Source organism: Equus quagga, chromosome 5 (assembly GCF_021613505.1).
Source record: "Equus quagga isolate Etosha38 chromosome 5, UCLA_HA_Equagga_1.0, whole genome shotgun sequence".
Classification (NCBI taxonomy): domain Eukaryota; kingdom Metazoa; phylum Chordata; class Mammalia; order Perissodactyla; family Equidae; genus Equus; species Equus quagga.
Window position 1 is genome coordinate 37,007,740 of NC_060271.1, and position 56,724 is coordinate 37,064,463.

Genomic DNA, 56,724 nt, shown 5'->3' on the forward strand with positions numbered 1-56,724 from the left:
GCCCTGCAGGGGCTGGCTCCCGCCACCTCCTCCCTCTCACCCTCTGCGCTCCGGCCACCTGGCCCTCTCTTCCTCCTGGGAACGGGTCCCTTCCTCCACCTCTGAGGTGGCCTGTGCAACATTCTCTCTGCCAAGCCACGTCCCACTCACCCTTCAGCTGTGGACTCAGTCACGGTCACTTCCCCTGGACACCCCCTCCACGCCCGAAACCAGATTACGTCTTCTTTTGTATGTTTTCAGCAGCTCTTTCCTAGTGCTGCCAGGCTGTGATTCTCAATTTACCTGGAACATTATGGGATTAACGCCTACCTCCCCCACCAGGATGTTCTCCCTTCTCTAGTGAACAGGGACCTCGTCTGTCTCATTCACACTCTCATCTCGGCACCACACAGGGCTGGGCATATCATGGTTGCTCAACAACCATTTGCTGGATGAATGAAAGGTTGATCAGTCAGTCCTGCCTGTAACCACTTTGTAGATGCGTGACCCTGGACAAGTGTTACTTTCTTGCATTCAGTCAACAAACACTTATTGAGCACCAACTACATATTGTTCTGGGCACAGGAGTCAAACCCAGATCTGTCTGGCTTCCAATTCTGTTCTCTTTCTGCTCATCCAGTTCTGCCTTTCCTGAGAAAACCAATACTGAGGAGATGTTTGAGGCACGAGGTGGGCAAACCCAGTCTGAAGTCTCGTCTTCTCCCGCTGGTCCCCCGGATGTCATATATGCCAGTCCCCTTGTACCCCAAGCATCCCTGCCTCCGTACTTGATGCACGCAGAGCCCTCCACCATCTCTGCCTGCCGACGTCCTATTCAACCTTCAAAATCCCATCGCTGGGTCACTGTCACCTTGAAGTCATCCCCACGACCCTTGGCAGAAGCAGCTCCCCCCTCACACTTGGCCGGCCTGGGGAGGCACCACTGTCCACCCTGACCCGAGCTGCTGATGCACACGGCTCCCCTCCCAGGACTGCCCGGGCAGGCACCAAGTCTGCTTCATCGCTGTGCGGCTGCCGTTGATTAACCTTTCTCTGATCAAAGCCTGCAGCGTCTGCCCTCCACGCTCCAGCGCCCAGCCCGGGGCCGGGCACCCAGGGCCAGTGAGTGTCTGCTGTTGAATAGGAACAAGTAGGGCAGACCACAGGAGTGAGGACTCTGCCCAGATCGCCAAAATCAGGAGAGGAGCACGGGATTTGGGGTGTGAAGGGCACAGCCTGGGCACTCTCTCCCCTGGTCCCCTCACCCAGCGGGGACCCCCTCTGTCCTCTCCCCACTGGATGGATGAGGAGGAGGGTGCCGGGGGAAGGGGAATGGAGGGTCACAGGGCAGATGGGCTGTGGGCTGAGCTGGGCAAGGACAGCCTGCCCCTGGGGAAGGACAGCCATACATCTTGGAGCTGTCTGGGAATCTGGGGACCATCAGCTTCAGCAGAATTCCAAGGACTGGGAAGGTGAATGTGGGCGTGCAACGGGGAGCTGCCCACCCTCGCATGGTCCAGTCTCAGGTTAGTGCCAGGGCTGGGATGACAGGCAGGAGACATGGGTTCTCGTGCCCACTCTGCCATCAGTTTGCTGTGTGACCTTGGGCAAACCCCTGCCCCTCTCTGAGCGCCAATCTGTACAACAAGAGGATTGAGTCAGGGTGGAACTGACCAGCATGAATGCTGGAGGCTGGGACAGCCGGAACCACCCCACCTCCCCCGACCATATCTCTGAGTTGGTGAGCAAGGGTCTTGGGTCGGGCCACTGTCCAGCCTCACCCACCTGGCCCTGTCTTAAGCTGAAGGGGACATAGTAGACACCTCAGGCCTCCTTTGCCCTGTGAGCTGCCCCGTCCTCTCTGCAGGGGTCCCCCTCCCCGTCCCCTCTGCCCCCAGAGCTGCCGGGCTGCAAGCTGGGAGCATCAGCAGCTGTGACCAAGCTTCCTGTGTCATGGTGAGTCAGAGCCCTCCCTCCAAGCCAGATCCAGTCACTCCACCACAGAAACAGAAAGGACACTTCTGCCTCCTCAACCCCGGGCCACACAGGACAGGGCCCCAGAGCCAGCCCACAGGGCACACACACAGCTGGCACTGTGCAAGGCACCAGGACATCCATGGTGACCACAGGCTGTCCCTTCAGAGCTATCTTCCCCCAGGCCTGATGGGGCGGGTGGGGAGGGCAGGGGGCCAGGTCCTATGGGGGCGGGGCATGGGGGTGTCTGAGCACGCTGACCAAACACAGCACTGACTCCAGGACTGGCACGTCTGTCTTGTTCACACTGGCACATAGTAGGTGCTTCATACACATCCACTGAACGGGGGTTCTTTAAGCTTCCTGTGGGTATAGGGAAGCTGTGGGGAGGTAAGAATGATTCGTACCTGTGTTCACTGTCACTATTATTCCTTTTTAACCATAAGTTAAGTACCTACTATGTGCCAGTCATTTTGAATATATCTCATTAACACTTATAGCAATCCCATGAGGTGAGATTTTTACCTCCAGTGAACAGACGAAAAAACGAAAGCTCAGAGAGATAAATCAACTTGTCCAAGGTCACATAGTTTGTGTGAGCTGAGCCCACATTCACACCAGATCTGCTGACACCAGTGGCCAGGGCCACTCTCCACCCAGACTTTACTCCAGAGAGGGCACCAGGAGTGGAGAAAGAGAAAAAGGTCAGCACCCACCACCCAGCCCTTACCCCCCGCCCCGGGGCAGTCCCACCAGGCCCAAATCCTGCCCTGCTAGAAACGTCCAGCTCCATCCCACGCCCTTGGTTCAAACCTTGTTGAGCCTTCAAATCCCAGCCGGCCGTCACCAGGTTTCTGAAGGGACCAGTGAACCCGGCTTCTTCACCTGTAAAAGGGACACGATGACACCTGGCCTGCCTGGTGCACAGGTGGGTGTAAGGACGGAGTGACACGAAGCATGTGAAGGTGACGGCTTCAGACACTGACGAGCTAAGGAGCTGGGGGGGGAGGGTGCATAAATGTGAGCGTGTATGGCTGTTAGTGTGTGGGTGTCTGCTAGTGTATGTGTGTACAAGTGTGTGGGTGTGCAGAGTTGGCATGTCTGAGTGTGTGCACATGTGAGAGTGTTTGCAGGTGTGTGAGTGAGGGGGTGCGTGTGTGCCTGAGGGTGAGTGATTAGAGGCGATGGAGACCCGGGATGAGAGGCCTCAGTTTACTTTGTCCTGGATACACGCAGAGAGGGCGTCGCCCCTCCTGCAGGTGCCGCCGGAGACCCAGTGGAGCGACGCTTGACTCTCGTCCAGCAGCGAGGCCACTAATACCCTGTCCCCACTCTCTGTCCCTCCACCCTGGGCCAGCGTCCCCCAAATAAGGAGCTGATGGTCCAAAGTCGCTAAGGGACCTCACAGCTAAGGGACCTCAGGCAAAGCACCTGACTTCTGTGAGCTTCAGTTTCTTCCTCTGCGAAATGGGCGTATGGAGCTGTTGTTGCTGCGCTCAGCCAGGGGTCCGGTCGCGGTGGTTAAATTAATGCTGTGTACTTTGTGCCTAGACGCCGGAATCTCCCCGTCCCCACCGCCCCCTTCCCTGACCTTCAGCCTCTGTCACCAGGTGGCGCGGGAGGCCTGAGGGCCAGAAATTGCCCTCCCCATGCCCCTGCCCTTCCCTGTCGCCCCCAGTCCCTCTCACCCCAGCCCCGCGCCGGGGCTGGCGCAACAGGTGCGCGGGGCGGGCGGCCGCGCGGGGGGGGGGGGGGGGGGGGAGGCCCTCTGCGCGCTGCGCTCGGGGCTCGGGGCGCGCTGTCCCCGGGGCGCGCTGTCCCCGGGGCCCCCCCGCCCGCCGAGCTGCCCGCGGCTGGCAGGAGCAGGAGCAGGAGCGGGCGCGGCGCGGGAGGCGGCGGCGGCGGCGGGGACGACCGGGCGGCGGCTGAGCGCGCGGAACCGCAGCCCCTTGCCCGCCCCTCGGCTCGCCCATCGCCCGCCCGCTGCGCCCGAGCGCGCGGAGCCCCCGACCCACGGAGACATGAGCGCCCGGCGGCCCGACGCACCCGAGGCGCAGCGGCCCGGCCCCGCGGCCCAGTGATGGGCTCCTGCGTGTCGCGAGGTGAGGGGGCCGCGGGCCAGGTGGGGGGCGGGGGCCCAGGTCCCCGCGCCCAGGACGCGCGCGCGTCGCCTCGACCGCTCCAAGGAAACGAGGGGGGTTGGGGAACGACCCGCCCTGCCAGGACCAAGCCGCACCCCACCCCACCCCCGCCGAGCCCCAGGGGACACGGTGCCCCGAGGGGACAGGGCGCCGGGAGGGTAAGGGGGCAGCTCGGAGAGAGCGCGCGCGGAGGTCACTGCATCCCCAGCCCCGCTTGGAACCACACCCCAGCTGGTGGCATGAAGCAGGGTCGCTTCCTTCTCAACAGCCACACACCCCCTGCCGTGCGCCTTGGGAGGGAGGGAGGTTTCTGGTTGCCCTTGGCATCTCTGGAGGGACTTCGGGGCATCAGGAGAAGCAGATTCTGCCTCTCACACACCCCACCCAAGACATCGCGCCCGCCCCCCCCCCCCTCCCCCCCCCCCACCCCCGCTCATTCCCTCCCCTTACCCCATGCCTCTGCCTTCAGAGTTTCTGAACCCCATTGGCAGGAAGGGGGTAGCGGAGGTGAACAGGTTATAGAGAAGGTTCCCTTTCCCCATGCTTGTCCCTAACTCCTCATCCTCGTCCCCATCCCCATCCTTGGTCAGGGGACAGGAAGGGACAGAGACAGCTGATGTTCCCAGTAACCCCTGGGCCTTTCTCTCTGTCTCTGAGCTTTAAAAGCTGCCTTGACCTGGCCACCCTCTGCTCTTCTCCTGTGCCCAAGCCCCACCAGTGTCCCCAGGGTGGTACCCAGGGAGCTGGAGTGAGCTGCCCTGGGGGGTGGCAGGGGGGTCTTACACAGAGCCTCGGGGATGGGCAGGTCGGTCTTTGGAATCCTCCTCACCACGAGCTTTCCAACAGGCTGCTGAGCAGCATTTTAGAAGAGGTTGGCTGGGCCATTCTCCCACCGGTCTCTTCCCCCACAGTGGTCTGGGGGACAGGGCTGGGGGCGTGGTGGTGACTGGGACATGTGGCTGATGCCAAACCCACTGACCCAACCACAGGGCCCCGAGGGCTGCTAACCCGCCTATCACCCCCAACAGCTTATTCAGGTATAGAGGGATGCACAGGCCTTGGGGAGGGGCTGGGCAGGCCCTGGAGGGGGCCTCGTCCTGGGGGATGTTGAGGAAGGAACACAATACCCCCCACACACACCCCACATCCACCCCACACCCACCTCCGCCCATCCCCTGGCCTCTAGGGGGCTCTGCTCACCAGTCCGTGTGGGACATTCAGGTACCTGGCTCACCGTGTCTCAGGAGAGTGTCAGGGCTGGGATCAGGGTGGGTTAGGCTGTGTGAGCTTCACTTATTCATAAGCTGATATTAGCATGGCATCTACTGTGTGGCAGGCACCATGTACACGCTGGGCATCCGGGGGCAAGGAGCCCAGCACAGTGCCCACTCTCGGGAGACCTACAGCCTGGGCAGAGGGGAGGGAATCTCGAGTGAAGAGCGTTTCAGCTTCTTTAGGACTGGCAGGTTCTCAGTGTCTCTAGAAACCCCGAAGGCTCCAGGCAGGCTCCAGGTGTTGCGGAGCTGGGAGCTGGTGTTTCCTTGGTGCCTGTGTCCCTTCCCCATCACTTAGTCATCCCGTGCCAGGCACTGGGGTCCCAGCCCCACGTGAACTTGCCTGTGAGCCGCAGACCTGCCGAGCACAGTACAGAGGCCGGGGAGGAAGAGACGCCCACCAAGGTCACACTGCGAGGTGGCGTCAGGACTGGGGCTGGGGCCTGGGTCCTCTGACCCCCACTCCCCCATGCTGGCACCCTCTGCCATGCCTGTCTGAGGTCACACCGCCCGAGACGGGAGTTCTCCACCCTTCCTTCTGTGGCTTGGGCTCCCAAGTGTCACCTGCAGATCTAGTTGTGTGTTCTAACCTTGTCCCCCTGCTGAGTGGTAGGGTCACCTGCAGCTCAATGTGCATGCAGGCGGGTGGGATAAAGGTGAAGGTACAGGGCCGCATGAGCAGAGGACACCGTCGTCCCATGAACCACTGAGTGGAGGCCATCCACCCCTCTAACTGTCACTAATCATCTCAGAGTACTTATGGCTCACCAGGTGCTGGTTGGAACCTTTTGGGCACAACTAGCTAATCTGGGGTATATTCTGTCACAGTCCCCATTTTACAGATGGGGAAACTGAGCAGAGGGGAGTTGAGTGACTTGCCCAGGCCCACATGGCTAAGAAATAGCAGAGACAGGACTGGAAGTCAGTCACGTGGACTCCAGAGCCCAGGCCCTTGGCCTCTGCCCCGCATGGCCCGCCCTCAACCCGGGCGCCAGTTCCTGGGCTGCTCTTCTCCAGCTGCAGGCTTCCATGAGCTTCTGAGCCCCACACCGGCCTCCACACCTGCACCAGCTGCTAATAACAGCCCCCTTGGTCCACACAGCGCCCTGTGCCAGGTACGCAGCCTGCAGCCACTGGGCACTGGGCGATTGGAGCCTCAGGCTGCTGCCCACGCCGAGCCTGGAGCCTGCACACAGCTGGGCCACCCCCAGCCAAACCCCAAACCCCAGGTGCAGGCCACACCTGGGAGGGCCACCTCACCCCGGCATCGGGCAGCACTTGGCTTCTCCGTGCCAGGCCGGAGAGGTCAAGAGTGCAGACTGGAGCTGGCCAGCCCGGTTCACATCCTGTGTCCACCATTCGCTGCCTCTGTGACCTCAGCAAGTAACTTAACCTTGTACGTGTATCAGTGTCCTCGTCTCTAAAGTGGGAGTCGTCCCAGGATTCATGTCCCGGGGTTACTGGGAGGGGCTTAGATGACCTACCCCGGGTAAAGCCCTCACACCGGTACCTAGCACGTGGTAAGCACTCATAAGTGTCAGCTGTGACTTTCGTTTTCAATTGTTATCTTTACCCTTCTGTGCAGACAGCTAATGGGGACCCTCTCGGCTGGGAAAGGGGAAGCTACAGAGGTTTGGGTGCCAGCCTGCTTCGTCGGAAAAGGACGGGCGGCAGGGGCAGCAGGCGCTTGAGGTGCTGAGGACATGGGGAAGGGGGTGGGGGCCAGATTAAGGCAACAAGCGCTGTTTCCAGGAGCTGTTTTGTGTTCATTATCTATTTTTAAGTGACCGTTCATTCGACGCTTCTCCTGAGTCAGCCTGACCATTTACTCTCCTGACCTAGTTAGTCTTCAGTCAACCCTGGGAGCTCAGAGACAGGAAGAGGCTGCCCTGGGGTCACACAGCGAGGACATGGAGAGGCAGGTTTTGGGTCCAGATCTGTGTGACCCCAGAGCCCTCTGCTGTCTCGTGTCCTCCACACGGAGAGTGGTACTGAGCATGTGGCCGAAGCTTAAAACCAGCGACCTCTGTACTAACTCAGGTGGTTGGTATATGGTTTGGGTTTTGCTGCCACTGTGGGTGACAATCTGTATGGAGCAAGGGGGAGTTCCTATCTGCCCTCCCTTCTCTCTAGCTCCAAGGTCTCTGAGTGCCCACCCCGTGCCCCTGGCCCTGGCCCCTCTCTGCCTGCCCCTCCTGCCCCCGCCCTCTCCTCCAGACCAATCACTCTGCCTCCTGCCCCACCCCCACCCCGGGGCTCTCGGGGCACTGGGCACTGGGCGATTGTGAGAGCAGAAATTGGAGACCCTCTCTGGACAGGTCAGACATCTGATTATGTCTGGGAGGAGGTACAAGCTCTAAGGGGGCTGATGGTCACCACAGTACCCAGGGCCCATCAACCATGAGCCCCTGTCCACTGCCCCCCAGTGCTGTATCCCCTTGACCTCAGCAGAGCCGGGGAGCAGAGTCCCTCCCAGGCAGTGTGGGGAGACGAAGAAGGAGTCAATGGGGCCTTGCCCGTTCGGAGCTCATAGTCGGAGGAGGGAACATAGCCTGCCCTCGGAGTAGTCTAATGGGGGAGGCAGGACACACACACACACACACCCCCCTGGAGAAATGGCCTGAGGACTCTCTCTGGAGATCAGCGCTGGTCAGTGGTTGGAGCATAAGCGCTGGAGTTCCAGACTGGCCTAGGTTTGAACCCCATCTCTGCCACTTGCTAGCTGGTGACCTTGCAGAAGTCATTTCACCTCTCTGAGCCTCAGTTTCCCCATCTGTAAAATGGGCATCATAGTATCCACTTTGCAGGATTGTTGGGCTGTTGTGAAGGTTAAGCGAGAGATAATGGATGAAGAGGCCTAGGATAGTCTCTGACACATAGTAGGCCCTCAATAAACAGCAAGTCACTGCAGCGTAGACTTTGCCCGTTAGGCCTGCTCATAAGGCAGTAGCTTAATACAGCCCAGGCCAATCTGGGCAGGCTGCCTGGAGAAGGTGAGGCTAGAGCAGTGTGTTCAAAGAGGTTGGGCACCAGATGGCAGAGGAAGTGGAAAGAAACTGCACTATGTGGAATGTCCTGGAGAGGAGCCCGCTTTGCCCCTCCATCCTTGATTGGGTGGAAAGGGATCCCCTGGGGCAGCTCTAAGCTGCACCAACTCGCTGATGAAGCCACCACCATGACCCTGGTGATGGTGCCCTGTAAAGAAATGTCCTGGCGAGCGCAGGGCACTGTGTTCCCTTGAGGCCAGGCTTCTGCCAAGCTCAGAGGGACGGCCTGCTGCCGTGGCAGGGACTCCCGAGGACTCACCCTCGATGGCCTCCTTCTGCAGAGCCCCCAGGGCAAGCTCCAGCCCTGGGGACGGGACCAGACGAGAGGCTGACTGAGATCTGGCCCATGGTCCAGAGGGAGGGTGTGAGGTCGGGAGGGGCGAGGAAGGGAGCCGCTGTTGTCCGTGGAGGAATGGCTGCACCAGGTGCTCCGACCTCGCGGCACCCCTCTCCAGAGGAGCACACCCTGAGGCTCACAGGGCCGTGCCCACAGCCCTGGAGCCGGCAGCAAGAAGCCAGGATTTAAACCCAGGGCGGGGACTGCGAAAGAACGCCTTGTCCACTGTGTCCTCCTCAGAGCCGAGGCCAGAGGCTGGCGCATCAGGCTGGGCAGTGCACGCCTGGGGAGTGGCTGGCTGGAGGACCGCCTCATGCGCTCAGCTGCAGGGTCCTGAGAGGTTCAGATGGCGAGCACGCGGCTGTCCAGGGAGGGGCATCACGAGGGGCTTTGAGCCCAGGCTGCTCCTCGGTTACTGTGTGGTTTCCAGAGGAGGCTTACCCTCTCTGGGCTGCTGGAAAGAGCAGGATTAACCATGGCCCCACCCTGCCCTCCTGGGGGCTGGAGCCCTGGGAGATACTCGGGGAGATGGCAACCATGATGACTAACGTGCTGGGACATGGAGCACCAAAGAACAGCTAAAGGGGCTAGGAGCCTGAGGGGTTATGCTGCAGACTCACCAAGGAACAGAGAAAACCAGTGTGGGAGCTTTGCATCAAGAGGGGTTTAGGTTAGACGTCAGAAGGAACTGTCTGTGTGGTTGGATGCTAGAGCAGCATGAGGAGCTGGCATGGGAAGGCAGGAAGCGTCCTTGGTGAACAGAGGAGAAGCTCCAGTTGAAGGCAGAGGGATGGAGGAAACATCTGGATGAGACCCCTCTCCTGGAAGGATCAAGATGGCCCTTCCAGGTTGCCATGGCAACCAGAGGCCTGTAACTTCTGTGGCCAGGGGAGGCGGGGGAGGGAGCAGGTCTGAGAGGGGCCTCAGACCTTGAGGTCAAGGGAGTAGGGTGTGGACTGAGAAAGGCAGGAGGCGCCCCCCCCCCCACCATTCCCCGCCCCAACTCCCTTGGGAGAGGGAGGCGCCCACAGGAGCAGTGGCTTGGGGTCCCCTCAGGCTGTCCCCCAGCCCCCACCTGACACGAACGCTGTGTTTTTCCAGTTGCCGGTGGTGACGTGGCCTCCAGTCCCAGCTGGGCGAAGAGCAGCCTGTGATTTTCACCCTGGGCTGGTTCATTACCTGACGTCTCCATGGCAACCGGCCTGTGACATCACGGGGCCAGTGTCCTCAGGGGGAGAAGGCCGCGTTGGCAGAGGCGCCTGCACCCCAGCTGAGGTGGGGGGCGAGAAGGCTGGGGAGGGGCTGGGAGCCAGGAGTCCCCCGGGTCCACCTCCGCCTCGACGAGTGACCTTGTTCAAGTCCTGTCTCCTCTGGGCCTTGACCTCACCTGCCGGCCCCCTCTGTGCTCCATTCTCCCTACTCCCTGGTCTGCGGCGGAAGTTTTGAAACAGCCCCAGGTGATGGCCAGGGGCCCTAGGAATATCCCAGCAGCCCTTAGAGTCCGCAGGGGCAGCCTGTAGCCAGTGCCACCTGTCTGCACCTTGGTGGGCCCTGGCTGGTTCAGGCTGGGACCTTAAGAGTGGTGACTTTCAAACTTTTTTGACCATAAGAATAAATATATTTGCCATCATGACCCAGTATACACACACAGAAAATTCTTCCGTGTGCACACGTGTGCGTCTATGCAATTTAAACAGAAGCCTCAGGAAATGATACTTAACCTGACTCTGCACTGGGTTCTGATATTTTCTCTTCTATTCAATTCTATTTCATTTTTAAAAAATATGGTCTAGTAAGTTGCTTGCATGACCCACTAAAGGAGGCACTCCCAGTTTGAACGCCGCTTTTGAGGGGCCTGGAACATGGCCTTTGTACACATGGAGACTCTGAAGCCCAGAGAGGGACAGGACTAGCTCAGGGTCACAGAGCCAGGACTCAGGAAAAGAGCAGGATGAGTTGAGCACACGGTGTGCGAGCACACGGCTCAGCCCACACCATCCCATGCTGCCCTCACTGCTCTCAGCTCCTGGGTCACTGAGCTCTGAATTCAGGGTGTCGGGGCATCAGTCCTGGCTCTGCCTTCCTTTTCTCCCGTCCCTGCTTCAGACCGTCCCCCTCAAACCTCCCTGACCTGCTCGCCCCTAACGGCCTTTGGGCAGATCCCAGAACTCTCTAGTCTCTTCCAGATACTAAGTCCAGCCCAGTTTGGATGAAAACTTTCATCTCGCATTCTGTCCAACACTCCCCTCTCTCCTCCAGCTGCTACGGGCCGCAGACTGCTCCTTACTCTGCTGTCCTCCCTCCCCTCTCTGGGTCCCTTTCTCCTCTGACTTGCTGGCATCTGGCATGAGGAACTTGAGAAAAAGTGGCCAAGCCATTTGTATTTATCTGGAGCCCAGCTGGCTAACACTGGCTCACTGTCGAGGCTGCTGCGTGGCAGGCGTCCAATTCATTCCTTCATTCTTACAGGAAACATTTGACCAGCACCTTCTGTGGGCCAGGCTCTGGGGCAGGTGTTGGGGCTAAAACAGACGAGGCCTCCGCCCTCCCAGAGCTCCTGTTCTCCTGAGAAACAATGAACAAGGAAACGGACACACCTGCTGGGGAGGGATGGGTGCCATGAAGAAGAGTAGAACAGCCTAAGAGGTTAGAAAGGGTCAGTGTCAGATTAGATAAGATGGTCGGGGGAGGCCTTGCTGAGGTGATAGCATTTGAGCAGAACCCTGATGGAGTGAGGGAGTGAACCTGTGGCCATGTGGGAGGAGAGAGTTCCAGATGGAGGAAAGGAACGGCCAGTGCAAAGGCCCTGAGGCAGGAGTGTCCTGGGCTTATCTGAGGAATGGCCGGGAGAGTGATCAGTGTGGCTGGAGTGAAATCTGATGTGATTTGACCTCTGCCATTCCCTGCCCATCTCCCTTTCCCCCAGATGTGGTCCACCCTCCAGCCTCTTGGGGCTGGGAGGCCCCGCATTTCGCTTGTGGGAAGAAATAAGTAGTCGGAGTCAGAAGGGTGGCTGCTGGTGGGCCAGCAGAGGCTGCTTCAGCGCCTTGAGGAGAGCATCTGCTCCCCCCGACAGTGGCTTTCTTCAAAACATGGGGCCTCAGTGCCTCTGTGTTCTCAGTTCTGGATCCGAGCAGTCACTTCCTGAGGAAGAACAGCCTCCCTCAAATGCCCATTCCATGGATGAGGACAGTGGAGGCTCGGAGAGGCTGAGGTCCCACGGGCAGTAAGGGGCAGAGCTGGGGTTCGAACCGGGCCATCTGGCCCCGGAGCCTCACCCAGTTGTCTTTGGAGCAGCTCCTCAGGAGCAAACGCTGAAGGGAGGAGTTGGGTACAGCTGGGATGTGAGTGAAATCTTCCAGAGGAAAGCAGAGAAGGAATAGGGAGAGGAGGACAGAGGGCCGGAGCCCAGGAAAGGTGTCGTCCTACAGGGGGTGGCCTCAGCCTGATCCCACAGTGGACTCTGGAATGAAAGTTAAGCTCAGTTTTCTGATGCCGAACAAGGAGCTGGGGTCCTGCACCTGCTAGTCATTGGCTAAGGGCCACTTGGGTGGGGCCGGCGTCAATTCTCACTTTCAGTTCCCGTTGCCCCACGGCTACCCGCCTAGAAAGAGCCACAGGTGCTGCCTTGGGATGCCAGCACAGCGGGAGGGCTGTGGGTGCACAAACCCCACAGAAAGGGAGCACAAGGGGTCGGGGGGCTGGGTGGAGCTCCCACACTATGCGCCAGTGCCCAGCCCTTCGCCTCCCTGTGAACACCCCCACAAGTCTCCTGGCCTCCACTCAGCCTATTCTCCATGGCCCATGAGCACCCAGCCCAGCCTCTGGGCTTGCCTGCCGCCTCCCACCTCCAGCCCTCAGACCCCCTTGGCTTCAGATTCCTCCAGGAAGCCCCTCCTGCTTCCAAGCCATCAGCTCATCCTGCTCCACCCGAGTTGGCCCAAGCCAGAAAGGGGGTGGAAGCCAGCACCCAGGGCAGGACAAGCTCAGGCTGGGACCGTGTCCTGCAGAGGGCCCCCCTCCCTGCCACTGCCCAGACACCCCTGCTCCTCGTGGCTCCCTTCCAGACTCCACAGCTTTGGGCAAGCTGTGCCCCTACCTCGAATGCCTTCCTCCCGGCCCCGCTCCGGGCTAGCTCCCCGCTCAGCTCTCCTGTGCAGCCCCCGACTCCCGCCAGACCTCATCGCAGATTCCTTTTGCGCTTTGGAAAAGTCTCACACCCACAGGGCTCAGATCCTGACTGCCGGTTCCTGGCTGTGTGCCTTGGGCTGGTGACTTCCCCGTCTGTGCCTCAGTTTCCTCATCTATAAAGCTGAGCCAGAGATCCCTTCCTCTCTAGGTCACTGTGAGGAGTTGGGGCCATCACACCAGGAAAGGGGGTGTCGAAAGAAGAGCGCTCCTTGCTCGTCGGCGCTGCTGTGTGGGGGGAGGAAAGAATGAATGAATGAATGAATGATCATCCCTAGATCTCCACACAACTGGGCTTTTCGTGATACTCGGGCCTCAGCTCTGAGAAGCCCTCTCCAGTCCCCCGCAAGCCCGCTCTCGCCCTTTTTTCCTTGTAGCTGTTATGGTCATCGAACGGATCTTACGCATTTGCGAGTCTCTGGTTCAGAGTGTCTCCCCCACTAGAATGTCAGCTCCATGAGGGAGAGACCATCGTGTCTTGTTCGCCGCTGTGTCCCCAGAGCCGTGCCTGACTCACAGCAGGTGCTCAGCTCAGACTTTTGAATGCATTAACGAGGAAATAAATGCATTAATCAAATGAATGAGAAGGGCGTCCCCAGTTATCCGTGGGGATGGAGGAGTCCTCTTCAGTTCAGCCCAGGACTTCAGGCCAGTGGTGCCAGTTGCTCAGTTCAATTCATCCGTTCCCTCAGCAGCTCCTGCGAACCCACTGTGTGTGGGGCACTGAGGGTGCGTCAGGGACAGCCGATCCCTGCCCCCCGCACATAAATAGTTTTACCAGAGAGACACACTGTGTTAAATGCTGTGATAAAGGTATATCCTTCCACGAGTGTCCACAGAGCACCTACCAAGTGCCAGGCAGTGTTCTAGACTCTGGAGACAGAGCACCGAGCAGGGCTGCCGTGTCTCTGTTCTCACAGTGCTTCCGTGGATCGTGGGGAGGAGGAATGGACATTTAAATAAACAAAAATATCAGAGTCATGACTGTGATGGGGAGTGACTGGTGGCCGGCATGGGGACAGGAAAGGCCATATTGAACCAGGTGGCCAGGGAAGGCCTTTCTGAAGACGTGACCTTGAGCTGAGAACTGAATGATGAGGTTCAGGAAGGTCCGGGGAAAGAGTATTCCAGGCAGAGGGGACAGCAAGGACAAAGAGCGAGCTTGGCCATTTGAGGAGCAGCAAGGATGCCAGAGTGGGGGCGACAGTGAGGGGGGCTGGGGGTGGAGGACTCAGGCGGGGTGGGCCAGCTGGCGTGTAGGGCCCTGAAGGCTGTGGCGAGGGGCTGGCTCCTCTCCTGAAGTGCGATGGAAGGAAGCCAGCGGCAGGTTTTAAGCAAAGATGCAGCGTGACCTGGAATGTAATGTCCCTGTGCCGCGGGGCCGGGAGTGACCACAGGGCCAGGAGGGAAGCGGGAGGCTCCTGCCATCCTAGTGACAGAGGGTGGTGGCTCCCATCAGGGGCCCAGCAGTGGGGATAGAAAGGGATAAATCTGGAATGGAGGTTGGAGAGAGGTCCAATAGGACTTATTGGTTGACTAGATGGGTTTGGGGGACACTGGGGGGAAGGCAGGACTCCAAGGCAACTCCTGAATTTTTAAGTTGGTACAGCTGGGTGAACAGCTGCATCATTTTCTAAAATTGAGGAAATGGAGGAAGACGGACCCGGGTTTGCGAGTTCCATGTTCCCCAGGTTTGCTTGAGCTGCCTGTTGGGCATCCACACAGGGAGCTGGAAATGCAGTCAGAGCTCCAGCAGAGGCAGGGCCGGAGGTGTAAATGTGGGTGTCAGCCGCATATGCATACCGTAAGGATGAGATCTCCCAGGAGAGAGAGAAGGGAGGTGAGAAGGGGCCCAGGATGGAGGGGGGGCGGCCCACACTTAGGGCTTGGGCAGGGAAGGAGGACAGAGAAGAGCAGCCAGTGAGGAGGGAGGGGAGCCAGGAGGATGTTGGGGGGATGGGGGATGAAGTCCCTGCACCACTGAGAGGCCAGTGAAGGTGAGGCTAGGGAAGTCACAGCTGGGCTCACAGAGGTTTCTAGCCTCTTGCCAGGGCTGTCTCGTGAAAGGCTGCCTGGAGGAAAGGGGAGACGAGGAAGCAGAGGTTGACCCAACTCTAAGTCTGGCCATGAAGGGGGCAGAGGAATGGGGAAGGAGCTGGAGGGAAGCAGGGAGAAGGATGGCAGGTTCTTGGGCTTCTTGGAGGCTAGGCGCTGACCTAGTGGAGAGGGCACTCAGTGAGGCAGGAGAGAGAGGGAATGCTGGCAAGAGGCCCTGAGTGGACGAGGCGTGGCAGCCGGCCACACTGATGGGACCACTGGGTGGGAAGGGAAACAGGGACGACACCGGAGAGCTCAGAGCCCTGGGAGGAGGGGCTGGTCCTGGACGGAGCAGGAATGGTTCTTCCCTTGTCACAGGAGGGAAAGCAGATGAAGTGGACAAAAATGCAGACAGGGCGATGATCCGAGGTGGAAAGAATGGGACGATGCCTTCCGAAGGCTTCTGGATCTCAGTGAGGGGTGAGGAGAAGCCAGCAGCAGGGCCCAGGGAGGCAGGGTGCCAGTGCCGCAGGTCTGGGAAGGAAAGACAGGTGAGGTCGTCAACCTAGCGGGAAGAAAACTTAGCAGGAATTGGAGGAACAAAAGGGTCCCTGGGCAGTGTGAGGCTGTGAGGCTGGCGGGCAGGATTGAACATGAGGCTCTCCAGCAACATGCAGCTCCTGGGGTCCAGGCACAGAGCAGACAGAGGGCTAAGAGGGTTAAGGACCTCTGCAAAGGAGAGCTCCTTGGACATGCCAGGCAGTCTTAGCTGGGCCAGGAGGGAAGTGAGGACAAGAGGAGCTAGTAGGAAGTAGCAGGATAAATGGATTGGAGGTCTCCATGCCATGAGGTCAAAAGAATGCTGGAGTGTGGGTCCTAGAATGAGCGAAAATGGAGTACAAGTAGATGCGCAGGGAATTCCCACCGAGGGCACCAGGCAAGAGGAGGTCTGGCCGGACTTCTCACCTGCTGTGGGCTTGAGTCTGTTTCCTACAGGTTGACAATGGGTGACGATAAGGCAATGCCTGCCTCAGAGGGCTGGCTTGATCAAGCTTCATAAGCAGGAGAGCTGGGCTTTTCTGAGTCCCTCCTATCTTTCTCACTTGCAGATCTGTTCACAAGTGCCCACAAGGACTGCCCCATGCCCCAGGGCACGGACGCCCTGAACCCAGACTTGCCTTCCAGCCACCCACCCACCACTGCTCCAGACCACGTCACTGGCAAGGTAGCTGGTCACGCCTCACCCCCACCTTTGGCCCCAACTGTGCCCTGCTTCCTGGGCTGGCCCTGCAGCCCTTGGCTCCTTCCTGCGGGATCAGGGCCCTTAAGGTTTGGTATTCACCTGGATGAAGGTCTGAATTGGGCTGGGCATCCAGGGAGTGGACCAGACTTGTTTAGAAAAGAGTCCCACCCTAAAGATCTTCCTGCCCAAATTAACTCAGCCTTGTAGATAATAAGTTATCTTATCAGCCCAGGACTTCTTAGCAGCCTGCATCCTGCTGGAGGGTAAAAGGAATGGAATTCTCGGTCCAGATAGATTAGGAAGATCTTGCTAGGGGCCTCAAATCCTGGTGCATAATTTCCACCCTTGCCCCAGGGGTTGTGGCTTGAACAGTTAACAGAATTATCTTTTTATTTTCTGAGCATACCCACACACTAAGCCTTGTGCTGGGCACTTTACCTACGTTATGTCATTTATGCTTCAGCACAACCTATGAGGTGAATGGCATTGTCACCATTTTACAGAGGGAGAAACTGATGTTCTGAGATGTTGTCATTGTTCTAAGGGTACCCAGGAAAAAATGGTAAAGTCAAAAGTTGAACCCAGGTCTGATGTGTCTCCTGCACCTACTGCCTCTCCTGGCAGAGCCACCTTTGCCCCCCTGCCCCACTTCTTTCTCTACGTGCCAGGGGGCACCAGGGCACCACCCAAGCAGGCAGACCCCAACCTCAGGGAGCATCAGAGCTGACCCACACCACCACCCAGGGCTCCAGGACTGGTGCCATCTGCTAGGACAGTGTGCCAGGCCCTGCCTGATCCTCTTTCTCCTCTTGTTTTAGGACAAACAGATGGATTTCTGTTGGGATCCTTGGCAGGTCAGTGCAGTTGCCCATCCCCCACTCCAGCCAGCCACGGCTGACACTACTGCCCCTCCCTCTGCTGAGCCCAGCCTGGGCATGCAGTCCTGCCAGCCCTGGAGAAGGGGGGCCTGATAAAAACTGTGGAGTGGGGATGATCCTGTGGGAGGCTGGCAGGATCGCCCTGGCCCTCCCCACTGCCCAGAGGACCTGGGGAGGGTGGAGAATGGCGAGGGGGGGGATGTCACCCGATAGGTCTGCCCCGCCCTGCTCACCCCTCCTCTCCTTCCTGCAGAGGTGCTTCCAGACCACCAACGGCTACCTGTCCGACTCCAGATCTTGCTCCAGCAATTACAACGTGGCAGCCCTGGCCACCTCGTCCCTTGTGGGTAGGCTCCCGCTGCCCTCTCCTGCCCCTGGAGTGTGCACAGTCCACCCCAGACACTGGCTGTGGGAAGGGCTAAACTGAATTGCTTCTAGAAGGATTGCAGCCCTGTTCGGATTCAGCATTTCCTGAATGCCAAGCTCTGTGCTGGATTCTCCAGGGAGCAGCGACTTAGGGTTCCTGCCCCCGTGGGTTAAACTGTTGGGTTCTCCAGAAGCTTGGAGGGGATGGCCCCGATTGTTCAGAAGTCTGCCTCGTGGGGTCTCCCGCCTCTCTGCAGCAGATAAAATCTGCTGGGCACACCCCTTGGCTCGGGTTCCCTAAAGCAGAGCCCCCGAGATGGGAATTGTGTGAGTGATTTATTGAGAGATTATTCTCAAGGGCAACCTGTCGGAGTGAGGGCAGCAGGCCAGAGCAGGAAGGAGCTCAGCGAAGACAGGGCTGCAGGAGAAGCCTCGTCTTTCTCAGCCTCATCCCACGGGGAGCTCTGCAGCATGAACACACCACAGAATTTATGGCCCTTTGAGGACAGGTGGCCGACTTTATATTATTCCCCCATGGTCAGTTGTTGGCTGTCCCTGGGGAGGTCCCTCCCACCTCCCGGGCTAGCTGCCTCATCGCTAGGTGAAGCGGCTCCCATCAGCTAAGGACAGGTCTCTGGAGAGGGAGCATGGTGGGGGCGGGGGGGGGGCACACAGGCCAATAAAGGGGTCTCGGCAGGCCACCATAGCATCTGCCCCAGGTGCCGACCACCAGCCTCTGCTCCAGCTTTGTCCAGCCCCTCGGGCTGGAATTTCGTTAAGTCCCTCCCAACTCCCCCAGAGGGCCCTTGCTGGCTTCCCCACATCCACCGGTGCTGTTTCTTCCACCCCAAACCCCTTCCCTCCACGAGCCACTTGACCCCCTCCTCGAAAAACCTCTGCCAACACTCCCCACCCTGGGGGGCGCTTCTCCCCCCCCTCCACCTTCCTCATTTTCCTAGAGCATTACGTCTCTGGTTTCTTTTGTGGATGCCCCGTCTTTCTTAAGTATTGCTGTATCTCACATCACGGCTTCGGGGACGCCAGTGACTCCCAGATCTGTGTTCTCAGCCTTGGTTAAAGGAGGTGCTGAACCATTCTTGACACCTTCTCTTTGTCAACTTCCATATCCAGTGGGTCTACTCCTAAGAGTCCCTCCAGGCCCTCCCCCCACCTGCCCAGCCCTTGTCCTGTCTCTTGCTGGGTCCCTTCAGTGGCTCCTAATGCCACCCTGTCTCCACCCTTGGCCCCTAATCCCCTAATTAGGATGCTCTTCCTAGACAACAGATCTAACCCATCACTCCTCTGCTCGTTACCCTGCTGTGGCTCCCCGTTGCTATAAAGAGGACATCGGCGCCCTCAGCCTGGCTCTCAGCCCCCAGTCTGGCCCCTGATGGCCCCCCAGCCTCTTCTGCCACCCCAGTCCTCGTCTTGCCCCATGTCTCACCCTCAGTAGTCCTGGAATCGTGCCAGACCCTTCCATGCGCTCATCCTCTTCTCATCTCTGAAATAGCCTCCAGTCTTGCCTCCAACTGTTCAGCCCAACCTGTCTTCAAAGCCCAACTCCAGGCCACCTCTTCCAGGAAGCCTTCCCTGCCTGTGGCACTGCACTCAGGTCTCAGACTCAGCAGAGCTGGCACTGGCTGAGGCACAGGGAGTGCTCTCTCACAGGTTGTTAATTAATGCATAAAAGGAGAGGTTGGGCATGTTTGGAGTAGATCCTTGAGCAGGTCTCCTTGAGCAGAACAGTCTAAACTTGGTCAGAAAGGGAATGAGGGGTGTGGCAGGTCTGGGGAAGAAGCGCCAAGTGGGCGCTTTGGAACATTGACTGGGAGCAGGACACTGGGAGGTGGGCCTGCAAGTGAGTGGGGAGCTTCTAAGCGAGGTGGGATCCTAGGGCTTGAGGAGGGCATGGGGCGGGGGTGGGCACAAGGCATTGACTGGGCACGAGGAAGTGGGTAGGTACAGGGCATTGTGGGTATGGGGTTGAGGACACTGGGCACTGGCTGTGTACAGACTGTTGAATGGATGTGGGGTACAGGCCGCTGGATGGGCCTGAGGTACTGGGGTGCCTGCGGTATTGGGGGTGAGCCCTGAGCTGGGCTTTGTGTCAGGGCAGTCACCCAACTGCCCTCAATGCCCCCAGGGGTGGTGCAGAGCATCAAGGACCACATCACAAAGCCCACGGCCATGGCGCGTGGCCGCGTGGCCCACCTCATCGAGTGGAAGGGCTGGAGCGCCCAGCGGTCTGGCTGGGAGCTGTCCCCAGCCGAGGACGAGCAGTACTGCTGCCTCCCGGACGAGCTGCGCGAGGCCCGCTTTGCTGCAGGTCAGCGGGAGACGGGGAGCTCGGGGCTGGGGACCAGCTGGGGCTCTGGTCCTAGGGGACCAAGGGTCCCCACATGGGCAGTGTCTGGGCAGGGAGAAACATGGCATGTGGGCATTCAGGGGTGCTCTGATCACTGGGGCTGGAGGAACAGCTCCAAGGGGCAGCTAACCCTCAGGTGTCCCGGTACCAGCCTGTCCTGGCACTGAGTCCGCCCCCACCCTCTGCTGTGCCCCCACCGAGCCGGGTCCCACTGTCCCCACAGGGGTCGCAGAGCAGTTTGCCATCACGGAGGCCACACTGAGCGCCTGGTCCTCGCTGGATGACGAGGAGCTGCACCCTGAGAACAGCCCCCAGGACGTCATCCAGCTACAGGGTACAGCCTGGGGGGGGTGCCAGGATGGGGTGGGTGGAGCAGAGCTGGGCTGGACACCAGCCCTGCCACCAAAAGCTCTGTGACCTCAGACAAGCCCCTCCATCCCTCAGCCTTAGTTCTCTCATCTGTGAAATGGAGCGGCTGGTCCTTGGTTGCCCATCACCCATGGAGTGCCATGAGCATAAAGGAGAGAATAATAATAATAGTAATAACGACATCGTGAATTAAGTGCTTCCTCTGCAAAGTGCTTTACGTGTGTTAGCTCACTTAATCCTCATGACAGCTCCAGGAGGCAGGCCCTGTCATTATCTTCTATTTTACAAATAAAGGAAACTGAGGCACCAAGAAACTTGCCCCAGATTATGCAGCTAGAGGCATCAGACCCAGGATCTGAACTTCAACACCAAACACAACCAACCACCTTTCTAGAACCCCGGGGTACTGCTGAGGGCCTCAGTGAGCCTGGGTCCTGGGTGCAACCTGCACACCCGTTATCTCAGGTAATCGTCCTTCTGACCTGAGCGGAAGGAAGGGAACAAGGCCCCGGAGAGCGCTGGCTGTCCGTGTCTGAGAGAGCAGAAGGATTCCACACAGAGCCTGCTTGCAACTGCTCCGCTCATTGCTGCCACCACTCCTGTAACCCCCAAGGAGAAACTGGGGCTCAGAGAGGTTCAGTGACTTGCCCAAGGTCACAGGGCTCGGCAGTGACAGAGCAGGGTTTGGAGGCCGGTCTGCCCCTTGCCCTCCCTCGCACAGCAGGACAGGGCGGGAGTGGGCTCTGGGACTGCATTCCTCACCCCACCCCACGTTGGTTTTCCAGACCTGGAGAGCATCTATCTTCAGGACAGTCTTTTGAGTGGCGCCTCGCAGGATGACAGTCTTCTGGCCTTCTCCTCCCCTGGCCTCTCCCCCGACGACGGGCCCTCACCCGAGGAGCCCCCCATCACCGCTGCTGCCCCCCAGCCCCCCAGCCCGGAACAGCAGCATCGACGGCGGCTGCCGGGGGGTCCAGGGCCTGAGGGCAGCGCCCACCTGCAGGGCTCCCTCCCCTCGGTGGACAGTGGCTCGCTCTCGGAGGAGGAGGATGAAGTGTTCTATAACTGAGCTGGGGGCCATGCTGCCTGGAGCCCGCTCCCACCGTGACCCTGCCTGGTGGGCGGCCCAGGCCTATCAGGACGCCAGGGTCTGGGCAGGGCAGCTCGACCCCTCAGGGCAGGCACGGGGCGGGTGCAGCAGGGGTTGGGGGCCAGCACTCCCTGTGGACCACTCTGTGCCTCCATGGACCGGCCCCCAGCCGTGGGAGCCATAACCCCCCTCCTCCCTTCTTTACGTGGCTCAGGGGGCACCTTCCCTGCGGGGTTTCTGCCATCAGGGAGTGCAAGGACTCTCAGCAGACGCCGGGGCAAGCTGCCCAGGGGAGCTGACAGCCAGGCCCCGGACAGACAACCATGGGAGGACTGGGGAGACCCACTTGGAGCGGGGCCTGGGGACCCAGCCTTGACCCGGGGCTCAGTCCCTCCTCCTCTCCGTCTGTGCTTCTGCCCCCATCAGCAGTGGGGTAGCCTCCTCAGCTGTCGTCACGAGGACACCGGTCTCCTTGGCGTGTCTGTCCGTCCCTCACTGCACCCTGGCGCCCCTGCCTCCTTGCACCCTCCTCCCACCTCCTTCAAGGTTCTCTGAAGACATTAAAGTGGTGGATTCACCCTGGATGAACTTGGCCTGGTCTCTGCTGGGGAAGGCATATCCTCAGGGCCCCTGGGGGGCAGGGTCTAGAGGGACCTAGGGGAGGGCTCCTACCCCCCAACACACATACAGCTGGTAAACCTGCTGCCACCCAGCAGGGGAGTCCCCAGGGAGGATGCCCAAGGCTCTCTGGACTCCCCAAGAGCCACACCTGGAGACCCTGCTTTGTCAGTCCTGGAGCAGCCAAGGAGGAGGCTGCAGCTGGGGCAGAAATAACGGGTCCTGCTTACACAGGAGGGCAAATATCACAAGCCCCGGTGGGGACCCGGCTCTCCTCGTGTCTCCCCGCCAGGAAGGGGCCATGAGGAGGAGTGGGAGACCAGGGACCTAGGCCTGCAGTGCCCACGTGACCAGCAGGGGCCCCCGAGAGCTCACTCAGGGCCAGTGCAGGCCAGGAGCTGAGGTGCCAAGTCAACGCCCTTGAAGGAGAGATGAGGCATGAACTGCGGCTCTGGGGATCGGCTTTATTTATCTCAGGAAAAATTTCCTCCCTCTGGTTGGGAGTCAGACAACCCCAGAGGGCATCTGTGCCTGCCCTTGGTGACAGCATACACCAATCTCTTCACTGGTGAATGTGACAAACTTTCATTGAGTTTATCTGCTGTCTCGCATTCGGAGCTCTGTCCAGGGCGGGATCTGTCCTTCAAGGCATGTGGCACTTGTCCCACCCCAGATGGGACATGGGGATATGGGCTCCTCTTCATTGCTGGGTTCGAGCTGCCTGCCGCCGAGGGGTTGAGCTGGGCTGGAGGGGAGCAGTGTGTTGTGATGGGGGAAGCGAGGGAGGTCTCTGCCCAGCCTCCTTCCCCAGGACAGCCGAGGTGCCCTGCTGCATCTCGCCAGGCTGGCTCACTTTGGGGCCGGCGGGTTTGTCAGACTGGAAATCACTTTCTCCAACTAGAACAGAGAAAGAGGGTTTTTTTGGAGGGAGGCTGTGGAGGAGGTTGCCGTGGGGGGGAGGGGGGGCTCCAATCTTGTCGGATTCCCCCAGGGTAAACTCGGAGGTGAATGTTAGGGCTGGTGCCTCCCCCTTGCACAGCTGGGGCCCTTGAGGCCCAGAGAGTGGCAGGGCTGGCCGCTCGCCACAGAAGAAGGTAGGGGTAGCCAGGCCCGGTGGCCACTCTGGGCCAGGAAGCGGGGCTCGTCAGAACCCCATGAGGCCCCTCCAAATTTGGGTGGGAGGATATGGGTGCCTCCTCCCCCCTCTACTGGAGCGTGGCTCCTCTACTGTGCTCCACCCTGGGGACCCTGGTACCTCGACCCAAGACACGGAGCCCACAGCTCTGCCCTGCGACGTCACAAAGAGGGAATGAAGGTCCAGCAGCTCGAAGAGGTGGTGTGCCTGGAGGGTTGTTAGCAAAAGCTGGAGGACAGGTGGTGCCCACCCGCCCATCGCTTCGATTTCTCCCTACCCTGGGGGCTTTGAACAGAGGTGGAGGTCCTGGCCAGGGCTCTGTCCCAGGGGAGCCAGTGCCCCCACGTCTGGAAACGGGGAAGGTGGGGCGGGACCCGATGGTGCGTCCAAGACCGGGACCTGGGCCTGCAATGTCCAATGTGACCACTAGGGGTCCTCAGAGTCCATGCAAGGGGCTGGTTCCTTTGGAACCGCGAAAGGTTCATCCAGCATCGTCCGGTGGTACAGGAGGTTGGGACCACCCCCGGGTCCCCAGCCTGCTTCTGCCCCTCTCCGACCCCATGCTCCAGCTCTGTGCTTGCAGGGGTGGGGGAGGTATCAGCACGCAGAGTGATTAAATAATTTGCCAAGATCCCATGGGGAGAATGTGGTGGACCTAAAATTGAAACCCACGCATGCCTTGAAGCAAAGACATACTTGAACCATTGTCTCTCTCCACCCAGAGGCTCCTGTCTCCCTCCCACTTCCGTAGTCCCGGCATCATCCCAACAACCCTGGGAGTGAGGTTCGGAGAGGGCAGGAATGGCTATGCCCATTCTGCACAGAGGAAGCAGGCCCAGGAGGAAGGACCGCACAGCGTGTCGGGAAGATGGAGCCTAAGTTTCCTCTCGCGCTCCTGCCCCGCGTCCCAGCGTCCTTGTCTGCCCGCATGCCCAAGTTCTCCCCATTACCTGGTGCAGGGACGTCTCCGGGGACAGCTTCAGGGTCACTGGCTCTACGGGGCAGCCCGCAGCTAAGATGCTCTGGAGACACGGCTGGGGATGTGGGAAGGGTTATGGGGCCTGGTCCAGCCTCCCCCTTCCCCAGGCCACCCCTCCCCTCACAACCCTGCTGACTCCCGACCTCCTTCTGCCACGAGGACGCACCTGTTGTCCTGGAGCCCAGGAAGGTGGCTCAGCCTGGAGGGCCTGCACCAGGTGGGCCTTTTGCACGATGCCCACCAGGATCTGAGACTCTGGGCAAGTGGAGAGGGAGAGGCTCATTATGAAGAAAGAAATGGCATTTCTGGGCACCGACTATGTGCCAAGAACTATGCTAGGTGTCCTTACATCTCTCAGGAACCTAGAGCAGCCTATGGGTCAGGAACTATTATCACTCATATTACAGAAGAGGAAACTGAGGCTCAGAGACACAGAGAGGTTGATTGTCTTGCCCAATGTCACTCAGCTTCTGACATGGAGGTGTGGTAGCTGAGGGCAGCTGGGTAAGGCTGCCAGGGGGCCGGGAGAGAAGCTGCCCAGCCTGAGGTTCCCCAGGTGGCAGGGCCTCAAGGCAGGAGCAGGTGTGTGACACCTGTATGAAGACATCTGTGTGTCAGAACTGGGCTTGTCCTCATTTCCCACAGGAAGTTTCAGCCCAGTGGAGGCGTGAACCTGGGAGGCACCATGTTCTGGGGTCCTACTGTGAGCTGGGGGCTTGGCAAGCCTCGCTCCAGGGTGTCACTGGAGTTTACAGGCGTTTGGTTTTGAGGGGAAAGCCTAGGATTTCTACTTCTCATTCAGTAAAATTAAAACTTTACAACTAGACCTATAAATGCTCCCCTTTAAAAAAATTAAAGCTATTTCTTGGGGAAGAAACAGGGTCGTGCAGCTGGGCACTCTTTCCTTCCTGTGCCAGAAGGGGTAAAAGCGGCCTTTGTCTCTGAGGCCAATTCTGTCTTTGTTCCAGGAGGTGAAGCCTCTCAGAGGGGTCCTCCATATGCAAATATTTTCAAATGGGATATGTGGCATGTTCTGTGGGATAAAGTTAAAGGTGTCCCAATTTGGGTGGGGAGAAGTGCCTGGCGTTTGGGATAAGAACCTCTGACAACTCCACACTGTATTAATCCCTATTTTCCAGATGAGGAAACTGCAGTTCGTAGAGCTTAAGGGGTTTACCCATGTCTCTGCTGCTCATCAGTGGCTTTATGCCTCTTGGAGTGGGTATGGGGGTAACCCATACAGTTGTGCAGGTTGCTCACTGCACAAGGTACCTGCCCAAAGGACAAGTGAGGACCAAAATCCAGCTGTGCTATGCTTACCAAGTGTGCACCTTGTCTCATTTGCACAAAGGGGACATATGGCTGACAGTGGCCATGAGTGGACATGGCTGTCCCCCCCTCAACTTATCTTTCCCACTCATACTGTATTTGTCCCAGTGGGAAAGGTGCTTAACTAAATCTTCCCCCAAGCTTATGTGTCTTTTAATAAGGGCGCCCATTCGTTTTTCTTTAAACACATGTTTTTCTTATGGCAACGGGGACTAGGACAGGGAACTCAGCAGGGGAACTCCTGAAGGGGAGGCTGAGGGAAGGAGCCTGGTGGGAGACTCCAGGAGTATTCCCACCATCCTACCCCCACTGCCCAAGCACACAGGCCTGGTTTCTAGAATTCCAAGAGCTGTTCACAGAGAGCCTTACAAGCATCCTCTCATGTCTCACCTGAACATGTCAGCCACCCCAAGGCAGGCTGGCTATTATCTCCATTCTACCAATGAGGAAACTGGGGCTCAGAGAGGCGAAGCGACTTGCCCAAGGTCACACAGTTGCGGAGTCTGGACTCAGATTCAGTTACCTGACAGGTCCAATGTCCTGCTTACCCTTTCCTGGCCTGACCCTCCAGGGTCCAAGGGGAAGGCAGAAGGAATGGCCCCCCATTCATGCCCCCACTTCCCACCGGGCACCTGTGCTCTCCACCAGGGGGTACTCGGCCGTGTCTGTGGAGGTCACGACCTTGACCACCTCCTCCAGTGGTGTGTCCTTGGCCAGCGTGGTGATGGTGCAGTTCATGAAGTGCTCCGCAGTCACACCGTGAGAGCTGGAGGCAGACAGACGCCCCCGTCAGGTCCTGGAGGAGGGGGACAGCCAGACCCCAGGACGAGGCGGGGGCATGTGGGGGAGCTCTGCTGGCTCTCCAGTGTGGCCAGAGAGACTCCTGGAACGAGCAACTCCTAGACCCCCCAAGACGGTTTGGATCCCGGATGGGATGACACTGAGGCCCAGGAGGCCAAGGACTCGCCCAAGGTCATGCAGGAAAATAGGGAGAGTGAAGACAAGAGGGCAACTGTGTCCCCTCCCAACCACTCACGTCCAAAGTCAGCACAGTGGGGTTTCTGGGGGGAGGCCTCCCCGCCCAGCCCACTCAGACACCATCACCCCCCTCAGCCAGCCTGAGGCGGGTGCTGCTCACTTGATGTTTCGGCTCCGGATCCATGGAAGGTACGGCAGCTTCTTGACAATGATGGTTCCGTCGTAGAAGGACGGCTGGCAGCTCTGGGCAATGGCGTTGGCCGCCAGCACCGCCATCAGCACGGGCAGTGCATGCACGATCTGGCCAGTCATCTCAAAGGCCAGCAGCGCCGTGGAGATGCTGTAGGTCACAGCTCCTGAGAAGGCCGCGGCCCCTGCAGAGGCAGAGCCGGGATGGGGTGACTCAGGCCAGAGGCTAGCCCCCGCAGAGGGCAAGGCTAGTGTGGCCATGGCCAGAGGCTAGGACAGGAATTGTCCAGAGGCCACATGCTGGCCACTGTTGGAAGTGCCCCAGGGCCTGGGCTTGGTGAGGGGGAAGCAGTGAGGAGGGGATGGGGTTGCAGAGACAGGACAGGAGCTGGAGAGAGTAATGGGGGCTCAGGGAGGAGGGCTCGTGGGGGGCTCAGTGAGCACTCCAAGCCCTGAAGAACCACTGGCTGATTCTCCAGGTCCAGCCCAGCCCCGTAGTGTCTGCCCACCCAATGGGGACCCGGTCTACTCACCTGCCAGGGCATACGCCCCAGGCACAATGGGGTTGGTGTCCCCTCCGGCCACAATACCCTCAGGGAAAGCAACAGAGAGGGCCTCCCCTATGAGGCGCCCGATGGCAGCTCCTAGCCACAGACATAGTAGCAGGAGGGGGAGCCAGGCTGAACCCCCAGAGCCCTCCATTCCTGGGGACCAACCTCAGTACCATCCCGGGGAGGGAGGGGGCGGACCAGCAGCCATGGTCCTCCCCCAATAACCCAGAGCCTCTGAGACCCCCAGGATCAGACTCACCGTAGATGAATATGGGCAGGAAGTACCCAGCAGGGATGGGGATCGTGGTGGCCAGAATCAGCATCCAGAACTGTGGGCGATGGGAAGCCAGAGGGGCAGAGGTCAGAGGCAACCGGACAAGAGTGGGCAAGGGAGGGACTGGACAGGGAACAGGGGAGTTCCCCAGGGAGAAGGAGGATGCCCAGGCACATGCCCATGGCCAGTGTCTCGTGTCAGGGAAGGAACCTGACAAAGTGTCTACTGTGTGCTGGCACCATGCCAGGGGCTTTCCTTTCTTCCCTCTCGACCTTCCCTTTGAGGTAGGAACAATAACTACCCCATTTTAAAGATGAGAAAACTGAGGCTCAGAGAGCTGACTTGCCCAGGACCACACAGCAGGCAGGGGTCAGATCAGGGAGTCTGGGTGAAGGCCCTGGCCCTGTGCTATGTGCCGTGGGGAGGCACCCCATCCCACTCAAGGCTGGTCTCGGCTCTGTGCACACCCCTGGGGGGCCCGGGGCACCCACCTTCATAATCAGGAAGAAGGCAAGTGTCCCAAAGACGGTGAACCGAGGGTGGTACCATTCGAACCACAGGTTCTGGGGGTCGGGCTCCGCAGGCCAGGGTGGGGATGAGTTCTGGGTCATCAGTGCCCACGAGTTGTTGTCTAACAGTGAGTTCAGAAGCTCACTCATGGACAGCTGGAGCGGGGAGGAGGCCGGAACTCTGCATGAGGGGGCGGGCAGCAGCCTCGCCACCCCCTCACCCCCTGACCCAGCTTCAAATCCTCCTCTGCCACCTCCCATCAGGGTGGGGGGACCTTGGGAAGGGCTCTGAACCTCTGGGAGCTACAGCGTCCTCAACCATAAAATGATGCCCAGGCATCCCCCTTGCAGGTGCCGTGGGGACTAAGAGAGATGATGGGCTCAGAGAGGGCCACGAATGGGGGAATGCGGTTCCTCACTCCCACGGCCCCAGCTCAGCACCCCTTACCCGAGAAGCCATGAAGCGGCCCGAGCCAGGGGGGTAGGTGATGGAGGCGAGAACCAAGGCGGCCAGGGCGGAACACAGAGGCTTGCTGTGGGGAGGAGGGGGCAGAGAGAAAGGTTTGGGGAGGAAACGGGGCTCTGTAAGGGGCTTGTGGCTCGTGGGGAGCAGGGGTTCAGTGAGGGGGAGGGAGCTAGTGAGGGGGTGAGGCCTCAGGAGGGGAGGGTTAAATGGAGGGGGTGGTAGCCCGGTAAAGGGGGAGCAGTGGCTGTGGGGACCTGGAAAAGGGCTTAGTGAGGGGACGGGGGCTCCATAAGTGGGGTGTGGGCTAGGGGGTTTAGGGGGCTCAGTAGGAGGATGGGGGTTCAGTCAGGGAGTGGGGCTTTCTATATGAAGGAATTGTGGGCTCAGGAAGCTGAGAGTCCCAGTGAGGGGCTCCCCAGGCCCCACCCAGAGCCGACCTGGTGGCCATGAGTTTGGAGATGACCCGATTGGTCCTGACAAAGCCGAGGAACACGCGCTGACAAAGGAGGTAAGCACAGCTCACGATGCCACAGATGGCCCTGAGGGAAGGGAGGTGAGTGCAGGGCCCTCCCCAGTACCGAGGGCAGCAGTTCAGGCCTTGGGGAGGCCCCCTGTTGGGCTCTTGAGGGGCCCGAGGCACCCACTCACCCGAGCGCCACAAAAAAGAAGATCTCTGGCAGGTCGAAGGGGACATCCACCCGGAAGCTGGTCTTGAAGATGGAGGTGATGGTCTCTGCGGAGGGAGGGGGTGGGGAGGAGGGACCACATTCCCACCCCAGCCAAACCCAGAATTAACCAGTGGGGGTGGGGGTGGTGCCAGGTCCTGCCCTTGAATACCCCTTTCCTGGCGTTCAAGGCCCCTACAACCTGGCCCCTGCCATCCTGCCCAGCTTTGCCCCCCTCGACCTTCAGGCCCCCCCATCCATTATGCCCAACACAGGCTAACGCAGGTCAGCTCCCTTCCATCCTCCAAGACAGTGGTAGGGAAAGGAAGAGGAGGAAGAGGGGAGAAGAAGGGGAGAAAAGTAGGGAGGAGGGAAGAGGCAGGGGAGGCAGGGCCGTGTTGGTGGTCCAGTGGGGCTCACCCTCCTGGCTGCTGAAGACCGCCAAGAGGCGGAACATGAAGGCCCCGCAGGTGGCAGCAAAGAAGCCCCTCCAGTAATCCCAGACCGAGAAGTGGGAAGACATGACCTCAATGCTGAACAGGACGCCTGGGGGCGACACTGAGCTTAGATGGACCTCTACCTCCACCCACCCCAGCGCCTGGAGCCCTCCCGTCCTGTTCCACAGCCCGCAGACAGGGCCGCCCCTTCCCTTTGGTCCCCAGCTGAGGTGAGGGGAGGGCAGGACTGGCTCCGCCGCCCAGTGAGCATGGCACAGCCATCTCAATCCTTACAGCAGCCCTGTGGGGCGGGGACTGTTGTGATCCCCATTTACACAGGAGGAAATGAGGCTCCGAGAGGGGAACTCACAGGCTAGGGTCACACAGCAGACCTGGATTTCACACCCAAGTCTGTCTAATGTAACCCACCCCCACCCCCAGCCTGGGGTGGCTGTGCCCGCGCCAAAACTGCAGTAAACACCAAGACCAGGATTCGCCCCATCCCTCCTCCAGGCCCTTCAGCAGGGCAGAGGAGCGAGGGGGGCAGTCTGACCGTGCCAGGGGACAGGAGAGGTGAGTGGGGACCCCAGGGTGCAGAGGGGGGGCGCGAGGGAGGGTCTCACCGCTGAAGGGGGCCGAGAACACTGTGGCCACGCCCACCGCAGCCCCCGCCACCAGCATTTCATTTCGCTTGCTCTTGTTCTGGGGGGATGCAGAGTCGGGGCTCAGAGCCAGCCACGCCCTCCCCTCCCTCTCATTCTTCCGAGGGGGCCCTCCTTAAGCCCCTCACCTCAGACTCCCCGGTGGCCTGGACGCGCACGCGGCCCAGGTAGGCAGCCATCATGGCAGACAGGTGCACGAAGGGGCCCTGCGGGGGGCGGTGTGGGCACAGGGGCAGGACTTGTCCTCTGAGGGGAGACGGCCATGCTCCTCCCCCTCGGGGCCCAGGGGTGGGGGGTAGAGGGACCTCATGCAGAGACACATTGGCTGTCCCACCCACACCCTCCTCCTCCATCCCCCACCTTCCCCCCACCTTTGTCACCTCTCACCCCAGCTGCCTCCTCCCCAGACTGGACCCCTGAATGCAGGCGTTGGCCTGAGTCCCGCTGACCCAGCTTCAGTGGGGCGATGGGGAAAAAGAAGAGGGCCAGGAGGGCAGGGCAGGGGCTGGTGGGGGGCTCTCGCCTGCCCATACCACTTTGCCCAGGAAGATGGTGCTGCTGGCGGCCAGGGTGCAGGTGAGGCCCACCACCTTGGCCCCGAAGTTCCTGATATCCAGGTAGTCCTCCAAGACCACCCCCGACAAGATGGTCTTCAGCTCCGGGACTCCAGAACCTTGCGGGGGGGCAAGAGGAGGGACAATCTCTAGATTAAACTCTTAACACCTCACCCTGCACAAATGTTTCACATCAAGACGATCTTGTCAGGTCCTCCTAAACCCTGGAGTTAGGATTCTTAAACTCATCTTGCAGAGGAGGAAGCTGAGGGTCAGAGAGGGGCCATGAGCTGTCCATGTTCTTCCAGTTGGGCCTGGCAGACAGCTAAGGCAGGATGAGAGGAACCCAGGATAGCATCTCAGGCACCCCGGATGTGCCCCCAGAACTCTCCTCTGCTGGCCTGGAGCTGGAGGCAGAGCTGAGACGCCTGGGGGAGCTGTGCCTTTCCATTAGCCCCTCCCTGGGGATACCATGGCACCAACCCCCCAAAGCAACCTGCCCCCAGTGCTCCCTGTCACCGCCCGAGGGGCCCTCAGAAAGGGAGCAGAGTCAGCAGCGACCCAGGAGTCAAGATCTGGCCTTCTCGCTGTGTGACTTTTGGCAAGCAACACGATTTCTCTGAGCCTGGCTTCTCTGGCTGTGAAATGGGGTTACTGCTCCCTGCCTCCCCCTATCAGAAGCCCCAGGGGTATGAAAAGGCTTTGGTCAGGGGAATTCAGTGCAAGGCACACAGGCAAATGGCACAGTGACCAGGCTCACCTCCGGAGAAGGGTGTGATACTCTGGGAGAAGCCGGAGGAGAAGGAGACCAGGGCCATGGGGTATACGGTCCAGGAGAGATACCGGAGCAGGTGGTTGTCCCCAATCTCCCGGTACAGCCAATTGTGTGCTGGGGACAGCCCAGGGTCAGGGAACCACCTGCAGGCTCTGCAGCCCCAGGTGCCCACTCACTGACCAGGAAGTGGAGGCTCGGAGAGGGGAAGCCCAGGGCGCGCAGCGAGTGGCAGATCCCCAGGAGGAGGCAGGACTAGGGCCCTGGATCCAGATCCCAGTTTTGCCACTCCCCTAGCTGAGTGACCTTGAACGAGCGACTCAACCTCTCTGAGCCTCTGTTTCCCTGTCTGTCAAATGGACTCGTGGTGGTACCTCCCTCCCAGGGTCATTGCGAGAAACGAGACAGAGTGTGAAGCGCCTCAAACGAAGTCTGGTGCATCACAGGTCCTCATGATGGCACCTGAGCACGTCTCCCAGAGAAGGTCTGTTAGACTCTTCCTGCCCCATGCCCCCTCTTCCAGGGAGACCTCAGGGTGGAGAGCCTGCTGAAGCAGAGGGAAGGCAGGCACGAGAGGGAGCAGGGCCGGTAAAAAGAGGTGAGCACTGAGCTGAGATGAAGAAGGGCTTTTGGGAATATTCAGGTCTCTCTCATTCATTGTGCAGATGAGGAGACTAAGGCTCCGAGACACAGGAGCCTGCCCAGGGTCACACAGCAAGTCAAGAGCAAAGCCAGCACCACACCCAGGCCTCTTCCCCACTCAGGGCCCTCCCCCACCTCTGCTGCACCTGGCAGCCCGTCTGGCATCCCGAGAGCATGCTCGGAAGCCCTAGGTCCAGAGCAGACGTGCGTGCAGGGCAGGGCTACCTCCGATCACACGGTCCACGGCAAAGTTCATGGTGTAGCTGATCAGGGCCATGAGCACCCCGAGGATCATGAGGAAGTACCAGTCCTCACCCACCCGGAACAGCTTCTGCTTCAGCCACTCCAGGCCACCTGGGGCAGGGGCAGGGGGTCATAGCCCGGGGCCAGGCGGGGGCATGGACAGCCCCTTCGCTGGAGGCCTGCTCAGGCTCAGGGCAGGGAGGGCAGGGGTGGTGGGGGGCTAGGACCAGGTGGCCCCCTCCAGGGTAGCCCGGAGGGCACTCTGCCTCACTGAGGGGCAGAGCAGGAGTGGTGGCAAGTGAAGGTGGCAGCGCAGTGTGTGCCAGGCCTATTGGCCCCGCCAGGGGGCCCTGGACCCTTGGCCCTCCCCACCCCGCCCCATGCTGGGGTACTTATGGAAGAACGGTCAAGGTGGCAGCGGTGTGGAGGGAGTGCTGGGAGCCACGGCTTTCTCTAGTATCTCCACAGGGTCCACTGCTTAGAGAACGCGAGGGCCTTGCAAGGCTGCTGTGTTGTCCCAGGACCTGTGTCCCTGCCCTACATGGCCCCCTGGTGTGAGGCCAAAGGGGACCACCCGACCCTAGCAAGGCCCCAGGCCCAGTGACAAGGCCTCGGGCTGCATTCCCAAAAGGCAGATGGACAGGCAGACAGATCCCTTCCCTCCCTGCCACCCAGAGACTCTGGGCAGCGACGTCCAGGGGTAAATGAAAGGAGGAGAGCAGCTCTTGGCTTCAAGGTGGGTGGGGGAGGTGGGGCCTGGGGAGGGGGGACGTCCTGAGGGGTCTTCCGCCGAGAGGGGAAGGGGACCTAGCTCTCACCTCGGATGCCTCGGCGGATTTGGGGACACGGGCCCCATAGCTCCCGAAGAGTCACAGGGTTCCCCGAGGAGCCCTCGCGCAGCCCTACCAGCTCCTCCATCGGGTCCCTGATGGAACAGACAGACGGACAGACCCTTGATGAGCTGCTCCACCACCCTCACCCTGCCACTTGGCCCTTCCAAAATGCTACATCTCAGATAAAAAGGAAAGGTGATGTTTTCCTCTGTGTGTGTGTGTGTGAAGTTATCAGGAGGGCGCATCGGTCTGGTGTGCCCTTATCACTGGGTGGGTGTCACCAAGGGCACACGCGTGTGTGTTAACGTGCAGCGTGGAGCTGGAGGCTCCTGGCTGGGCCCTCTGGGTCCACCAGGAGATTGGTCAAGACAGGACCCCAAGCCTCAGAGCCCCCTTTTCCGGTGACCACCGCTCCTACCCTCCCTGGATGTGTGGCTGCTTCCACTACTCAGAGCAGTCTCCTTGCCCAGCAGAGTCGCTCTCTCGCTCGGGGTCCCCAGGGACCGCTCTGACCTCCCCCCGCCCCCCATGTCCATCTCGGAGCCTTCTCCCTCAGCTCAGGCCACAGAGGCAAGAAAAGCCCAGGCCCAGAAGGAGAGCCCGTGAGAGTCCCGGCGAGGTGCTGGCTCCCGGCCCTCCAGCTTCCCGTGCTGCCCGCCCTGGCCCTGGCAGGTTCCATCAAGTCTGTGCCCAGCCCCGCACCTGGCGGCCCCTCACCTCTGTGCGTCCGTCCCGCTGTGGCCCCAGCTGGCCCTCCTCTAACAGAGACTCCTTTGCCTGCAGCGCAGGTGCACCTGGACAGGTGTGCATTCCACCAATCAACATCCTGGCTCCCTCTTCTCCCCCTCCCACCCTCACCCCACCCCCCGACGCTGGGGTGTACAGTGGCCATTAAGAATGTCCTTGACAAACCAACCAGAACTGCCCGGGCCAGCTGAGCTCTACAGGCCAGAGAAGCCAACAGGGACCAGGAGCTGGGGCTCCCCCAACCTGCCAGAGCCACGCAGAGGCTGCAGCTCCAGGCTGCAGACCGGGGCACGAGGGGCCTGGGAGGGGGAAATTCATGCACACAGCAGGACAGTGAGGGGTCATCTGTCGGGGCTGAGGGTCAGGGCCCTGGATTCTCAGAGCTGGGCATGGAAGGAGCTTGAAAAAGCAGAGAAGGGCGAGGGAAGGGAGCTGGCGGAGCAGGCGGAAGGACCCGGCTGTCCTTACTGCATCCTTGCCGTGCTCACCCCTCCCCCAAATTGATGAGTGTGCAGGGAGGACCAGCGAGGGGGGTGTTATGTCACTTTGGAGAGCCTTGGAGAGGCGAGGCTGCTTGTCCAAGGTCACAGAGGCCAAGGGGCAGAGCCAGGATTCCCACCCAGGTTTGCCCGACTCCAAAACCTGCAAACTGTGGCTCCATGGTCCTGTCTTGAGAGCCCACCTTGCTCAGAGGTGGGGAGGTGGCCGGAAAGCTGGAGCGAGGGCAGCGAATTGGGGTGGCTGGGGGCCTCCGAGGCCTGGCAAAGAACTTGAACTTGATCCTCATGTCCAGTGCCTGCAGTTTCAGAAAACTGCCTCTCAAACCCCAGCGCTTCTGGGTAAATGCCACAGACTTTGTCCCACCCTAACAGAGGGAAGGAGTGAGGGCATCGAGGGGCATGGTGAGGGAAGAAGCACACGTTATGTGGCAGCTGCATGTCAGGCCCATTACAACTGCAACTCAGTTCATCCTCCCAGCACCCTGCGAGTCAGGGGCAGCATCACCATTTGCAGATGACAAATGGAGGATCAGAGAGGTGCAGTCACTCATCTAAAGTCACACAGCAGAGGCTGAACTCAGACCCAGACTGTCTGGATTTTCCCCTGCCCTGAGCTCCTCCAGTTCCTGTGGCTTAAACAATCAGGGCAAGGGTTTGGGCATAAAGCAGAGGATTTGTGTCTGATGACACTTTTGGAAGATTTGGATAAGGGATCTGGGACAACTGCCCTCCCCCACTCCCCCAGACGAAGCTCCCCTCTGAAAATCACAATGGCCCTTCAATGACTTGTTAAAATCCTGGGATCCTGAGCCACTCTCTGCCCCTGGACGCCAGGCCCAGTCGTTCAACATAGGAACATGTATGTTTGTTGTGGGAAGTGTGGTGGGGGTTTGCTGCTCTGCATGGACCCTGGCCCACCATCGCCTTGGCCACCCCAACCTGTCCACTGTGTACACAGGATAACCGGCCGCCCTGTTGACATCCCAAACCCGACTCTCTGGCCTCAAGCAGCTGCCGGCTACAACCTCTCAGCCGGCACCGGCCAGCCAGCACTGCACGTCCACGCGCCCACCCCCCCCCACCCCCGGCCCCGGGAACACCAGGAAACTGGGAAGAAGGCGGCACGGGGATGCAGTGCCTGTGGCAAGTCCCTCCAAAAGCCGTTTCCCCCCCATGCCAGCCCCCAGCTTCCCCCTCTTCTGCATTGAGCGCCGGCAGCAGTGGAGAGTGAGAGCCTGAAGCCAGAACAGCCCTGCCAGCCCCACTGGTCCTTCACCACTCGGAGCCTTGGTTTCCTCTTCTGTCCAACGAGGAGAGCCTGGGAGCCATGGGGCAGGGGCTCATCTCTGCCTCATTCATCACCGGTCCCCCAGAGACCAGGACAGTGTCTGGCACAGAGTAGGTGTTCAGTAAGTATCTACTGAGCAACGTGTGGCTTCTGAACACCGGCCTCCAGGCTGGCCGTGTGGGGAAGTGATGGGAACAGATTCCTAGTCCCTTCCCAAGACCCCAAATCAGAATCTTGGGGTGCAGGGGCAAGAGTCTGTGTTTGTTAAAAGTTCCTCCAGGTGACTGGGATGCTCCAGCAGGTTTGGGATCCAAGACACTGGATCATCTCTGAAGCCCCTTCTGTCCCTGTGATCTGGAGGGAGAGGTAGGCTCGGAGACAGGGGAATGGCCTTGATGACCTTTCAGGGTCCCTCCTGGCCACTGAAGCCAGTGGATCCAGTATTCGTGTGGGTGACGCCTCTGGGACCGGGGAAAGGGGTGGAGGGACGGTGGGCGGGGGTGGGTAACGAGATCTGACGTCCAGGAGCGGTGACTCAGGCCCTCAGCACCATGACAGTGTGTCTGCATTTAGCCACTGGCTCCTGTTTCCCTGGCGGGCGGGTGGCAGGCTTCTGGGCCCCCCACCCCCACCCCCACCCTCTTTCCGTCTCGCCTCAGTGCTGGTAACTTCCTGGCAGCCCTACTAGAACCCCCTCAGCCATGAGGGGTGACAGACACGGGCCAGACAGGAATCTCCACTGGAGTTGCAGATCCCTCTTGTTCTAGCCCCCTCCCTGGCCCCCAGCTGCTCCCTGTGCCCTACCCTGCCCCCACTCCCTGGACCAGCAGCACCAGTAATTACCCTGTGGATGGAGCCCCCAAGGATGAAGTTCTGTGGGAGCCCAAGAAAGAAGAAACAGTCCCCACCTTCAGGAGCCCCCAAACTAATGGGGCCACAGGTGAACCCCTGCCTTGGAGGAACTGCCAGCTTGATATGGGAGAGAGGATGGCAGAGAAACCACAGACACAGGAAGACCACATCACCCTGCCCGGTGCTGGGGTGGGCAGCTGGGCAGGGCTCCCTGTGACACTGCAGCAATCAGAGAGGCCTCCCTGGAGGAGGAGGGCAAGATTTGGAGAGGAGAGCAGAGGCCCCACACTGCAACCTGGGCAGCAGCAGAGGGCCTGCCCACCTCCCCAAGTGGCCTTCCCCCAACCTGGCCCCCAGGCCAGTCCTGGTTTTGCTGAGCCACAGGTGGACAGAGAGGGGCTTCTCAGCGTCTTCAGGGCAGCCTGTCTCCATACACATACATTTGGTCACTCTGGCCTCCTGGAGGACCGAGGTTCAGACGCGTCTGGGTTCAAATCCCAGCTCTGCCCCTTACCCACAGGCAAGCTGGCCCCCTCTGCAAGAAATGGGAATAATGCTTCAGTCCTGAGCCATGTGGGGTCAAACGGCCGAGCTGAAAAGCTCAGAGCCAGGGGCCCGGGCCCAGCAGGCCCTCCAATAGTCAGAGGTGGAGCAGTTTCTTCTGGAATTCTCCTTCATCTCTAGCTGAGTTCTGGCCCACCGCAGTCTCAGGCATCTCCTCTGAGCTGGAGGTCAAGCCGAGTTCCCAGGAGCACAACCTTCTGGATCTTTAAGGACAATTACCACATTATCTGCCCTCCTCCTCTGAGTCTGGCCCCGACCTCCAGCCCTGCCTCAGGCTGCCAGCTTTCTCCTCTGGGGCCCCAGTAAGTTCCCAGAGTTGGGGGAGGGCAAGCACAGAATCTGGGTCCCCGTGGGAGCTGGCAGGGGGACAGCTGCACATTCTATACCCCACACACACACCACCAGGGCTGTCTCAGTCCCTCCTAAGAGATGGCTGTGAGCATCATCTGCAGGAGGGAGCCCTCACCTCGCATAGGGGTCCAGAGGTGGGGGTCCGCCACCCACCCGGGACCTCCTGACCTTGCATTGCCTGCCCTCCCCAGAGCCAGGGGCTTGGGCCCCTCTGCCCTGATTGCCCACTACCCAGAGCCCCTCTAACCAAGGGCTGGAACTTCAGGGGAGGGGGACAGGAACTAGAGACAGCCCTATCCTCAAAGAGCTTACAATCTGATGGGGGAGGCACAGTCCGCAGGGAGCCCCAGGCTGATGCGAGAGACAGAGACACAGAAACACCACACACACAAGGTCCCAGGATGGGCACGGGGGTCTGAGTGGCAAAGGGACAGCACTGGCCCCTGCCGCGCTGCGTGTGGAGGCCCTGGGCTGGAGTTATCGGCCTGGAATGCTGGGCTGGGAACTCGGGCTCGGCCCGCGTGTGTTGGACTGTCAGCAGCGCCGTCTCACTGGAGAAGATTTCCAGCCCCCTCCGGGCCACGGAGAGGCCTAAATTTAGCTGGTAGACAAGAGGCTGGCCCCGAGCCCAGGGATGGTCAGGCCTTATAAAGCACCGGCAGTTGGGGTCCGGCACGCTCCCCGGAGCCTGCCGCCCGCACCCTCTCCCGTCCACCCTGCCCGCCTGGCCAGGGCCCGGCCGCCCACCCGTGGATGAGCCACAGGACCTCCTCCACCTTCAGAGCGGAGAGAAGCTTCCATTCCTCCTCGGCCTCCTCAGCCTCCCACGCCCTCCCGGCCCAGGACCCCCCGATGGAGAAGGCCCTGAGCATGTTCTCCGAGGATTTCGGCAGCTTCATGCGGCCCCGCTCGGAGCCCCTGGCCTTCCCAGGCAAGTGCTCTGGGAGGGGGAGATGCACAGGTAGGGGACACCTGCTGAGGGCACCTCTGAAAGTGGATGTGGTGCCGAGCTGCCGGGAGCAGGTGCTGCACAGCTGCAGCCACGTGTGGCCACCAGGACAGATGTGGCCATGAGAACAAGCAGGCCTCCTAGGAACACCTGTGGCCCAGGGGACAGCTGTGATGCCAATGGCCACACAGGGACTGTGGCCAGGTCCTTGGTGGAGCCCTGGAGGGCTGGATGGGGTTGGGGGGTATGCATCCCCCAGCCTCCAGGCCTGGAGTGGGTTGCTCCAGAGGGTGTCACATCCATCTGTGCTGGGTGAGGCCCCCTCCCTCCATGGAAAAGGTGGGCTGCAAGAGGTGAGGGGTAGGCAGGGGTTAGGAGCAACAGCTGGGTGGAGGTCAGGCCTGGGGGTGCTGCACCCTTTGCCCAGGAGCAGGAGCCAGAAATCCGGGTTCTGATGCAAGCCTGCGCTGGCTCAGCTCACGGCAGCCCTCTCCACAGCCCGTTCCGGGGGACCGGGCAACATCAAGACCCTCGGAGACGCCTATGAGTTTGCAGTGGACGTGAGCGACTTCTCACCTGAAGACATCATCGTCACCACCTCCAACAACCACATCGAGGTGCGGGCTGAGAAGGTGAGGCTTGCCCACCCCACCCGGACCCCGGGCTCCACCCCTGGACCCTTGGCCCAGTGTCCCCACGCCTGTGTCCCATCCTTGGACCCCAGACCCTGACCAGTGCCTTCCCCAACTCCACCAGGGCAAATGGCAGACCTGGCTCCTGTAGCCTGTGGGTCGTGGGTCCCCGTTCCTGCCTCTGTCTGCCCCAAGGCTCTCAGATCCTTTCTTCAGGAGCCAAGGGCAGCTGAGGGAGCCACGGGGGACTGGCGAGGGGTGGAAGGACGCAGGCGGGGGGCACCTGAGGAGTGAGGTGAGACGGGAGAGGAGAGGAGGGAGACAGTGGTTAAGTGAGGACATCTCTTCTGGTGGGCATGCGCTCAGTTGGGGGGCTCCCCTAGGCAGCTGCGGGGGGAGCTCCCTCACATGACACCTCTCAAGCCCTCTTCCCTCCTGGTCCCAGAGGCCCCGCCCCCTCCTCAGGCCCCTGAGTGAGGCCCTGTAGTTCAGGGTCACACACACTCTGAACCCCACACTTCCTTTACCCACAGGTCTCGGGGTCACTGTGTCACTAGGGTCTCTGAGTCCCAGCTCCCAGGAGGCCTGCACTCAGGAGGAGGGTGTGGCCCGGCCTGAATGGGGATGCTGCCCCCAGCGGGCCACAGCCACAGCTGCCCTAGGAGAGGGTCTGCCCAAGGCTTCCTCTGGAGACCCCATAGCCCGGCTTCTTCCCCTGGCACCCCGCCAGGGAAGCCAAGGACTGTGGGCACTGGGACCAGTGGGCAGCACGTGCCAGCCCTGCCAGCCCTGCCAGTGACTCAGCCACCCCGGCCTCTTCTGGACACTATGTGCTGGCCGAGTCATGAGGGAGGGGCAGCTGGCCCGGCCCTGGCGGTGGACACTCCATGTGTCTGGGTGTCCAGGAGGGCTCTGCTCTGTTCTGTGCCATCTTCTCTTTGTTGCTCAGGAGGCCTAGCTTCTGCCTCCCTCTCTGAGCTCCCTCCACCAAGCCCTTGCCTACCCCTCAGAACTGCCGCAGCTCCTCTCAGCCCCTCTGTGCCTGTCCTGCACTCAACCACCACCCTGGCCAGCCCCTCCCCCGGGCCTCTGCACCCGAGAGCAGAACCCCTTGGCATGTGGGGGCCCAGCTGGGCTTAGACTGGGGAGAAGGGGCTGTGGCTGACATAAGTAGGACGGAGGTTGGGGGCAGCCTGACTTGACCCATCACCCCTTCCCCAGCTGGCAGCGGATGGCACCGTCATGAACACCTTCGCTCACAAGTGCCAGCTGCCAGAGGACGTGGACCCCACATCCGTGACCTCGGCTCTGAGGGAGGACGGCAGCCTCACCATCCGGGCGCGACGCCACCCACACACAGAGCACGTCCAGCAGATCTTCCGGACGGAGATAAAAATCTGAGGGCCTCCCTTCCCTTGCCTTTCCCCACCTTGTCCCCACTGGCCTGCCAGAGGTTTTCCTAACCCCCTCATGACAGCCTCCAGGACATCTCAGCCCAGACTCCAGGCTCTGACACCCTGCAGACCCCAGGTGGGTCGTCCCCCCCAGTTAAGGTCTTCTGCTTTGCCCAAGGCAGCCCAGGGACCCCCCTTGCCTGACCCGTGGCCCCCAGATTCCAGATGTGCCCTCTTTCACTTAATCCAGAATAAAGGGATTGGGATGGGGAAAGGGCGATCCCAGAGAAGCCACTTTGGGGAACGGAGATTGGGATAGCAGGATCTCTGGGCAAATAATCTGCAGGACAGACAGACAGGCAATTCCTTTGATCTATGGAGTCTCTGCAAGGTAGGGCCAGGGGGACCGGGGACCTGGGGCTCCTTGGCGAGGGGCGTGGGAAAGGCAGAGGGAAATCGCAAGCAGAGGTGCCTGTCTCAGCTGAACTGCCCGGGGGCACAGGGAGGCCAGGAGACAGCTGGGATGGAAAGTCTCCCCTCTGCCATCTCCAACCCCCAGACCAGCTGCCAGGCCGCCGGCCCACCTGGTGCCCCCAGCCAGCCAGCTATGCCAGGGCAGGGCCACCTTGCGTCTGTATATATGGCGTTTTTCCAATACAGCTGGCTCGTGATAAACCGTGTGACGCTCCTGCTGTCTGCGACCTGCTCGTGCCCCCAGGCAAGGCTGACTGGGGTGGGGGGCTGGTCCTTCTCACCCCACCCAGAGGCCTGGGCTCCAGGGGGCTGCCTCCCGGGCAGACAGGTCACCCAACAGGTGGGAGAAAGCGTGGGGGGGGGGGGCTTTGGGACTTCAAACATGGACCCCAGCTTCTTGTCAACCTTCCCCTGTGGCCAGTGGCCTTTCCCATCCTTTCCCCTTTATGAATCTATAGGCTTGATGTGTGCATAGCCCCCCTACACACATGCATGCACACACACACGCACGACACCTATCACTGTCCTTCAGATACTAAGTATTACCATTGGTTGAGGCCGAATTCAGAACATTCTAAAATCAGACCTACAGTCTCCATTTTTATCAATGGGGAAACTGAGTCTCTGAGCACCCAGCTTACTCACTGAAGGTCGAATTTGAACCCAGGGCATCGGAAGCTGCTCTCGCGCCGCCCCCCACCCCTCTGTGCACTGGGGAGTGGTGACCCCCTTCTGCCCCTCGTGGCCTGTACACCCTGCCCCCACATCTTTCTGCTGGAGAATGCCTGCATCATAGGAAGAGCCCCCAACCCAGTTCCCTCCTGGTCCCTAGGCCAGGGTGGGGACCCCCTGTCGCCTTCACTCTGGGGAGCCCCAGCTGCCCCCAGTGACTGGGGCTCAGTCTCCCATATACAGAAGCAGGGGTGAGGGCAAAGGGCCAGCCTCTGCTCTCTGCCCCTCTTCGGCCAGTGGTCTTAGGGTGACCTCTTAGCCCCGCCGTTCAGGGGCCCTTGGGGGATGGGAGGGGAGGGGGCATGGGAGGGTCCTAGAATTGTACACTGCACACACAATAAACAACAGAATCACAGACTTCTGGAGAGCACCTGCGTCAAGTTCTCAAACAGTGGGTGGGGCTGGAGGCCGGGTGGGGAATAAACAGAGGCCTTCCTTGAGATTGGGGCCTGGGTTGGGGGGGGGGGGGGGGGGGGGTTGGATAGCTCCAGTAGAGCTCAAAGCCTCACAGAAATGTGGGTGTCCTTGGGCCTCCTCCCTTGACTTTCATATCCACCTGGGCAGGAATCCGGGAATTACTTCTGTAAAAAATCTTGCAGCACCTTTTCTTCCAACTGCCACCCCTGCTACCACATGCCAGGCATTGTCCCAGGCACAGGGACACCAGAGGTGGGCCTGCTGCACTGGGTAGCCTGCCCTCCTGAGGCCCATCTTGTACCAGATGGACTCTGGGGACCAGAGAGGCTGAGTGACTGGCCCAGGGTCACACAGCCCCAGGGACAGAGTTGGGGTGGAACCTGGCTGGGGGGCTGGCTGGTTCAGGGAGTCTGGGTGCTCTCTGGCTGGATGCCCCACACCGCCAAGCAGTAGGAAATCAGAGTGCCTTCTGGGCGCTCCCCAGTGCAGCTCCGGCTGCAGGCAGAAGGAGGGGAGGGGAGAGGGGGCGCGGTATTTCCAGCTTCCGTGACTCATTGATTCCACTGGGCTATTTGCAGCCCTGACACTCATCGTCGGGGAGTTGGCGGAGGAGCCAGACCAGCTTCCCCACTTCCTCGACCCCCACCGGGTCAGGCTCACCTTGGCTTCCCGACCCCAGCGGTGCCCCTCCTTGGGGTGGGGGGGAGGGGGCAGGGCTAGGCCGCGGGGAGCCGAGCCTGGAAAAGGGGGCCGCTCCCCAAGTGGCCGAAGGGGCCAAGTACTCCCCACCCCCCACGCCCCAGCAGCCCCCTCTCCAGATCGCGGGGTGGGGGGATGAGGGCTGCGCAGGGGCTAGAGCGGCCGCTGGGCACTGGGCACGTCCAGTCTGAGGCAGTCCCGCCAAGGTGACCCTGCGGAAGAGGAGGACTGGGAGGTGGGGACGGCAGGCAGTCTTTCATCGGCTCCGCCCCCGAGATGCCTGGGCTGGCGGTGGCGCTGTCTCCTGCGCCCCCGACCCTTTCCAAGCTAAATATAGGCCTGGCTGCGGGCCCCGCGCCCCGCCCCCACCCACTGAAGAATAATTATAGCGGCCTGGTTCATTGAAGGCCTAGTATGTGCCAAGCCACTGCTCATCCCCGCAACAATCCTGCAAGGTAGGTACCAAAGAGGACAAGGAGGTTCAGAGAGGTCTAGCAACTGGCCCAAGGTCACCCAGCTTGGAAGTGGCCCAAGGTCACCCGGCTTAGAAGTGCCATGGCTGGGCTTTGAATCCTTGACTGTGGCTCTAGAAAGCCCTCTGCTGGGTCAGCCCAGATCAGTGCCCCCACCACCAGGGGGCCAGGCAGCGCCCCTGCCCTGACCCTGGTGTCCTGTGCCAGGAAGGAGAATCCCTTCATCTGATAGTTTTTGGGGTGGGCCTGCGCGGGAGGCAGGGGAAGCTGAAAAGACACAGCCCTCTGGGACTAGAGACCTGTGGAAGGTCCAGGTCAGGTGGTGCCAGAGATGGTGAGGGGTGCAGAGGACCTCACAGGTTCCCTCACTTTTAAAGGCCTAGCCCAGGTCAAAGCCTCCTCCTCCAGAAAGCCCTCCAGAACTACCAGCTCGGAGACGCAGACAGAGTACCCTCAGCCCAAAACTTGTCTTCAAACGAAACTCAAACTCAGATGAAAGGAACACATGCCCGAGGGTGGGGGCAGGCCCTGAGCCCCACTGCCCCCCATGTGGTTGGCCAGTTTGGCCAGTCCTGTGCCCTCAGGGAGTTACTCCAAACTCCTCAAGATATGACTGGGAGTGCTAGGCCCAGGGAGGGATAGGGCCTTGCCCAGCGTCACACAGCAACTCAGTGGTGAAGATGAGAGGAAGACCCAGGGGGACCCTCAGGCCAGGGCTTCTCTACCAGACCAAGCCCCCACCCCCATGGCCCCCCTTCTCTGGCCCAGGAATCCCTGCCTCCCACATTGTACCCCCCAACTCCCCCTCCCCTCATCCGCTCCCCAGTCTGCCCTTCATCCCAGTTCTGCAATGGCAGAAGATGCCTCATCTGCCCTCTCGCTCCCAAGCCCGGCCTGGGAAAGGCGCTAAGTAAATATTTGTAGGACATTGAAAAAGGCTAGCAAGCCTCAGTGAAGAGCGGAGGGTCAGTTGTAGACTCTGGAGCCCCACCACCTGGTTTCAAATCCTGGGTCCGCTGCTTCTGAGCTGTGTGATCTTGAATAAGTAACTGAACATCTCTGTGCCTCAGTTGCCCTGTCTGTAAAATGGTGCTAATAGGATCTCCCTGCTAGGGTTGTTTTGTAATGCACGGAAAGGGCATGGCACATGGTAGCTAACCGTAGCTCACGGATGCCGTGCACTGAAGATGCCCCGTGGGCCTCAGCTGCTGTCATTTCATTTAGATTTGGATCTTGACGTCCCCAGCTTCAGCCCCCGAGACTGGAGGGCAGAGGAGCTGCCTGGCGCCTGGAGGCCTGTCTCGGGGAAAAGCAGCAGCGACTTGAGTCTGCCCGACTGGGGCCGAGGCAGAGCCTGTGGGCAGGGCAGGGAGCTGTTTACAGTCAGCACAGCTGGGCCACCCACAGCTGGCTGTGGCTCGTGTGCCAGCCGGCCAGGCCAGGCCCGGGCTCTGAGGCCCTCCACGGCCTGGACCAGGACAACCTTTCGTGGGAGTCTGGGGGCTACTAGACAGGGTGGGGGGCCCTCTGGGGTGCCTCCCTGAAGGGCACAAAGCAGGGCTGTGGGCCCCAGGGAGCCGGAGAGGAGAGAGCAGGACCAAAAACCTGCCCCTCCCTCCCTCCGCACACAATTCTCGACCACCTATTATGTGCCAGGCCCTTTAGGGCACTGGGGACACAGTCCTGATCAAGCATGGCTGCCAACCTGGATACACATTCGCTTATTTGCACTTTCCCTCGCTGGTTCAATAACGTCCATGGAATAAGTAAAGTCTATTATTTATCGATTCATGCCCTCAGCAGATTTTCGGTAAGTCCCTACGGTGTGGTCGGTAGGTAAAGCTCTGGGGTCAGACTACCTCCATTTCAACCCTGGCTCTGCAACTTACCAGCTGTGTGACCTTGAGCCAGTCGCTCACCCTGCCCGAGCCTCAGTTTCTTCATCTGTAAAATGAGATCGCGCCTCCCAGGACTGGGGTGACGAGACTGACTGAGCTATTCTCCTCCACCTGTGTGCTCGGCCTCAGCGAGCGCCCCGCTTCCCTCTTCAGCCCCCAGGCTCTCCCTACACACCGCCAGGCCCTAGGCTGGGTCTTGGAAAACGTTCCTTCCTCCCCCCTTCCCTCCCTCAACAGACAGAGAACCGGGTCACGATGCTGCGACTACAGGTGTGTGGTCACTCTGCCTGGGCAGCTCCGGATGTGGGCTCTGCCTCTTGCTAGTTGGTGACCTTGGGCATATCATTTCCTCTCTCTGTGCCTCAGTTTCCTCATCTGTAAAGTGCCGATAAAAACCATACTCACCTCTCATGTGGGTGTGGTGTGAGAGGAACAGAGGTGGCATGGAATGCGTATGAAAATAGCAATAGTCATTATTCTAGATGAAGGGGTGTTGGGTAGGGGCTGGCCCGGTGGCGCAGCGGTTAAGTGCACATGTTCTGCTTCAGCGGCCTGGGGTTCGCCAGTTCGGATCCTGGGTGTGGACATGGCACCTCTTGGCAAGCCATGCTGTGATAGGCGTCCCACATATAAAGTAGAGGAAGATGGGCACGGATGTTAGCTCAGGGCCAGTCTCCCTCAGCAAAAAGAGGAGGATTGGCAGCAGTTAGCTCAGGGCTAATCTTCCTCAAAAAAAAAAAAAAAAAGGAAACAAAGAAAAAAAGCAAGTTTGGTTTCTGAAAACACGGCCCTGGCTGGGTCACTGGCCGGCTGGCTCTGGCGTTCCCGCTCTGGCCACAACAGGTGCCTCCAGTCTGGTGGTAGGGTGACACCTGCTGGTGCAAAGCTAGATGTGCAGCCACAGGCCTCACCCTTTTCCCTGAGGGTCTCAGACTCCCTTTGCGGGATGATGTCCTTGGGCTCTTCCAGTCCAGTGACTCTCCACCGGGGAGGAAAGTGGAGGGGGCACACGTGGTCTGGATTATGCTGTCACCGTCCCTCTAGTCCAAACCATAACCCCCTCACCTGGCTTCAGGTGTGACCTCCTGAGCTTCCTCTCTGCCTTCTGATTCCAGCAAGGGCTCCAGGCAGTTTTTTTTAAGGCAGGTCTGGTCTTGTCACTCTCTGCTTACAAGTCCCAACAGTCCCCAGCCTAGAATAAGATCTAAAGACCTCCGCGTGGCCTGCAAGGCCGAACGAGATGTGGTCCCTGCCACTTCTCTGGCCTCTCTGTTTTGTGTGTGTGCACACGGGAAGGTGAGCTCCTTTGTGGTGGGGCCTCGTCTGTCTTACCACTGCTCCATCCCAGGGTCTAGCCAAGAACCCAGCACACAGTAGGTGCCAATAAATAATTGTTAAATGAATGAATGACTATTGCAGTCAGACTGAACGACTCTGGTCCTTCTTCCTGGAACCCTTGCCATCCCTGCCCCCTTGCCTTTGTATGGCTCACACACTGGTCAGATCTTAGTTTAGACGTCACTTCCTGCAGGAAGCCCTCCCTGATCTCCTCTCCCCAGAGAGGTCTGGGCCCTCTCCTCCAGCCCCAGCATCATTCTGTGTGCTTTTACTGTTGCACTTATCAGATGCTCTGGCAATAAGCACCTCCTTTCTTGCCTCCCCCACCAGGTTGTGAGCTCCTTGAGGACAGGATTATATCTGTTCTCTCTGGATCTGATACCAAACCTCTTAATTTCAAATTCGTGTGCCCAAGTCACAATAAGCCAGTCACTGAGACGTCAGTGCCTGGAGATGGTGACAGGTTTATTCATTCGAATTGTCCAAAACGAGAAGGGAGGATGGGTTCTCTCAAATCCACCTTAACAGGAGAAGAAAGCAGGGGGTCTTTATAGAGCCAAGGGGCTTGGGGGGAGGGGTTTCAGAGAAACAAAGGGGAATTCCTGCTCCTTTCACTCCAGATACGCCCTTGGGCAACCAGACTTCTGGGCTCAGGCAGCTGGGGGCTGCTTATCTGGTGGTCCTAACTTCCTTGAAGGCATTCTTTTTCTTCCCCAAGACCAGCTCATAAACCCTGTGACCCTTGAGTCACCCATCAGGTTAAACAAGAAAACAGCAAATTAAACAAGATCAACTTCTTTTCATCTGTGTCTTTGTTGGGAACAAGGTCGAAGGGTAATCATTTTTTTTTTTTTTTGAGGAAGATTATCCCTGAGCTAACATCTGCCACCAAGCCTCCTCTTTTTTTTTTTTTTTTTGCTGAGGAAGACTGGCCCTGAGCTAACATCTGTACCCATCTTCCTCTACTTTATATGTGGGATGCCTACCACAGCATGGCTTGCCAAGTGGTGCCATGTCCACACCCAAGATCCGAACCGGTGAACCCCAGGCCACTGAAGTGGAACGTGTGCACTTAACCGCTGTGCCACCAGGCCAGCCCCTAATCATATTCTTATTGAATATTTACAGTAACCCTCAGGTACCTGGCTTCCAATCCCCTCTGCCTAGAAGAGACCTTGCCAAGATGAGTGGCCATCTGCCCCATGGTTAGGAGCAAGAACTGGAGCACCAGCCTTGGCTGGGTTCTAATCCCAACTGTTCCAGTCTGTCAGAACTCGAGTGCGTTCCTCAACCTCTCTGTGCCTCAGTTCCCTAATCTGTGAAATGCGTACAAAAATAGTGCTTCCTCGTACTGTCACTGTGAGGATGTCTTTTCCCTGGCACAGGGCAAATGGCCAATACGTGTTAGCCACCAGTGTTTGTAGGAAACTAGGAAAATAGTCATTGAATAAATAAATGAATATTCAGCAATTTTAATCCAAGAGCCTTGAGACACACTTCCTCAGGTGTGTTGATTTAGGATTTCACAGAGTGCTGTGCATCTCTTAGACTTACATACACACCAGTGACCCCAGTTCCTGCAGGGGAACATGACTGCCCCGTGGGGTAGAGACCAGGCCCCCTCTTTTGTCTATATCCCTAGGGGCAGCATGAGCCTGGTATACAGTAGATGCTCAATAAATAATATCTCTATTTCCACTTGTTCAAACGTGATATTCCCTCCCTCCCTGAGCACTCCCACCCCCTCTTGAGAAGCCAGTTCCCTTCTTTCTCTTCTCAGATTGTCAGGTCCCACCCGGGCCCTTTAATTCCCCATCTGGTGTCCACACCCTCCCAGTGACCTACACACTTGCATTTGAGCCAAGACAACAGCAGCCAATGTACTGCCCCTGCCTGTCCTGCTGGGGCGTCCTGCCCCTGCTCTGGTCTGCACCGGGACAAGATGCCAGCCAGGTGGCCCTGGGAAGGTGGCTCTTCAGTGCTGGCTTTCTCCTCTTTTAGATCACACTTTGTTACCCAAGCAGAGAGGCCTTTCCCACCCATCATATCAGAGAAGCTCTTTGCTCCCATCGCTGGCCATCACAGCACACTGTTCCAGTTCCTACACAGCACTCGTTTCCCTGCTCAAAATTATCTTTATTAGGTTAACCTTTCTCCTCGCCCCGCCCCCGCCCCAAGAATATAAGCACCAAGCAAGCTGTGGTATCTTCCTTAGCACTTTGCAGGGCCTGGTATGTAGAAGATGCTCCGTTAGGATTTGCTGTATGAATGCATTAGTCTCTTTCCATGTGGAGGCGGCTTATCTTGCTTCTGCTGAAAGGCTGACAAAGATAGGGAGGAAGGAGGAAGGATACCCTTGAGTGTGTACTTGGTGGCTGTTTCAGATGTCCTTCAGTTGATCTACTGCTCTTTCTTTGGCTCAGGCACAAAAGGCTTCTGCTTGGCTGGGAAAAGGGAGTGGGCTCTGGGAATTGCAGCCCCTGGGCACCGAGCCTGGCTTGCCAGCCCCTTCCTCCCGTGGCCAGGCCTTTCCAGTTAATCTGCCTGTCCACAGACGCAGGAGGAGAGGGCTTTGAGCGAGCCTATGACTGTTCCCCAAGCTGAAGACCTCGAGGGCACAGTCTTCAAGGGGCTCCCCTTGGCTTCAGGAGCCTCCTGGCACCCGAGTGGGCTGCCCGGGGAGGAAGCTGGGGCCACAGTCCCTCCAGAGGGTGGCAAGGTACCCTCCGCCTGGGCAAGGCACCCCCCACCCAGGGGGACCTCATGAGTTTGCTGGGGCTGGTTTCCCCCGCAGAACAAGATGTAGGTCTTCATTGGAGGGGTGACAGGTCCTGGGTTGGGCCTAGGGGCTCGGGGTGGTGCTGAGGGTGCAGCCAGGCAGAGCTGTTTCCCACGTGCACAATCAAAGACGAAAGTTAGGTGAGCAGTGGGGATGGCCTTCTGATGGCGGGCTGGCTTCCCCTCTAGAGAGAAGGAAAAGACCAAAGGTGTGCGTTAGCACAGCGAGCGGTATGGTCTCTTTAATTCATTTGTTCATTCGCTCAACGAGGCTTTAACTGTGGCTTGGTTGACACACAAAGATGGGAAGACAGTGGGGTCTAAGAGCATGGATTTCAGCATCAGGGTCTTCCGATGTGTGTTTTTTCCCCACACCACCAAGCAATTAACTCACTTCTACCTGGAGTCAGCATCACATCCCACAGGTTCATTAAGGGCTCGGTCCTACAAGACTGCCCCCCCCCCCCCCGCCATGCCAATCACCAATCGCAAGTCCAGGTTGTCACCTGTGATTCTCACACTTAGATCAGAGGTTCCCACCACCCCCTCCTTGCTAGAGAGGCTCTCAGGACTCAGAGAAACACTTGACTTACTGGATTACCAGTTGATTATAAGAGGATACAACTTAGGAACAGCCAGAGGCACAGGGCAAGGTCCGTGGGCAGGGGAGTAGAGCTTCCAGGCTCTCTGAGCACACCGGTCTCCCCAAATCTCCACATGGTCGCCAGCCCCGAAGCTCTCTAAACCCTGTTCTTTTGGGGGTTTATGGAGGCTTCATCACCTAGGCATGATTGATTAAATTACTGGCTGCTGGTGATCGATCTCCAGCTCCAGCCTCTTTCCCCCCTGTGTCAGCCGTCTGCCTTCCAGGAGCACAGAGCCCACTGCCTCAGAGCTTCTCGACTTCGCTGTTTGCATGGACCGCCTGGGCATCTGGAGAACATGCAGATTCTGGTCCAGCGAGTCTGGAGGGGGGCCTGAGGTTCTGCATTTCTAATAAGCTCCCTGGGGATGCTGGTGCTGCTGGTCCATGGGCCACCCTGTGAGTAGTGAGGTCTTTGAACCAAGGAAACCCTGCCCACCTTTTGCAGGTGAAGAAACTGAGGCCCAGCTTGGACAGATGGAGGGTGGTCCTCACGGAGCACCATGAGGCGCTCTTCCTCCCCAGAGTCTTGTCCACAGCCTCAGAGAACGCCATCAGTGCCCGGTCCCATCTGCCTTGGGGATCCCTGTTCTGTCCTCCCAACCCAGCTGAAGGCCCCGCAACAGGGAGACGTCATGAACCTATCAATTGACTTGTCAATGAAGTACCTGCCAGAGCAGGTCGCTCTGAACCCAAAGCCTGTGCTCTTAAAAAAAGTAACTTTTCCAGTTACCCAAATAATCAACAATCCACTCTCTTAACTACATGCTCTTCACCACAACACAGGCTCAGAAGGAAGCCTGTGTTCTGGTAGGTTCGTTAACACAGGAAATAAATGAAGCCCATCCACGACTTGAGAATCCTGGCATCCCTAAGGGAGGGTGTCTGCCTTCCGACCCTTGCCTCCCCAGCACCCCGTCCCCCACCCCTCCTGTCCCCAACTGGTCTTTCTCAGGGCTGAGGCACCCTCCACCTGCTCTTACCTGAGCTGGTCTCCAGGTCTGTCTCAAGGCCCATGACGTTAGGGCTGGCTCTCTGGTCCTTGGGGTCTTCTGAGGCGGCCATTGCTGCAGCCACAGCGCCTGTCCCAGCTCTGGCAAGAACAGTTCCCAGCAGGCTCTTCCAGGATGTAGCTCCCCATCCAAAGACAGACCTTTTATATTTACCGGATCCGGATTAGGGTGGGATCCGCCGAGTGAATTCCACTGGGAGCTGGGGGACTGGCTTGGGGCGGTTAGGGGATTGCTTTGATCAACAGGGTTATGTCAACAAGATTGTTGTCGGGTAGCTGGGAGGCAAGCCTTCTAACAAACAGACACTATTTCTTCTTTCTTCCAACTCCAGCTGCTTCCTGACTTGGGTCAGGCCTTGGAAACCTCTCCTCCGGGCCTCAGTGTCCCTAACCGCAGTCATTACCTGGCTATGTCACCTGTGGGGGAAGGGGCGAGGGAGCTCGGTGGGGTGTCTTGTATAAGGGCAATAGTCCCATCGTGAGGCCTCCACCCTCAGGACCTAATCACTTCCCACGGGCCCCACCTCCTCAGACCACCACAATGGGGATTAGGTTTCAAAATATGAATTCTGGGGGGACACATCCAGTCTAGAGCATCCTTGAAGTCAACCAGCTGTTTTTACTGAAAAGGAAATATGCTTAAAAAGGAAAATTGATAATGCTACATTAAATGGAAACAGTATCACTTCTATAACTAAGAAGTAACTCTGTGTGGTTGCAGAATAATGGTCCTCCAAAGACGTCCATGCCCTGATCCCCAGCTTGTGAGTGTTACCTACACAGCAAGAGAGATTTTGTGGTGTGATTAAGGGTATTCTGATGAGCATTTTTTTCCCCACACCACCAAGCAATTAACTCAATTCTGACGCTATCTACCTGGAGGCAGCATCAGGTCCCACAGGTTCATTAAGGGCTGGGTCCTACAAGACTGCCCTGCCCCCCTCCCCTCAGATGCCAATCACCAATCACAAGTCCAGGTTGTCACCTGTGACTGTCACATATAGATCAGATGTTCCCACCACTCCCTCCTTGCTAGAGAGGCTCACAGGACTCAGAGAAACCTTTGATTTACTGGATTATCAGTTGATTATAAGAGGATACAATTTAGGAATAGCCAGAGGCAGGGGGCAAGGTCCGTGGGCAGGGGAGCAGAGCTTCCGGGCTCTCCGAGCACACCGGTCTCTCCGAATCTCCACATGGTCACCAGCCCCGAAGCTCTCTAAACCCTGTTCTTTTGGGGGTTTATGGAGGCTTCATCACCTAGGCGTGATTGATTAAATTACTGGCTGCTGGTGATTGATCTCCAGCTGCAGCCTCTTTCCTCTCCGCAGAGGTTGGTGGGTGGGAGACTGAAGGTTCCAACTCTCTAATCTCTCAGTTGGTTCCCCTGGCAACCAGCCCCCATCCCTAGGTGATGGAGGGGCATTTCTCAAATCGCTTTATTAACATAACACAAGAAGTCTTTATCTCTCTCATCACTTGGGAAATTCCAAGGGTGTTAGGAGCTCTGTGCCAGGACCCAGAACGAAGACCAAATATATATTTATTATAAATCACAATATCACAGGTATGGACTTTGAGATGGGGAGATTATCCTGGATTATCTGAAGAAACACAATTTAATCACACTAGTCCTTAAAATTGGAGAACATTTCCTGGCTGAGTTAGAAGAGATGTGACAATGGAAAAAGGCCAGAGACGCATGAAGTGAGAAGGCCTCAACCTGCCATTGCTGGCTTTGAAGATGGTGGAAGGGGGCCGAGAGCCAAGAAATTCAGAAGGCCTCTATAAATTGGAAAAGGCAAGGAAAGGATTTTTCCCTAGAACCTCCAGAAAGGAAACTTCCCACCAACATCTTGATTTTAGCCCAATAAGACCCATGTTGCATTTCTGACCGACTAACAATAAATTTGTGTTTCTTTAAGCCACTAGATTGTGGTAACTTGTTCCAGCAACAACAGAAAACTGATATGCTATGCAAATATCAAAGAAAATACAACAAAATTAAATTCTAGCTGGATACTGTGGCTTGTGTTGGATGGCTTAAGTGACTGGGGGTGTATGTTTTACCACAATTTTTTTTTCACTGATGGGGCACATGTGGAGAGCATGTGCTCCTGAGGTCAGGGGGCGTGAAGGGGACTTCCCATCTGCGGTGTCCTTCCCCAAACCCATAATCCTGATCTAGTCACGGGAAAAATCCAAACTGAGAAACATTCTGCAAAATATTTGTCCAGTGCTCCTCAAACTGTCAAGATCATGAAAAACAAGGGAAGTCTGAGAAACTGTCACAGAGCAGAGGAGCCTAAGGAGATGTGACAACTACATGCAATGTGGGATCCTGGATTTGATCCGGGAATAGAAAAAGGACATTAGGGGCGGCCCGGTGGTGGAGTGTTAAGTTTGCACATTCCACTTCGGTGGCCGGGGGTTGGCTGGTTCGGATCCCGGGTGCGGACATGGCACCACTTGTCAGGCCATGCTGTGGCAGGCGTCCCACATATAAAGTAAAGGAAGATGGGCATGGATGTGAGCTCAGGGCCAGTCTTCCTCAGCAAAAAGGGGAGGATTGGCAGCAGATGTTAGCTCAAGGCTAATCTTCCACAAAAAAAGAAAAGAAAAGAGACATAAACGGAAAAACTGGTGAAATCCAAATAAAGTCTGGAGTTTAGTGAACAGTCACGTAGCGAAGTTGCTTTCTTATTTTGACAAATGTTCTACACTTATGTAAGATGTTCACAAATGGGAAACTGGGTGTGGAGGGTACAGGAACTCTCTGTGCTATCTTTGCAACTTTTTAACGAATCTAAAATTATTCTGAAATAAAAAAAATGTACTTTAAAAAAATGAGTGGGGAGGACTCTCATTGGACACCAAAGGAAGTAACCAGGACGCCTTCTCCTTACTCTGAAAATTGAAAAGGAAAAGGAAATAAACATCCAAAAGACAGATAATAACAAGTGTTAGTGAGGATGTGGAGAAATTGGAACCCTCCCAGATTGCTGGTAGGATTGTTAAATGGTGCAGTTGCTTTGGAAAACAGTGTGGCAGGTCCTCCAAATGTTAAAGATAGGGTTACCCTAAGACCCAGCAATTTCAGGCTTATACCCAAGCATGAAAACATGCGTCCGCACAAAAACTTGTACACAAATGTTCATAGCAGTGTTATTCATAATAGCAAAAGTGAAAACAACTCCAATGTCCATTAACTGATGAATGGATAAACCAGCTGTGGAAATCCGTACAAGGGAATATTATTTGACTATAAAAAAGAGTCAAGTACTGACATGCTATGGCATGGATGAAACTTGAACGCTAAGTGGAAGAAGCCAGTCATCAGATGCCGTATGATTCCATTTATATAAAACGTCCAGGACAGGCAAAGCCATAAAGACCGAAAGTAGATTAGTGCTTGTCAGGGGCTGGGAGGACGGAAGAATGGGGAGTGACTGTGAATGAGGATGAAGTTTCTTTTTGGGGTGATGAAAATGTTCTGAAATTAGGTAGCAGCGATGGTTGCACAACTCTGTGAATATACTAAAAACCACTGAAGTGTACCCTTTAAAAAGGTGAATTGTATGGTATGTGAATTATATCTCATCAAGCTGTTATTTTTCAAAAAGGAAACGAGGAGCCAGCCCTGTGGCCGAGTGGTTAAGTTCACGTGCTCTGCTTCAGAGGCCCAGGGTTTCGCTGGTTTGGATCCTGGGCGTGGACACGGCACGGCTTGTCAAGCCATGCTAAGGCGGTGTCCCACATGCCACAACTAGAAAGACCCACAACTAAAAATACACAACTATGTACCATGGGACTTTGGGAGAAAAAGGAAAAATGAAATCTTTAAAAAAATAATTAAAAAAAAATTTTAAAAATAAAAAAATAAAAACAATCTAAAAAAGGAAATGAGCTCTATCCTGTTTTTCCTGAATGCTGTTTCCAGGTAACCATATGGCCCTAGTTGATGAGGAAAAGTTCTTATTTACAGAAGAATTCCAGCTAATAAATGTGGAAAGAATGATAGAATCAGAAATGCATCATTTTCTAATCTCTAATTAAATCATTTACTCAAGGCTCTTCAAAGGAAGAAACGATGACATGGAAGGTTGATGGGGATCTTTCTACAGAAGGAATCAGGCTGCTGCCACCCAAACCCACCATGAGCTTAGCATCACTAAAGGGGTCCCTGACGTGACTCAGCAGAAGTGCTCAGCAGCACCTATGACATGTTCTTAGGAAAAAACATTGAATCTGAACCTGCTCAGACCTCTACAGCTAATTTACAGGAAATAAGAGGACAGAGGAGCTGGGCAAAGACAGCACAAAGAAATCCAGAATGTGGGACGTTCCACAGGATGACTGACCCACTGCCGCAGTAAGGCAACGAAGCGGAACAAACAACAAAACAAGGAGAAAGGATTGCTTTCAAATAAAAGGGACTCAAAGGCAAACCAAATAAACAACAAACAAAAAACCTACCCTTTGTGACTGAGAGGACCTTGTATGAATCCTGATTTGAACAAAGCAATCATAAAAAGACATTTTGAGACAATTAGAGAAATTCGATTGTGGTTAGATAGTAAATGATTCCAAAGAATATTCGTAATTTTGTTAGCCATGACCAGGGCACTGTGGAAATGTAAGATCATTTTTTAAGAGTTGCACACACATATGTAAAGATGGAATGACACGATATCTGGGATTTGCTTTAAAATACTTCAGCAGTTAGGGGTCGGCCCCGTGGCCGAGTGGTTAAGTTCGCGCACTCCGCTGCAGACGCCCCAGAGTTTCGTCGGTTTGAATCCTGGGCGCAGACATGGCACTGCTCATTGAGCCACGCTGAGGCGGCGTCCCACATGCCACAACTAGAAGGACCCACAACTAAGAATATGCAACTATGTCCTGGGGGGCTTAGGGGAGAAAAAGGAAAAAAATAAAATCTTTAAAATAAATAAATAAATAAATAAAATACTTCAGCAATTAAAAAAGGAAGAAAGAAAGAAAAAAGAAAGGAAGGATATATTGAGTCTGTGTAGCAAAACAATTATCGAATCTGGATGATGGACATACAGAAAATATTTTATTATTTTATCTGACTTTCCTGTACTTTACAATATTTTAAAAATGGAGAGGAATTAAAAAGTGCATGTCAAAGGTCCCCATGAAGAATTAAGAAAATCATTTCATGACACGTGAGCAGAGAAAAAAGGGCAGCGTTTATAAATTAATATACTATATTAAATAATTCATGACTTTCAAGATGTGTGTAATCAAAATGATAAGCTAAATTGTATAAAGACATTTGTCTGTTTATCTGCTGCTCTTTAAGCTTATGTCTACAAGTTGGCCAACCACTTAAAAAATTCTCCTTATTGGGAAAATGCGGGTAACTCACGCATGAATAATAAGTGAGCTTGCGAGGACATTGGGGTAGGAGGTGGAGGAGGTTCAGGCTGGAGACTCCAGAGATGGTGAGGGGCCCTGTGCGTCACTGACAATGAAGAGGAAGGGGACACCGGAGCGAGAAGGTGGGGGCTGAGGGAGCTGGTTGGTAATATACTGGAGCAATAGCCCCACTGAGAAACCAGGCAAGTCATAATCCTTCACTCATTCAGTCCACACATGTTTACCTGGCTCCTGCCCGTCCCAGGCAACGAGCCCAAATGTCTGGGTTCCTTCCTACATATTATTCTAAGTGGTTTCTGGCATCTCAGCTTCATTTAATGAAGACCACTGTTGGGTCCAGGTTTCAATCAACCAACTGTGCTGTTAGAACCATTCTCCATTGTTTGAGCTAGAACATTAAAACCCCAAAATCTCTGTAAAGTGCACTTATAAGGATAAATTCAGCCAAATCTAATC

The 56,724-nt window shown here is 57.8% G+C and overlaps 4 protein-coding genes across 12 annotated transcripts; 2 read left to right on the forward strand and 2 right to left on the reverse strand.

The window, feature by feature from the left end:
• Positions 1–3,715: 3,715 nt before the first annotated feature.
• FAM131C (family with sequence similarity 131 member C) lies at positions 3,716–21,860 on the forward strand. 2 transcript variants are annotated; one of them, XM_046662840.1, is made up of 8 exons: positions 3,716–4,055; positions 9,854–10,027; positions 16,087–16,202; positions 17,039–17,074; positions 17,352–17,445; positions 19,608–19,790; positions 20,053–20,163; positions 20,984–21,860. In XM_046662840.1, the coding sequence occupies exons 3-8, from the start codon at positions 16,119–16,121 to the stop codon at positions 21,265–21,267; spliced, it is 792 nt and encodes a 263-aa protein (XP_046518796.1). In that variant the 5' UTR covers positions 3,716–4,055; positions 9,854–10,027; positions 16,087–16,118; the 3' UTR covers positions 21,268–21,860. The 2 variants fall into 2 exon arrangements, with proteins under 2 accessions (XP_046518796.1, XP_046518795.1); XM_046662839.1 differs by lacking the exon at positions 9,854–10,027.
• Positions 21,861–22,350: 490 nt separating this feature from the next.
• LOC124238976 (chloride channel protein ClC-Ka) lies at positions 22,351–33,895 on the reverse strand. Of its 8 annotated transcripts, XM_046660252.1 has the most exons (20): positions 33,842–33,894; positions 33,110–33,216; positions 32,274–32,402; positions 31,395–31,523; positions 30,614–30,753; positions 30,209–30,286; positions 30,042–30,120; positions 29,402–29,527; positions 28,965–29,049; positions 28,754–28,855; positions 28,299–28,383; positions 27,833–28,006; positions 27,327–27,396; positions 27,050–27,160; positions 26,488–26,701; positions 25,982–26,115; positions 24,187–24,275; positions 23,992–24,075; positions 23,162–23,248; positions 22,611–22,803 (listed from the first exon to the last, which is right to left on the reverse strand). In XM_046660252.1, the coding sequence occupies exons 2-20, from the start codon at positions 33,207–33,209 to the stop codon at positions 22,756–22,758; spliced, it is 2,064 nt and encodes a 687-aa protein (XP_046516208.1). In that variant the 5' UTR covers positions 33,210–33,216; positions 33,842–33,894; the 3' UTR covers positions 22,611–22,755. The 8 variants fall into 8 exon arrangements, with proteins under 8 accessions (XP_046516207.1, XP_046516211.1, XP_046516209.1 ...); XM_046660251.1 differs by lacking the exon at positions 24,187–24,275 and having other exon boundaries at positions 22,351–22,803; XM_046660257.1 differs by lacking the exon at positions 31,395–31,523 and having other exon boundaries at positions 33,842–33,895.
• Positions 33,896–38,085: 4,190 nt separating this feature from the next.
• Positions 38,086–41,076, forward strand: HSPB7 (heat shock protein family B (small) member 7). Its single transcript, XM_046660201.1, has 3 exons — positions 38,086–38,357; positions 38,874–39,007; positions 40,229–41,076. Exons 1-3 carry the CDS (start codon positions 38,180–38,182, stop codon positions 40,406–40,408), a joined length of 492 nt encoding a protein of 163 aa, XP_046516157.1. The 5' UTR covers positions 38,086–38,179; the 3' UTR covers positions 40,409–41,076.
• A 7,665-nt stretch (positions 41,077–48,741) lies between these two features.
• On the reverse strand, positions 48,742–50,936 carry SRARP (steroid receptor associated and regulated protein). The gene is made up of 2 exons (XM_046660499.1): positions 50,837–50,936; positions 48,742–49,395 (listed from the first exon to the last, which is right to left on the reverse strand). The coding sequence occupies exons 1-2, from the start codon at positions 50,916–50,918 to the stop codon at positions 48,968–48,970; spliced, it is 510 nt and encodes a 169-aa protein (XP_046516455.1). The 5' UTR covers positions 50,919–50,936; the 3' UTR covers positions 48,742–48,967.
• Between the last annotated feature and the right edge of the window lie 5,788 nt (positions 50,937–56,724).

Coding starts and splice junctions, on each gene's coding strand:
- FAM131C (XM_046662839.1), top strand. CDS start 4,034: ATGGGCTCCTGCGTGTCGCGAG. Junction 19,791..20,052: donor CGAGGCCCGCTTTGCTGCAG/GTCAGCGGGAGA, acceptor CTGTCCCCACAG/GGGTCGCAGAGCAGTTTGCC. Junction 20,164..20,983: donor GGACGTCATCCAGCTACAGG/GTACAGCCTGGG, acceptor TTGGTTTTCCAG/ACCTGGAGAGCATCTATCTT.
- LOC124238976 (XM_046660251.1), bottom strand. CDS start 33,209: ATGGAGGAGCTGGTAGGGCTGCGCGAGGGCTCCTCGGGGAACCCTGTG. Junction 29,528..30,041: donor GTTCTCGGCCCCCTTCAGCG/GTGAGACCCTCC, acceptor TGTCGCCCCCAG/GCGTCCTGTTCAGCATTGAG. Junction 27,397..27,832: donor CCTTCTTCCTGATTATGAAG/GTGGGTGCCCCG, acceptor CATCGCCCACAG/TTCTGGATGCTGATTCTGGC.
- HSPB7 (XM_046660201.1), top strand. CDS start 38,180: ATGAGCCACAGGACCTCCTCCACCTTCAGAGCGGAGAGAAGCTTCCAT. Junction 38,358..38,873: donor GGAGCCCCTGGCCTTCCCAG/GCAAGTGCTCTG, acceptor CCCTCTCCACAG/CCCGTTCCGGGGGACCGGGC. Junction 39,008..40,228: donor TCGAGGTGCGGGCTGAGAAG/GTGAGGCTTGCC, acceptor CCCCTTCCCCAG/CTGGCAGCGGATGGCACCGT.
- SRARP (XM_046660499.1), bottom strand. CDS start 50,918: ATGGCCGCCTCAGAAGACCCCAAGGACCAGAGAGCCAGCCCTAACGTC. Junction 49,396..50,836: donor AGACCTGGAGACCAGCTCAG/GTAAGAGCAGGT, acceptor CCTTCTCTCTAG/AGGGGAAGCCAGCCCGCCAT.